This window comes from Scyliorhinus torazame, chromosome 9 (assembly GCF_047496885.1).
Source record: "Scyliorhinus torazame isolate Kashiwa2021f chromosome 9, sScyTor2.1, whole genome shotgun sequence".
NCBI lineage: Eukaryota > Metazoa > Chordata > Chondrichthyes > Carcharhiniformes > Scyliorhinidae > Scyliorhinus > Scyliorhinus torazame.
The window spans coordinates 200,756,127-200,828,215 of NC_092715.1; the positions used below are offsets into that span (position 1 = coordinate 200,756,127).

At 47.8% G+C, this 72,089-nt stretch overlaps 1 protein-coding gene across 2 annotated transcripts; it reads left to right on the forward strand.

The window, feature by feature from the left end:
* Positions 1-16,353: 16,353 nt before the first annotated feature.
* Positions 16,354-59,565, forward strand: LOC140430057 (cysteine-rich protein 1). Of its 2 annotated transcripts, XM_072517597.1 has the most exons (4): positions 16,359-16,733; positions 17,708-17,802; positions 41,647-41,701; positions 58,646-59,563. In XM_072517597.1, exons 1-4 carry the CDS (start codon positions 16,691-16,693, stop codon positions 58,723-58,725), a joined length of 273 nt encoding a protein of 90 aa, XP_072373698.1. In that variant the 5' UTR covers positions 16,359-16,690; the 3' UTR covers positions 58,726-59,563. The 2 variants fall into 2 exon arrangements, with proteins under 2 accessions (XP_072373699.1, XP_072373698.1); XM_072517598.1 differs by lacking the exon at positions 41,647-41,701 and having other exon boundaries at positions 16,354-16,733; positions 58,646-59,565.
* Positions 59,566-72,089: the final 12,524 nt, after the last annotated feature.

The window sequence follows — 72,089 nt, forward strand, 5'->3', positions numbered from 1 at the left end:
GTTTTGATTACAGGGACGTCGGAGCAGGAACATTTGGAAAATCTGGAGGCTGTCCTTAGACGCCTTTCGGAGGCTGGAGTCCGTTTACGTTGCACAAAGTGCATATTTCAGGCAAAAGAAGTAGTCTACCTAGGTTATCGGGTGGACCGCGAAGGTTTGCAGAGAAGGTGCGTGCAATTCAACAGGCCCCCGCCCCGACTGACACTTCGCATCTTCGTTCTTTTCTCGGTCTCGTAAACTATTAAGGGAAGTTCCTCCCCAATCTGGCAACTAAGCTGGCCCCTTTGCACCTTCTGCTAAAGAAAACTCACACCTGGGTTTGGGGTCAGCCGCAAGAAACCGCTTTCCGGCGATGAAAGCAACAATTGTCGTCGTCTGGGTTACTAACCCACTTTCTCCTTTAAAAACACTTACCTTCACAGGAGCAGGCCGTTGGATTTCGGCGGGAGCGGTGCGCAAGGCATTTCTGGGAGGTAAGTTTCTCCTTTAAAAACACCTACCTTCACAGGAGCAGGCCGTTGGATTTCGGCGGGAGCGGTGCGCAAGGCATTTCTGGGAGGTAAGTTTCTACTTTAAAAACACTTACATTCACAGGAGCAGGCCGTTGGATTTCGGCGGGAGCGTGCGCAAGGCATTTCTGGGAGGTAAGTTTCTCCGGTGAGCAGGATAAAGAGTCCCGCATTGTATGTTGCCTGCTCGGTGCTAGGGTGCGGGACATCTCTGACCGGCTTGAAAGGATACTGGAGAGGGAGGGGGAGGATCCAGTTGTTGTGGTCCATGTCGGTACCAACAACATAGGCAAGTCTAGGAAAGAGGACCTGTTTAGAGAATATAAAGAGCTAGGATTCAAATTAAAAAGCAGGTCCTCAAGGGTCATAATCTCCGGATTACTGCCCGAGCCACGTGCAAATTGGCATAGGGAGGCAAGAATAAGGGAAGTTAACACGTGGCTGAAAGAGTGGTGTGGGAATGAGGGGTTCCTTTTCATGGGACACGGGGGACCTATACCATTGGGATGGTCTCCACCTGAACCGAGCTGGGACCAGTGTTCTGGCGAAAAGAGTAAATAGGGTGGTCAATAGGACTTTAAACTAAAGACTGGGGGGAAGGGAAAGTCAGGGAACCAAGAGGTGAAGTAATCAGCGGGGAGCGTAGCTGCTTAGGAATACAAAAAAACACAAACAGACAAAACTCAAGAGTGGTTGCGATTGTCCCCATCCCACAAAATATGACACAGTGTATGGAAAGGCTGAGTAAACCAAGGTCCACCACACTAAGAAAACAAAAAGGGACGGTCAATAGAGAATTAAAGGTGCTATATTTAAATGCGCACAGTGTATGGAACAAGGTAGATGAGCTTGTGGCCCAGATTGTGACTGGCAGGTATGATGTGGTAGGCATCACAGAGACATGGTTGCAGGGGGTTCAGGACTGACATTTAAACATCCAGGGATTCACAACCTATCGAAAAGACAGAGAGGTGGGCAGAGGGGGCGAGGTTGCCTTGTTAATTAGGAATGAAATTAAATCAATAGCACTAAACGACATAGGGTCAGATGATGTGGAGTCTGTGTGGGTAGAGTTGAGGAACCACAAAGGCAAAAAAACCATAATGGGAGTTATGTACAGGCCTCCTAACAGTGGTCAGGACCAGGGGCACAAAATGCACCACGAAATAGAAAGTGCATGTCAGAAAGGCAAGGTCACAGTGATCATGGGGGACTTTAATATGCAGGTGGACTGGGTAAATAATACTGCCAGTGGACCCAAGGAAAGGGAATTCATTGAATGTTTACAGGAGGGCTTTTTGGAACAGCTTGTGATGGAGGCAACGAGGGAACAGGCCATTCTGCACTTAGTGTTATGTAATGAGCCAGACTTGATTAAAGATCTTAAAGTAAGGGAGCACTTAGGAGGCAGTGATCATAATATGGTCGAATTCAATCTCCAATTTGAAAGAAAGAAGGTAGAATCAGATGTAAAGGTGTTACAGTTAAATAAAGGTAACTACAGGGGCATGAGGGAGGAACTGATGAAAATCGACTGGGAGCAGAGCCTAGTGGGAAAGACAGTAGAACAGCAATGGCAGGGGTTTCTGGGAGTAATTGAGGACACAGTACAGAGGTTCATCCCAAAGAAAAGAAAGGTTATCAGAGGGGGGATTAGGCAGCCATGGCTGACAAAGGAAGTTAGGGAATGCATCAAAGCAAAAGAGAAAGCCTATAATGTGGCAAAGAGTAGTGGGAAGTCAGAAGATTGGGAAGGCTACAAAAACAAACAGAGAATAACAAAGAGAGAGATAAGGAAAGAGAGGATCAAATTTGAAGGTAGGCTAGCCAGTAATATTAGGAATGATAGTAAAAGTTTCTTTAAATACATTAAAAACAAACGGGAGGCAAAAGTTGACATTGGGCCGCTCCAAAATGACGCTGGTAATTTTGTGATGGGAGACAAGGAAATAGCTGAGGAACTGAATAAGTACTTTGCGTCAGTCTTCACAGTAGAAGACATGAGTAATATCCCAACAATTCCGGAGAGTCAGGGGGCAGAGTTGAATATGGTAGCCATCACAAAGGAGAAAGTGCTAGAGAAACTAAGAGGTCTAAAAATTGATAAATCTCCGGGCCCAGATGGGCTACATCCTAGAGTTCTAAAGGAGATAGCTGAAGAAATAGTGGAGGCATTAGTTATGATCTTTCAAAAGTCACTGGAGTCAGGGAAAGTCCCAGAGGATTGGAAAATCGCTGTTGTAACCCCCCTGTTCAAGAAGGGAACAAGGAAAAAGATGGAAAATTATAGGCCAATGAGCCTAACCTCGGTTGTTGGCAAGATTCTAGAATCCATTGTTAAGGATGAGATTTCTAAATTCTTGGAAGTGCAGGGTCGGATTAGGACAAGTCAGCATGGATTTAGTAAGGGGAGGTCGTGCCTGACAAACCTGTTAGAGTTCTTTGAAGAGATAACAAATAGGTTAGACCAAGGAGAGCCAATGGATGTTATCTATCTTGACTTCCAAAAGGCCTTTGATAAGGTGCCTCACGGGAGACTGCTGAGTAAAATAAGGGCCCATGGTATTCGAGGCAAGGTACTAACATGGATTGACGATTGGCTGTCAGGCAGAAGGCAGAGAGTTGGGATAAAAGGTTCTTTTTCGGAATGGCAACCGGTGACGAGTGATGTCCCGCACGGTTCAGTGTTGGGGCCACAGCTGTTCTCTTTATATATTAACGATCTAGATGACAGGACTGAGGGCATTCTGGCTAAGTTTGCTGATGATACAAAGATAGCTGGAGGGGCAGGTAGTATGGAGGAGGTGGGGAGGCTGCAGAAAGATTTAGACAGTTTAGGAGAGTGGTCTAAGAAATGGCTGATGAAATTCAACATGGGCAAGTGCGAGGTCTTGCACTTTGGAAAAAAGAATAGAGGCGTGGACTATTTTCTAAACGGTGACAAAATTCATAATGCTGAAGTGCAAAGGGACTTGGGAGTCCAAGTCCAGGATTCTCTAAAGGTAAACTTGCAGGTTGAGTCCGTAATTAAGAAAGCAAATGCAATGTTGTCATTCATCTCAAGAGGCTTGGAATATAAAAGCAGGGATGTACTTCTGAAGCTTTATAAAGCATTAGTTCGGCCCCATTTAGAATACTGTGAGCAATGTTGGGCCCCACACCTCAGGAAGGACATACTGGCACTGGAGCGGGTCCAGCGGAGATTCACACGGATGATCCCAGGAATGGTAGGCCTAACATACGATGAACGTCTGAGGATCCTGGGATTATATTCATTGGAGTTTAGGAGATTGAGGGGAGATCTAATAGAAACTTACAAGATAATGAATGGCTTAGATAGGGTGGATGTAGGGAAGTTGTTTCCATTAGCAGGGGAGACTAGGACCCGGGGGCACAGCCTTAGAATAAAAGGGAGTCACTTTAGAACAGAGATGAGGAGAAATTTCCTCAGCCAGAGAGTGGTGGGTCTGTGGAATTCATTGCCACAGAGGGCGGTGGAGGCCGGGACGTTGAGTGTCTTTAAGGCAGAAGTTGATAAATTCTTGATTTCTCAAGGAATTAAGGGCTATGGAGAGAGAGCGGGTAAATGGAGTTGAAATCAGCCATGATTGAATGGTGGAGTGGACTCGATTGGCCGAATGGCCTTACTTCCGCTCCTATGTCTTATGGTCTTATGATCCTGGAAAGCCTTTGCTCGTCACATGTGATGCATCCCCCCCCCGTATGGTATTGGGGCCGTCCTGTCACACAAGATGGAGAACGGGGCCGAGCGACCGATTGCTTTCGCCTCCCGCACATTGACTGCAGCGGAGAAAAAGTACGCGCAGATCGAGAAGGAGGGCCTGGCAGTGTTTTTTGCGGTGAAACGCTTCCACCAGTACGTGTATGTCTGCCATTTCACTATCGTGACTGATCATAAGCCTCTGCTGGGACTTTTCAGAGAGGATAAGCCAATATCGCCCATTGCTTCTGCACGGATCCAGCGCTGGTCTTTGTTGCTTGCTGCATACGAGTATTCTCTGGAGCACAAATCAGGTACGCAGATAGCAAATGCCGACGCACTGAGCCGATTGCCTTTATCGACCGGCCCCATGTCGACCCCCACGACCGGTGAGGTGGTTGCAACCCTAGATTTTATGGACACCTTGCCTGTCACGGCATCACAGATCCGTGAGTGGACCCAGACGGAGCCAGTCCTGTCAAAGGTTCGGCACATAGCCCTGTATGGTGGGCAGCATAGACAGCTCCCAGGCGAGTTGCGGGCATTTTCCTCCAAGCTGTCAGAATTCAGCGTGGAAGACGGCATCCTCTTGTGGGGGACGCGTGTGATTGTCCCAGAGAAAGGCCAGGAGCTGATACTAACAGAGTTGCACAATGGGCATCCAGGTGTGACAAAAATGAAAATGTTGGCCCGGAGTTATGTCTGGTGGCCAGGCCTCGACACCGACATTGAGAAGGTGACCCAAAACTGCTCCATTTGCCAGGAGCATCAGAAGCATCCACCGGCCGCGCCCCTACATCACTGGGAATGGCCAGGGCGGCCTTGGGCACGCTTGCATGCAGATTTCACAGGCTCTTTTCAAGGATCCATGTTCCTTCTATTAATTGACGACCAGTCTAAATTGCTAGAAGTGCATAAGATGCAGGGGACAACGTCCTGCACAACAATTGAAAAGATGCGTTTGTCGTTTAGTACGCATGGCCTCCCCGAGGTGCTGGTCACGGATAACGGCACTCCATTCACGAGTGAGGAGTTTGCGAGGTTCACGAAGATGAACGGCATACGCCATATCCGCACTGCCCCTTACCACCCGGCTTCAAATGGGTTGGCAGAGCACGCAGTGCAGACATTCAAAAGAGGCCTAAAGAAGCAGTCTTCCGTCCGGATGCGGCGATGACCAGCTTAGTCGCACGTTTCGGCACCTCCCGTTGGAACGGACTTTTGGGCTCTTATTAGGAGCCCCAACGGCAATTTTTGACGGCTAAAACCATTGTGCAGTGAAATAGAAGGGAATCCCCCCAGATATATATGGAGAAAGAAGAGAGCAGTGGCTGGATTGCAGAGGATCTTCAGGAGCAGCGGCAAGGAAGGGAAGCACGAAGCAAGATGGCGGCGGAAGGAGGCCGGTCGGTGTGGGGCCCGGAACAGCATGAGTTCCTGCGGCGCTGTGTGGAGGAGCTGAAGAAGGAGGTGTTGGCCCCGATGCTACAGGCGATTGAAGGGCTAAAGGAGGCACAGAAGACCCAGGAGTTGGAGCTTCGTGATGTGAAGGCAAAGGCTGCTGAGAATGAGGATGAAATACAGGGCCTGGTGGTGAAGACAGAGACGCACGAGGCACTGCATAAAAGGTGTGTAGAGAGGCTGGAAGTCCTGGAGAATAACTCAAGGAGGAAGAACTTAAGAGTTTTGGGTCTTCCCGAAGGTGCAGAGGGGGCGGACGTCGGGGCATATGTGAGCACATTGCTTCACTCGTTAATGGGACCGGAGGCCCCGACGGGCCCCTTGGAAGTGGAGGGAGCATATCTTGCGCGAAGACCAAAGGCAGGAGAAATACCTCGAGCCATAGTGGTGAGGTTTCACCACTATAAGGACAGGGAGATGGTCCTGAGATGGGCGAAAAAGACACGGAGCTGCAGGTGGGAGAATGCGGTGATCCGCGTGTACCAGGATTGGAGTGCGGAGTTGGCGAGAAGGAGGGCGAGTTTCAATCGGGCCAAGGCGGTGCTACATAGAAAGAAAGTTAAATTTGGAATGCTGCAGCCAGCGAGACTGTGGGTTACACACCAAGGGAAACATCACTATTTCGAGACGGCAGAAGAGGAGTGGACATTTATTGTAGAGGAGAAGTTGGACTAGACTGGAGAGAGAAAGAGTTTCTGTAATAAAGTAGTGGGGGGATTGTATGGGACGGGGAAGGGGGGGGAAATTTTCTCTATTCCCCTCGTTGGGGGGGGTGTTATGGTGAACTGTGGGCGCCGGTGGAGAAGGAGAGGGGGAAGGAGAGAGGGAGCTGCGCCATTAGGGGCGGGGCCGAGTGGGGAACGCGGGCTTTGTTCCCGCGCTATGGTAATTGCGGCGGGAAAGGGAGCGCAGGAAGCAGGGGGCCTTACACAATGGGGGGCCAAGGATAAACGGGGGGAAGCTGAGGTCAGCCAGAGTTTGCTGACTTCTGGGAGTAACATGGAGGGAGCAATTACGCTAGAAAGGGATCTAGCGGAGGGGGGGGGGTTAACTGGGTTCCTGCTGCTAAGGGAAAGGGGGAGCTGGTATGGGGCGGGGTGGTCGGGACGGGAGGACACCGTCGGGGGGACAAACGGGAGCGTGAGAACCGGGTGAGGAGCTGGTCTAAAAAAGGGGATGGCTAGTCGACATGGGGGGGGGGGTAAAGAGCCCCCGACCCGGTTGATCACGTGGAATGTGAGAGGGCTGAATGGGCCGATTAAGAGGGCAAGGGTACTCGCGCACTTAAATGCGCGTCATGTCATGCTACAGGAGACGCATCTGAAACTGGCGGATCAGGTCAGATTACGTAAAGGATGGGTGGGACAGGTATTTCATTCGGGCTTGGGTGCGAAAAATAGAGGGGTGGCTATATTAGTGGGGAAACGGGTAATGTTTGAGGCGAGAACCATAGTAGCGGACAGTGGGGGTAGATACGTGATGGTGAGTGGCAGATTACAAGGGGAAGCGGTGGTTCTGGTGAACGTATATGCCCCGAACTGGCCGCCTGATCCAGCGCTGCGTGCAAATGGTGTCCGGCCTGCGGCAAAACGAGTCCGACGCCCTCCTTCGCCAGGGTCTTCGGTGGTTTCCTTAGATTTTGGGGGGGGGGAGGGATGTTATAACCTGCCTACTTACCATTGGTTGGGGACTAATGACAATCCCACAATCCTGTGGGAGTATGAGCTTCCCCAATGAGGGGGGGGGGGGGGCGGAGAAATCATTAGTAAACTCCTAGTATAAATAAAGCTGGCAAATTTAGGAATCAGCAGGAAGGAGTGTGCAGCAAGGGAAGTTGCTGCTGCTGTTATATATATATGTTATTGTAAATAAATGTTATTACTTTGTATCCTTAAAACTCGTGCTGGATTCTTCGTGGCCCTCACAAAAGATAGCTTAGGAATAAAACAATTTAAATCAACTGCGTACCATCCAGAATCGCAGGAGCATTAGAAAGGTGGCATCATACATTAAAGACAATGTTGAGGGCTTATTGTCAAGATTATCCAGAGGATTGGGATAAAGGAATTTCATTTGTACTGTTTGCTATTAGGGACGCACCTAATGAGTCAACCAAATTTAGTCCTTTTGAACTAATTTTTGGTCATGAGGAAAGAGGACCATTTAAATTGATTGAGGAAAAATTGGTGGGTGAGAAATCAGAAATTACACTGTTGGATTACGTGTCAAATTTTAGGGAACGATTAAATAAAGTAGGTGAATTGACGAGACAACATTTCAAAGTTGCACAAAATGTGATGAAATGGGTAGCGGACAAGAAATCCAAAGTTTGCAGTTTTGCCTGTGGAGATAAAGTTTTAGTATTGTTACCAGTGGTAGGTGAACCTTTAAAAGCAAGGTTTTGTGGACTTTATCAGATTGAAATGAAATTAAGTGACATAAATTATGTGGTAAAAAACACCAGATAGAAGGAAGACTCACCGAGTGTGTCATGTGAATATGCTTAAAAGGTACTTTGAAAGGAAGGAGAGTAAAAGGAGGAGGTTTTAATGATTCTAACTCAAAGTGACGAACTAAATCAAGATGACTGTGAATTTGACATACCTCAAATTAAATTGGAAGATGTTCTTAAAAATTGGGATAAATTGTTGAGTTACCTTCCAGAGGAAAAACGGACTGACCTGAAAGAGTTATTGATATCACATGGGCAAGTTTGTAGAGATAAATTGGGAAGTACTAAAATGGCTATACATGATGTAGATGTGGGAAATGCTGTTCCAATCAAACAACATCCATATAGACTTATCCCTTTAAAATTGGCACAGGTTAACAAAGAGATTGAGTGTATACGTAAACATGGCATAATTGAAGTGGGTTGCAGCCAATGGAGCTCACCGATAGTGATGGTACCTAAACCAGACGGTACCCAATGGTTGTGTGTGGACTATAGAAAGGTTAATGCAATTACAAGAACGGACTCGTATCCTATCCCACGTTTGGAGGATTGCATTGAGAAAGTGGGACAACCAGCTTTTATTTCCAAACTGGATTTACTTGAAGGTTACTGGCAGGTACCTTTATTCGAAAAGGCGAAGGAGATTGCAGCTTTTGTGACTCCAGATGGTATATACCAATTCAAAGTTATACCATTTGGCATGAAAAATGCCCCAGCCACATTTCAACGGTTAACTAACAAAGTTGTTTCAGGATTACCCAATTGTGTGGTATACATCGATGATCTGGTAATTTTCAGCCAGACATGGAAAGAACGTTTAAAACATTTTTAAAAAATATATATATTTATTAAAGTTTTTTACCAACACAATTTTTTCCCCTTACAAACAATAACCCCCCCCCCCCCCGTAACAGAATACATTTAAAACATTTGATGGAGTTATTCGATAGACTTCAGGAGGCGGGTTTGGTGATAGAACCTAGCCAAAAATGAATTTGGAAAAGCCCAAGTCACTTACCTTGGCCATACAATTGGATGGTCCCACGGGATGTGAAAACAAAAGTTATTGGGGAGTTTCTGATACCCTCAACACGATGGGAAATAATGCGATTTCTTGGTATGAGTGCATTTTACCAGAAATTTGTACTGAATTTCAGCAGTGTGGTCGCTCCACTGACGGACTTGCTCAAGAAGCATAACAAATTCCAGTGGGCAGCTGAGTGTCAACAGGCATTTGATGGCCTGAAGGCTGTGTTAACTCTGCTCCTGTATTTGCCATCCCAAATTGTATTAAACCATTCGAAGTGGCAGTTGATGCTAGTGATGTGGGTGTAGGTGCGGTGCTTCTACAAGACGACGACGAAGGACTAGAGCGGCCGATTGGTTATTTTTCAAACAAATTGAATTCTCACCAGAAAAGGTATTCAACGATTGAGAAGGAGACGTTGAGTTTGGTGCTGGCTTTGCAACATTTTCACATTTATGTGACCATCAATTCGTCTGACACCATTATATATACTGATTATAATCCGTTGACGTTTTTGGAGCGATTCCGGAATAACAATGCAAGGCTGTTTCGCTGGAGTTTATTGTTACAGCCATTTCATGTAAAAATAGTACATATGGCAGGACGAGAAAACGTGATAGCCAATGCTTTGTCACGAATGTGATGAACGGAAGCGGTTTCAGTTGGAGGCAGAAAGAAAAATGGACTATATTATTATACCTGTTTGCGTGTGTTGTTTTTTGAAACGATAAATTATACTTACTGTGTGCATTTCATAAAGGATGGTGAAAAGGTGAAAAATGAAACCATCTTGAAGTTGATGGTTTATTTTTTTTCTTGGGGAGAGGTGTCATGTGAGAGTACCTTTAAGAAATGGGTGTTTATAAATGGGTGTGTATATAAATATCTGTAGTGAGAATACCTTTAAGAAATGGGTGTTTATTACTGCAGTGATGTCAGAGAGGGGGTGGAGCTGGGCTGTCTGTCAGCTTTTTACTTTCGTTTTAGGCTGTTTGCTGCAGGGTGTGTTTTAGCTTCGTTTTCAGAGCTGGATAGCTGCAGTCACAGCCAGAAGGTATATTAGAGTCTCTCTCTGTGATCTAAAGAATATAAATCGATCCTTTGGTGATTTACTGCTCGCAGTAGTGACTTTACCCTGACGTGCTTCTGCTGAAAGGTTTATTTTTAAGTCTTCCGGATGTTAAAAGGACAGCTTAAGAATTACTTAGTGTTGTATTCTTTGGGGGTTGTGTTTGAATTAATGGTTGCTGAGATGGTTTGTTTTAAAAAGGTTAACTTGAATTCATAGAATAAACATTGTTTTGCTTAAAAAAATACTTTTCCATTTCTGCTGTATCACACCTGTAGAGTGGGTCGTGTGCTCCCCATGCCACAATCTATTAAAAGTTGTGGGTCAGGTGAACTCCCTGATACACTTTGGGGTTCTCTAAACCCTGGCCCATAACACCATTAATACCCATAGAGGCCTCTATGAATATGCAAGATTGCCATGTGCACTGTCGTTGGCTTGGTCATGGAGAACATCCTCCAAGGACTACCGCGAGTGGCGGTCTACTTGGATGACGTCTTGGTTACCAGAGCGACCGAAAATGATCTCCTGAACAACCTGGAGGAAGTCCTCTGCCGGTTTTCCGAAACAGGCATCGGCCTCAAGCGAGAAAAATGCGTTTTCTACACCATAGAGGTCATGTACTTAGGGTATCGTTTCGATTGAGATGGCCTGCACCCAGTAGAGGAGAAGGTGTGAGCAATCAAACAAACCCCCACACCCGAGAACGCGACTGAGCTGCGGTCATTCTTAGGCCTCGTGAATTACTGCGGAAGGTTTATCCCTAACCATGTGACTGTCATCGCACCACAGCATGCGCTACTGAAGAAGCATCAAGAGTGGGCGTGAAGAGCGCCGCAAGAAGTCTTCGCCAGGGTAAAGTGGCGGCTGTAGTCGTCAGGGTTGTTGACCCATTACGGCCCCTCAAAGCCCCTTTTTGTCACTTGCAAAACCTCACCATACGGAACCGGGCAGTATTATTCCACCGCATGGATGACGGGCAGAAAAGACCGATCGCCTGTGCTTCACGGACTTTGGCCACTGCGAGCACAACAATGCCCACCTTGAGAAAGAAAGGCTGGCATCGTCTTTCACGGTGAAGAAATTACACCATCATGTATCTGGGCATCGACTCACCATTTTGACGGACCACAAGTCTGGCTGAGTGAGCAATGCCGACTTTCAAGAAGGGTATGAGGAAACAAGCCACAGGATCTGCGGAAGGGAGGCTGGCGCGCGTTTTATTCAGCTACCAGACCACACCACACGTCAAGGCCGGAGTGGCACCAGCTGAACTGTTGGTGGGCCAGAGGCTCCGAACCTGCCTTAGCCTAACGTTCCTCAATATTAGCGAGAAAGTTGATGCACTATCAATTACGACGAGACGAGAGTAGAGAGTAATCGAGGCTTCATTAAGCAGAGATGTGTTGCCTCCTGCAGCTGCTACCAGAAATGGTAGCAGCTCGGTGAACACACACATTTATACTCCGCTTACTGGGCGGAACCAGTAGGCTGGGGATCTACTCCCGTACCTGTAGTACAGGAGCCTTACCGTATTACTTCTAATACAAGTATTATGCACAGTAAGAAGTCTTACAACACCAGGTTAAAGTCCAACAGGTTTGTTTCAAACACTAGCTTTCGGAGCACTGCTCCTTCCTCAGGTGAAAGTATTATGCAAACCGTGGTGACTACCACATTCACCCCCTGTTAAAAAAAGAGTCCAACGGGTGGGGTAGAAAACTATTCACAGGTATGAGAGCATTTAAAGTTTACAGTCTGGTGAAAATTTACAAATTTAGACGGTCGGGTACTTTGATCCTCCGCTGTGAGCACCTCGGTCCCGGTGGTGATGCAGGCGCCGGCCGGCTTGGTCGCCTGTGACTCCGGGAGCGTGTTGTCCTCAACTTCATCCCCAGGTGGAACCAGTGGGAGGACGAATCGTCCTGGGGCGGGGGCTGTCGTGAGGTGCGCTGGGGGGAGGGTGGGTGGCGCCGGGGCATTCGGAGGGGGGGGTGTCGGGTGGTGTGGGGCAGTGGGTGGGGATCCAGCTGGTGCCAGGTCCCTGAGGGAGACTGTGTCTTGGCGGACGTTGGGGTACGCCACGTAGGCATACTGTGGGTTTGCATGCAGCAGCTGTCCGCCTTGTGGAGCCACACGTGTTTGCGGAGGAGGACAGGTCCTGGAGCTGCCAGCCACATTGGGAGCGAAACCCTGGAGGTGGACTTCCTGGGGAAGGCAAGAAGACGTTCATGCGGGGTTTCGTTAGTTGCAGTGCAGAGTAATGATCGAATGGAGTGGAGCGTGCGGGGAGGACCTCCTGCCAGCGAGAGGCCGGGAGACTTTTAGCCCGCAGGGCCACCAGGTCGGCCTTGCAGACCGTCCCATTCTCCCTCTCCACCTGCCCGTTTCCCCGGGGGTTGTAGCTGGTCATCCTGCTCAAGGCAATGCCCTTGCTGAGCAGGAACTGACGCAGCTCATCACTCATAAAGGAGGATCGCCGGTCGCTGTGGATGTAAGCGGGAAACCGAACAGGGCGAAGATGCTGTTGAGTGCTTTAATGACCATGGCAGACTTCATATCGGGGCATGGGACGGCAAAGGGGAATCTGGAGTATTCATCGACCACGTTCAGGAAGTACATTTTTCGGTTGGTGGAGGGGAGGGGCCCTTTGAAGTCCATGCTGAGGCGTTCAAAGGGGCGGGAGGCCTTCACCTCCGCAATGGAGTAGGGCAGGTTGCGGGCCTTTATGAAGTGAAAGAGCCAGGTCACCCCTGGGTGACAGAGACCATCGTGTAGGGCCCAGAGTCGGTCCACTTGTGTGCTGGCACATGCACCTCGGGATAGGGCATCGGGGGGCTCGTTGAGCTTCCTGGGGCGATACAAAATCTCGTAATTGTAGGTAGAGAGCTTGCTCCTCCACCTTAAGATTTTATCATTTTTGATCTTGCCCCGCTGTGTATTATTAAACATGAAGGCAACCGACCGTTGGTCAGTGAGGAGAGTGAATCTCCTGCCGGTCAGGTAATACCTCCAATGCCGCACAGCTTCTACGATGGCTTGGGCCTCATTTTCGACAGAGGTGTGCTGAATTTCGGGGGCATGGAGGGTGCAGGAAAAGAATGCCACGGATCTGCCTGCCTGGTTGAGGGTGGAGGCCAGAGCGACGTCCAATGCATCGCTCCCCACCTGAAAGGGGAAGGTCTCGTCGACCGCGTGCACCGCGGCCTTGGCGATGTCAGCCTTGATACGGTTGAAGGCCTGGCGGGCCTCAGCCGCAGGGGGAAAACTGTGGAGTGGATGAGTGGGCGGGACTTGTCCGCATAGTTAGGGACCCACTGGGCATAATAGGAGAAAAACCCCAGGCATCATTTGAGGGCCTTGGGGTAGTAGGGGAGGGGGAGTTTCAGGGGGAGGCGCATGCGGTCGGGGTCGGGATGGCGAAGCGATTGGTGCTGAACATGCACTTCTCCTTATTATACGTGAGGTTCAGGAGTTTGGCGGTGTGGGGAAATTTGAAAAGGTTAACGTCGTGGTCCTGCTGGTCATGGCCGCAGATGGTGACGTTATCTAGGTACGGGAAGGTGGCCCGCAGTCCGTACCGGTCAACCATTCGGTCTATCTCACGTTGGAAGACCGAGACCTTGTTAGTGACGCCGAAGGGAACCCTGAGTAAGTGGTCAAGGCGGCTGTCTGCTTCAAACGCAGTGTATTGGCAGTCCGTCTTGCGGATGGGGAGTGGTGGTAGCAGATTTCAGGTCCACTGTAGAAAAGACCCGGTACTGTGCAATCTGATTGACCATATCAGATATGCGTGGGAGGGGGTACGCGTCGAGCTGTGTGCACCGATTGATGGTCTGACTGTAGTCAATGACCATCCTGTGTTTCTCCCCAGTCTTTACTACTACCACTTGGGCTATCCAGGGGCTGTTGCTGGCCTCAATGATACCTTCCCGCAGCAGCCGCTGGACCTCCTACCTGATGAAGGTCCTGTCCTGGGCACCGTACCGTCAGCTCCTGGTGGCGACGGGTTTGCAATCCGGGATGAGGTTTGCAAACAGGGAAGGTGGGTCGACCTTAAGGGTCATGAGGCCGCAGACAGTAAGGGGTGGTAGGGGCCCGCCACATTTTAGAGTTAGGCTTTGGGATGAGTGGCCAGATGAGGTGCCCGACGAGCCAGGGTCCTGAGGCGCCGTCCAAAATAACGCCAAAGATGGCGGCGCCCACGGGGCGCATGTGGCGGGCGGCGTTAAAGATGGCGCCGCCCACGGGCCGCAGGTGGTCTGATGGGAGGAAGATGGCGGTGCCCACGGGCCGCACGTGTTCTGCTGGGAGGAAGATGGCAGCACCCACGGGTCGCACGTGGGGGTTGCAGGAACAATGGGCATGGATGCAGTGGCGATCGACCAGGCCTGGCACATCGCAGCGAAATGTCCCTTCTTCCCGCAAGCCTTGCAGATTGCACTCTGCGCCGGGCAGCGCTGCCCGGGGTGCTTTGTCTGCTCGCAGAAATAGCATTTGGGCCCCCCGGGGTTGGCTGGCTGCCGCGCGGTGCAGGCTTGGGGTAAGCTGGGGGCGGCCGCTGGTGGGGCCCATGATGTCCACGAGGGCGCCGTGCGGTCGGGGCGTACGACTGTACGTTACGGGAAGCAACTGTCAGTGAGTTTGCGAGCTGCCTGGTTGCCGTAAGGTCGGGGGTACCTCCTTCTATTAGGCGCTGGCGGATGTACGCTCACCCCATGCCAGTAACAAACGCGTCCCTGATTAAAAGTTCAGTATGTTCGACTGCCGAAACTGCCTGGCAATCACAGTTCCTCGCCAGGATGAGCAGGGCACGCCAGAAATTGTCTATAGACTCATCAGGGAGTTGCTGTCTCGTGGACAGGAGGTCCCTAGCGTAGAGTTTGTTGATTGGGCGAACATAATGTCCCTTCAGGAGCTCCATTGCTTTCGTGTAAATAGGCGCATCCCAGATAAGGGGAATAATATCGGAGTAAAGGACCTGGAGTTTCTGTTCTTCCGGGGGTTGGTCCGTCGCGAATCAGAGGTATCTCTCGAAACAAGCAAGCCAGTGGTCGAAGGCCGACGTAGCGTTGGCTGCTTGCGGGTGCAGCTGTAAACGATCAGGCTTTATGCGTAGTTTCATCGCTGTAATATCTCTGCTTAATAAATTGATGCACTATCAATTACGACGAGACGAGAGTAGAGAGTAATCGAGGCTTTATTAAGCAGAGATGTGTTGCATCCTGCAGCTGCTACCAGAAATGGTAGCAGCTCGGTGTGCACACACATTTATACTCCGCCTACTGGACGGAACCAGCAGGCAGGGATCTACCCCCATACCGTATACAGGAGCCTTACCGTATTACCTCTAATACAAGTATTATACCAACAGTAGTGACTACCACAAAAGTAGAATGCAGTCAAGGCCTTCAGAGGCAGTACCAAGGCAGACGGACATAGATCAGAAGTTTCCGATCAGGTGACACAGTAAATGTCTGTAACTTCACTGACGGTGCCCATTGGATTCCAGGGAGCGTGGTGAAAAAGACTGGACTGGAATCTTAACAATAAAAACTCGAGAGCGGATGGTGCAGAAGCACCTAGGTCAAATCCGGAGCAGGGAGCCAGAGCTAGGACAAACCCCACCGGAGGGACCATCTTCCAGCCAAGCCAGCCCGACACAACGGGGCCTGGGGACATTGCCCTCTGGGGGCCTCGACACTGAGATGCTTGATGTGGAGGATTCGGAATCTGACATGGAGACTCAGAAATCCGAGTTTTCAGACAACGGCCTTGCCAGGGGACGGTCGCCAATGGTGTCCCCAGACACTTGATGGGGAAACAACGTTTCCCAACACACTACACGTCCCCCCGACACAGCCCCACAACAGCCCAAGATGCAACCATGGGCAAAGCGAAGATAACCTCCTCCACTCTTACGGACTTTGGGGGTGGGGAGGGAAGGATGTTATAACCCCCACAAGATCCACAGGGACAACCCGACTTATCTCCCTGTGGGGTTCTTGAATTATGAGCTCCCCCGCTGAGTGGCGGAGGCCCAACAGTGGGCGTGTTAATTCCCCGAGATAAAAGCTGGCCCAGGAAGGAGCCGGCATCTCAGGATTGGCCCGGCTGGGACTTGGACTGTTACTTTGTTATTGTATTTCCTCGTGTGAGTAGGAAATAAACTATTTTTGACTCTCCTTTTCAGGTCTCCTCATTGACTCCAATAACGGCAACGGTTGAGATCAAAGTAAATGTTTTGCAGATATCCTTGGTTGTGAAACTTCAGCTTTTGGCTGACATATATTAATGTTTTAGTTAAACTTCTCTAACGGGCGCCCTTGAAGAAAACCACATCCTGGCGTTAAAGTTAAACACGTCACACTTGCTGCTTTTCCTGTCGGTTTTGGACATTTTTAAAAACTGCATCTGCTATAGGCTCGAATTGACAGAATTTCAGAAGATGATTTCATATTGTCCAATCTGTGGGAAACCTGTCTATTTTGGTAAGTGCGAGTGAGTCCCTTTGGAAATTTGCAGCCGAACTGAAGGAAGTGTTCAGTCTGTAATCGAGTTGGTGTAGCTTTGTTCCTGCTCACTGTCGATACGGTTTTGTGCAACACACCAAAATTATTATTTACAAAGTGGACAGTAATAATTAATATGCAATCAAATGTGTTTTCCTAACAGTTTTGGGGATATGTCCTTTCTGTGACTGGTTCAGCCAGGCTTTTTGAATTAAGACAACAAATTGCAGAAATACTTGTGACCGTATTTTGGCCCAGTAACTATGGCTGTCGAGATGACAAGTGCTTGGCTTGTGGGGGGTGGCTTCAATACCTTATTGTTAAACTTTTCAAGTTAATCAGCACAAAGCAAAGTTGGATGCGAGTAAAATATAACCAAAATAATAATAATTTCCCTCCATATACAGTAACTTCATTTGAAGCCTACTTGTGACAATAAGCGATTTTCATACAGCGAGTGCCTTGCACCATATGGTGAGAAAGAGGAAATGGGCCCGATGGGCTTTGAGCTCCTCATCTTACACCTGTTGCTAGAGGAAGGAACTGGTCTTTATATCGAACACGTACTGATTACATTGCCACTGCACAATTAGCAAATATTAAGTAGCATAAAAGTCACAGTATCGTTCCGCAAGGAAAATCTCATTGTAGTGGCACCCAGTCTTACAAAGTCAGCCATCAGACACCATTTTAAAAGTTGCAGATTGGAAAGTATCTTCAGAATAACATTGCTAAAACAAACTGAAGGATAAATCGGTTACACAGTGTAGCGTGTGTAGATACCAGATCAAAGATGTCTGAAGAAGCGGGAGAATCTCTCTCGTCTGCAACGTAGTCGACATAAATCAAATAGATTTGGGCATTTTAAACATATTACTATAAATTACTTCAGCTGCGAGTGGTGACTTTCCTTTTGAAAGAGACCCCCTCATTACCCTTGTTTCTTTTTGCAGCGGAGAGAAAGCGATCTTTAGGCAAAGACTATCACCCCCTTTGTCTAAAATGCTATCGGTGCAAGCGCCAGTTAAGTCCGGGACAACATGCAGAGGTACGTAATGCCTTGAGCCTCCATCTGTTTGTCCAGTATTTTACTGTCTAGCTGTATTGTTCCTATAATCTGTCTCTTCAAGCTTGTTCTGTAGCTGTTGTCTCCTTGAGGGAATTGTAAGCAATCAGAACATCTGAGGCTTTCTTTTTAATCATGAGCATCAATATCTTTTCCCCCATCTACATATGGAGATGAAACTAATTATGTATCATCTTGATCTGAGTTAGAATTCCACTACTGGGATTCTCCCTCATTTACATGGCTGGGCTTCTGGGAGAATATGATTCTCATCAAGGTTGCATGCTTAAACAGTGGGCATGTTATTATTGCTGCTTTGTGTGTTCGATTGAATGTGTGTTGTGTGCTGGAGTCTGTGCTTACACATCAGTGTAAATGGGCTGCTGTAACAGCAACAGCCACTAAGGTTGTTGGGACAAATAAAGGTACAAATTCAAAATCGCACTGGCTGATGTCAGCTGCTCTCCAGGGTGAAAGCGCGGATTGCAAATGAGGGCATTTTAAAATGAAGGTTTCACACAAGGTGCAGGCTGAATGGTAATTCGAACCAGATAGATCGCTCAATCATTCGAAAATGAAATGCTTTATGCAAATCGAACTTTGGATATCAAAATGACTATTGTAGACATGCATTTCAAAAAGAATAAAAGATTCAGACTTTCAGAGATTTCAAAGTACAAATGACAAAGACTGCAGTTTTGTGCACACGTCTTTTTATAAAGAACCGTAAAGTGCCTCAGAATCTAATTATTCCGAATTACAGTAAAAATGCATTCAAACAAAGCAAATGCAGCATAGAAATTAATGCTTTAAACTTATTTCATGTGTATTTCTTTGTTATGGATATGTCGAAGCATCAATCACAAACAGTTAAAAGTAAATACAATACGCAGGAGTGCTGTAGCTACTGTAAAGCAGGGCATTATGCTTCAGTAATACCTTCTCCCTGGGTTGGCTGGCAGAGGGAACATTCAAAATGAATTCCGGTCTCCACACAGGGGACTGTTTAAATGGATGTAGCTAAAAGAGCAGGAGAACTCTCCTGGTGTGCTAGCCAACATGTATCTTTCAATGAACCTAATTGAAACAGATTCATTGGTCATTGTTAATAACTGCTATTTGTGGGATCTTGCTGTGCACAAAATGGTATTGCTGAATTTCCCTGCAACAGTGACTACAGGCTGGATTCTCCGCCTCGCGACGCTGGAAATGCGAATCGCGATCAAGTGGAGAATCGGACGCCGGCAGAAAATGAGTTTTGTGCCCTGCGCTGATTCAGGAGTCCCTCCCCGGCGGCGAGAAAGAGGTTTGCGCCCTGCGTCTGCAGGGCATGCAGAACCGGCATTTGTATGCATTCAAATGTGATTAGCAGTTTAGACACTTCATGCTCTGCCCTTCCGCGATGCTCCTCGCCTCTCAGATAGAGGTCTCGCAGGTGCAATTTACTACAAGTATTTACAAATGGGCACTGGGCACCATGGCTGCAGAGGGGCTGCAGAGAGGAGGCTAAAGAAACATCGAAAAACAGTTGAAAACTGAAGGGCTTGCTCAGGCTGGGGTAGTAGCTCGGACCGGCTTTGGGCCGAGTCCATGGACATGGGGTGTCCTCCTCAGTATCGGGGTGGCCTGGCTCGGACCGTGATTGCTTTTAAATGCAACTCTTTGGTGCAACTTACAGGCTCCATGCTGTTCACACTGCTGAGTGCTGCGTGTATCTTTTGCATGATCAGAAGACCTCTGGTCACCTGAGGAGCCCACCCCTCTAAACACCTCACTGGCATGGAACTGTGGGTCCAAACTGAACTCCAGACCTCGGGGACCTGCAAGCCATCAAAGGGAGAGTTAGTCCTCATCACACTAACATGGTCGTAGAGGGTCTCTTCTTCACGTCGACCAGATTTTACTGAGTAGGACAGCCAAAGTGGGTATCCTGCTAAATTGGCGATTAACGTGCTATTGAGGTTCTAATGAAATTATAGATCTGTGGTGAATGTATTTGCCATAACGCATGACACTGTAACCATTGTATCCACCTAATGTAACCTTTGACCTGGAAGTGATGATACGATCTGCTTCCAGGTACTGTACTGTAAACCCAGTGTGTTCCGCCTCTGGCTCCGCCGTCACCGGGGCCATATATAACCTGGCCACCTGCGGGTGGCACTCATCTGCACAACCGACTCTGGCTAGGCAAGATCACAACTAATAAAGCCTTATGTTCACTCGCTCTCTCGGCCTCTTGGTGAATTGAAGGTATATCAAGATCCCAAATGTTTTAGGTTTAAATTAGGTTATCAGGTGAGCAAAGAATCATAGAATCCCTACACTGCAGAAGTATAGGCCCATCGAGTCTGCACCGACCTCTGAAAGAGCACTCCACCCAGGCCCACTCCCCCACATCTTTGGGCACTAAGGGGCAATTTATCATGGCCAATCCCCCTAAGCTGCACATCTTTGGACTGTGGGAGGAAACCAGAGCACCCGGAGGAAAGCCACGCAGACACGGGGAGAACGTGCAAACTCCACAGAGACAGTCACCCAAGGTCAGAATTGAACCTGGGTCCCTGGCACTGTGGGGCAGCAGTGCTAACCACTGTGCCACCGTGCCACTGGGTACCTCAACTGCCTAATGAAGAACACAGTTAAAGTGGTGGTGGATTGGAGTTGAGTTTGAATGTGGAAGTAGGTTTTCAGTGGTGACTTTGACTGTGCAGTTAAACCATTCCAGATGGGCAGGGTGGGTTAAAATCACCCCCCTGTCAATGTTCAAGATTAGATTGGACTGAAGGATGAAATTTAAGGGATGTGGGAAAAGAGTGGATAAATGTAATTTAGATTACTTGTTGACGGTCGATATGGATAAGTTACACTGAATGGCTTATTCTGTCATTAACTTGTGTGTATTTTATAATTTCTAAATCATTCTAAGATCCTGCGTGCACTTATGGGTGAGCTTCTCCGTTTCAGAGACTAAGTACTGACGCCGGGACTGAATTATGGGTGTTCTACCGTCCCCATGGTGGCACCAGTCCTGGGGCCAGTCCGGACATTCTAATGGACCAGCACCGGCGACACATGGAACTAGTGAGATCCCAAAGCTCACCGACATGTGATTGGCCGGCGTCAAGAGCCTGACAAGCTGCAGCCGGATATAAACACTCCACTCCCCACACGCTCTCATTCCAGCCACGAAGATCCACCAATAGCAACTGGGGCTGGCCGCAGGTGGCAGAGGATGTGGTTTAGCACACTGGGCTAAATTGCTGGCTTTTAAAGCAGACCAAGTCAGGCCAGCAGCACGGTTCAATTCTCATACCAGCCTCCCCGAACAGACGCTGGAATGTGGCGACTAGGGGCTTTTCACAGTAACTTCATTTGAAGCCTACTTGTGACAATAAGCAATTTCCATGTGTGTGCCGTGGCCCCACTTCCAGGACTGGGCAGCAGTGCAGGAAAATGCTGCATGAACTCCTCAGGGTGAGTCGCCAGTGCCGTGCCTCTGGCACCACCCCTGTCCCACAGACTGCATACACAGGCCACTGGCTGCAGACCCCTTACGCTGCACGCATCCGGGTGTCTCATACTGTGCATTATCTGTCCCCCAAGAGAAGGCGGCCCAGAACTGCAGGGAGCGGGAGAAGACTGGAGGGGGCCCGCTGGACTTGCGGCCCCTCACTGTCACAGAGCAGAGGATGATGGACCAGGTTGGTGGGATTGGAGAGTGGGCAGTCGCTGAGGCGGAGGTCAGTATTAGCCTTCCAAGTGAACCCCTAATGAATTGCCATGTCGCTATGGCATGTGAGTCTCCTCTTCCCCCAAAACACGTTTACCCATGATCTAACCATGCGTCCTGTCTTTTCCCTTGCAGGGTACATCCGGGATCCCCCACCCCAACCACAGTTCAATGGCTCACCTGCAGACGAGGCGGAACATGCTGGTGATCCGCACCCCCAGCCGCAACCCCACGACACCGCAGAGCACATGTCCGGGGATGACACCGATTTCTCGTCACTGCTAAGGTCGACATCCTCCACCATCCCAGAGACAGTCACCGCGGTTGAGCACTATAGTGAAGAGACTCCTGGGGCACTATCTGGTGCACACCAAACACATGGAGCGGTATATCAGGTGGAGGTACAAATCCCCAAGAGGGCAGATGGTTGGCGGGTGGCCCGACATCAGGGACTAGCTGCCGTCCAGACAGGTCTTGCGCTTCTGAAAAGGGTGGTCCCATCAATGTTGGAAATGCAGAGCTGGGGCTTACAGGAGGGGTTGTCAGTAACCATCCAGTACCTGAAGGTGCAGTTGGAGGAGTCTAACCGGCAGCAGGAGTAGGAGGTGGTGTTGACCACGTGTGCCACCCAGGCCAAAATTGCATGGGTGGTATCTATGGTGGAGGCCTTAGGTGCAAAGGTATCGACCATGGATCAAGATATCCAAGGCATGGGGCACTCTATCTGGGTGTTGGCTGAGGCACAGGACAGGGTTGCCATGTCACAGGCAGTCATGTACCAGAGCAATATGGACATTGCAGCGACGCACTAGAGCTTGGCCCAGTCACAACGGGTCACAGCTGCGAGCGTCGAGGGCATTGGCCTGGCACTGATTGGCCTAAGCCAATCCATGAGTGTCGTGGCACAATCCTAGAAGGATGTGGCCCAGTCCCAGAGGGATGTGGCCCAGTCCCTGTGCTCCATGGATGAGAGCATTGAGACCCTGGTTGAGACGAGAATGGGCCTCCAGGACTGGCAGCGCCAGGTGGTGGGGAAGTCCCTGGGGCTTGCTTTGGCCATCCCCCCATCCCAAGGAGTAGTCCGGGGGCCATCAGGCACCCGGAGGGAGGAGGTGATTGGGCCCGTGTCGGTGACTCCTGCATGGGAGGTGCTAGAATACCACATTGCTTCTGAATACCTCCCCCCGGTTGGCCGGGAATGGGGGTGGGGGTTGCTTATGTAGGGGTGGGACAGATGTTCAAGCTGCTGGTGGCCAGGTTGCCTAGTCGGTGAACCTAGAGGTGATTAGATTGTCCCATGCACGGCAGCCTTGGCGCTCACATTGTGTGGGATCCTGTGGTTAGTCGGGCCCCAAGTCCTGCCCATCTTGGCCCTCCTCCGCTTCCTCCTCATCAGATGAGGCCTGGAGTTCGTCATCCTCCTCCAGCCTGTCGCCCCTCTGCTGTGCGATGTTGTGGAGGACACAGCAGGCCATCATGATGTGGGAGACTCTCCTAGCGCTATACTGGAGGGTCCCTACAGGGCTGTCCAAGATCCTGAACCGTATCTTCAGGACACCAATGCACCGCTCGATTATGCTTCTGGTCGCTACATGGGTGTTGTTAGAGCAGTTCGCCACATTGATTTGTGGCCTCCGGATAGGCATCATCACCCACAACCTCAGCGGATAAACCCTGTTGCCCAGCTCCAAGCCCCCACCTGGAGAAGCGCTTCGAAAGTGTTGGGAACTAACCAGTGTGCCAGGATGAAGGCATTGTGCACACTGTCTGGGTATCGGGTGCAGATGTACATAATGTGCAGCTGATGGTCACACACCAGCTGCACATTGAGGAAGTGGAATCCCATCCTCTTTGTGAAGGGCACCCCCTCATGCGGCAGTGTTCATGGGGGACATGCGTCTCGTCAATCATGCCCTGAAGCTGTGGCATCCCAGTGCTAGCGGTGAATCCCACGGCCCGGGCAACCTGGTGGGCTCAGTCCATATTCAGGTGGATATATTGTGCCGCCCGGGCATACAGGGCTTCCGTGACAGCGCGGATGCACATGTGCATGGCGGTCTGGGAGATCCCTGACAAGTCCTCACTCGGTGCCTGGAAGGACCCCGTGGCAAAAACTTTCAGGGCAACCGTCACTTTGATGGCCAGCGGGAGCAGGTGTCCTCCCCCATACCCCAGCAGTCCAGATGCGCCATAATCCAGAAGGTATGCCATACAGTCTCCCTGGTCAGCCGGAGTCTTCGGCGACACCTGCGATCCGGCAGGTCCTCTGACCACTGGCGCTGCGGGTATATGCGAGCACCTTCTTCCCACCTCCTCGGCCTGTGGGGCAGCCAGCTCTCCATTGTTATTGGCTGGCCCCTGCTCCTATTGGGTAGGCTTCGGTTCTTCTGAGCCCTTCCCGAACAACTGCTGCTCGTCCATCCTCAAGGTCTGCGGTGGCTAGGCAGATGCCAACCACTCCTGGTGCGATACCAAAATCAATCATCTGCTGGGGGTGGAGGGCAGACATGTTAGCATGCTGAGTACTCCCATGCCCAACCAAGTCCAACAGACTGCACAATGGCGCTGTCTTGCACAGTAACCCCTGCCCCCACATCCCCCCATGTTCCCTTTTCCACCCCACCCATTCCCCCTGACACTTTGCCCTCTACACAGCTACCCTGGCCCTGTCATGCCTGACACTGGGAGCTTCTAACGCCACCTTCCATCCCTGCTGGCAGGGGTAGTAGTGCCTGGCATTATCCATGCCAGGAAAAAGCTCTGTGGCCCCTATCATGCGCTCTCCTATGGAGTCTACTGTGGAGTTACTCCTTGGGTGTGATACCCCGCCAACAGGATGCCATCGGGGAGGAGCCAGTCAGCCACCGGACGGCGCCATGCTTGGTGGCATGTGCTGGGGCAGGAGCCATTGGTGGGGCTTAGCCAGGTGGCTGGGCACGTGACGGGACCATAGCTGCAGCGTGCTGTGGGTCCTATGTGCATTAATCGCCCATTAATGATATGCTAACAGCCGCTACTGTACATTTTGCATGATAATGCTGGCGCGCGGCGTGAATCGCATTCACGCTGCAATCTTGGATCTGGAGCATGATGTTCCATTGGGCGTCCAGCGTTGACCTCGATTTTCAGCTGATGCCCGATTCTCCGCCCAATCGCAATTTTTGATTCTGGCGTCGCTGGACGGAGAATCCCGCCCATGATATTTTTAAAACTTTATGTTCAAAAACGATGTAACCACCTTTTACTTACAAATTAGGTGACTGATATGTTTTTTTGTCCTCGATTTCAGATGGGATATGGTATCTTCTGGAATGCCAGGCAAAGTGTAGTCTCAAGGGCAGCATGGTAGCACAAGTGGATAGCACTGTGGCTTCACAGCACCAGGGTCCCAGGTTCGATTCCCCGCTGGGTCACTTTCTGTGTGGAGTCTGCACATTCTCCCCATGTCAACGCGGGTATCCTCTGGGTGCTCCGGTTTCCTCCCACAGTCCAAAGGCATGCAGGTTAGGTGGATTGGCCATGATAAATTGCCCTTAGTGACCAAAAAAGTTAGGAGGGGTTATTGGGTTATGGGGATAGGGTGGAAGTGAGGGCTTAAGTGGGTCGGTGCAGACTCGATGGGCCGAATGGCCTCCTTCTGCACTGCATGTTCTATGTTCTATGTTCAAGAGGGGACAGATAATTGAAATGCAGGGCATAGATTTGTAGAGGGAATGTCATGGACAGCAGCAAAATCAAAATCATTTTTGTACGAATAGGACGTGTGGAGTACAGTACATTTCTCATCCAGTCATATATTATTCCCACTCACAAGACCATAAGATGTAGGAGCAGACGTAGCCCATTGGGTCTGCTCCGCCATTCAATGAGATCATGACTGTTCTGATGTGATAATCCTCAATTCCACTTTCCCACCTTATCTCCATGACCCTCAATTCCTTTATTGATGAAAAATCTGTCTATCTCAGCCTTGAATATACTTAACGACTCAGCCTCTACAGCTCTCTGCGGTAAATAATTCCACAGATACACTAGCCTCTGAGAGAAGAAATTCCTCTTCATCTCTGTATTAACTGGGCGATCCCTTACTCTAAGATTACGCCTTCTGGTCCCAGACTCTCCCACATGGCTCAGGTAATAATCCATAGATTATAACCTCAGAGGTTCTATAGTTTAATTTGGTGCCTACCTCTTCAAACTCTCTATGCAGAACCTCATCACTCGTTCTACCTACATGGAGCACGACAATGGAATCCTCCCCCTCCTACTGCAAGTTCCTCTCCAACCTGGAGCAGATGTCCCCAACCTTGGCATCAGGCAGGCAACACAGCCGTTGAGACTCTTGATCCTGGTTACAGAGAACAGTGTCTATTCCCCTAACTGTACTATCCCCGACTATGACATTTCTCTTTCTCCCCCCTTGAATGGCTCCCTTACCATGGTGCTAAGGTCACTTTATTCATTCTCTCTACAGTCCCCATTCCCGTTCACACAGGGAGCAAGAATCTCAAACCTGTTGGACAAGGACAGGGACCGACCTTCTGGAGTGCTCCCTTTTGGATCCTTCTACCTGCCTCACTTGTAGTCACACCCTCCTGTCCCTGACCACTGGACGAATTCAAGATAGTTAATTAAGGTTTTTCAAAATTTGAGTCGTGACCCACGGGCGAGTGTCAGAAGGGTCGCGGAGCAATGGTTTACACATGTAACACATGTGGGGCCCTTTTTAAATGTAAACAAATTTTAAAAGGCAATGGTAGTTATCCAATTAGTGTCATTATGGGAGAAAATAGTAATTCTTAGTGTGTAGCAATATCAGAACATCGATAAAAATAACTGGTCGGTAAGCGAGCAAATAGAAAAGGCTACCAGGTAAATATGACCACCAGGTCGCCTGATAACTTCTTGCAGCTCATATGACACACTGGTTGCATGCAGTGTCTTTGGCAGCAGCCGGCCTGAGTTGAGCTTGCGCTGTGGGGGGAGGGGGTTAGGAAAGGACCAAAAGCAGGGCCTTGGCACTTGTTTGATCCCTGGTTGCCACAGAACGTGATATGATGATGACAGAAACTTCACACGAGAGATTTGACGAGAATTGTGTTTCTAAAACAATATGAACAATGTTAATGTAATGTGAACGAATTAATCGATCTGCCGGTCAATAAGACACAGGCTGTTTCATGAATTGGGTGGTATGCCACGGGGAAAGAAGTGGGCAATTCAGAAACCCTCCAGGCAGAATGTACAGTAAGTATATTCGACAATACAAAATAGTAAGATTTTGAGGAAATAATTAATATCTGAGAAAATTTTGTTCAATGTCCATTGTGTCTGATTAATTTTTGTCAGTTGTCTGTGGGGCTGTTTTAGTGTTTCAGCATTCATCAATATTGAACTTGTTTCCATGAGTGTAGTTTGAAGTTGAATAAACATGCAACAAGTAATTGAATTGCATTTAAGTCAATTATAAATCAAGATTTTAATATCATTGTCTGCAGATTTATGGCTGTTTTATTTACAAGAATTACTTATGACTAACTCCCAAAGATATTTGTTCTTTGTTCTCTCCTCAGTCTTCTTTCGCTTTTTTCCCCCCTTGAAGCAATGTCCAATGATGAATATAGGTTCACAATGATTGACGGCCCTCCAGTATCTCTCATGAGTAACTATTCTTCACGTGTGACCCCGGACGGTGAACGTTTATAAGACCATAAGACATAGGAGCGGAAGTAAGGCCATTCGGCCCATCGAGTCCACTCCACCATTCAATCATGGCTGATTTCAACTCCATTTACCCGCTCTCTCTCCATAGCCCTTAATTCCTTGAGAAATCAAGAATTTATCAACTTCTGTCTTAAAGACACTCAACGTCCCGGCCTCCACCGCCCTCTGTGGCAATGAATTCCACAGACCCACCACTCTCTGGCTGAAGAAATTTCTCCTCATCTCTGTTCTAAAGTGACTCCCTTTTATTCTAAGGCTGTGCCCCCCAGGTCCTAGTCTCCCCTGCTAATGGAAACAACTTCCCTACATCCACCCTATCTAAGCCATTCATTATCTTGTAAGTTTCTATTAGATCTCCCCTCAACCTCCTAAACTCCAATGAATATAATCCCAGGATCCTCAGACGTTCATCGTATGTTAGGCCTACCATTCCTGGGATCATCCGTGTGAATCTCCGCTGGACCCGCTCCAGTGCCAGTATGTCCTTCCTGAGGTGTGGGGCCCAACATTGCTCACAGTATTCTAAATGGGGCCTAACTAATGCTTTATAAAGCTTCAGAAGTACATCCCTGCTTTTATATTCCAAGCCTCTTGAGATGAATGACAACATTGCATTTGCTTTCTTAATTACGGACTCAACCTGCAAGTTTACCTTTAGAGAATCCTAGACTAGGACTCCCAAGCCCTTTTGCACTTCAGCATTATGAATTTTGTCACCGTTTAGAAAATAGTCCATTCCTCTCTTCTTTTTTCCAAAGTGCAAGACCTCGCACTTGCCCACGTTGAATTTCATATAGACAGGGGGGACATTCCAGGCATGTCTGATCAATGCTGACATAAATAGCAGCAGAGGTCATTGGATAGTGATTAAGAACAAAAAAATTGGATGATTTTTTTCCCCTCCATTACCTGCTCTTACATGGTCCATCACAGGAAGCGCAAAGCATTGTGTTGCAAATTGCCCAATGGAACATGCTTTGCCAAAGGCTGGACATTGCCATGGGGCATGTCGAGTGCCACACTTCTGGCACAAGATGGCGACGGCAGCTCCTGTCGCCCGCTTAAAATGGCCACCCGCACTGAGACCACGTTTCTTCATGACGTGCGTCACAGCACTAGTGGCGCTGGCTTTTTCTTTGGAGTTGGCGCCAAAATGCCTCGGGCTGAGCGCACTGTTTTGCTGTGCAGCCACTGCATTCGCAAAACACAGGTTAATATGGCTGTTTGATTGAAGACCTTCTCTCTGGGTACGCGTATGGAACATATAGCGCTCAAACGTTTCTTTCTTCTTGGGGGAACAATGCTGATTGAAGTGCTTTATCACTTCATCAAAATTCTTCTGACCCCCCCTCATGTTTAAAGACAAATGGGTTACATAGTTCGAGCGCTTGTGAACCTGCCAATGTTAGCAGCAACGCAATTCAACTTTCATCAGGCTGGGCCTGCAGACCAATGGCCGAAACATAAAGTTCGAACTGCTGTTTGAACAGCCACCAGTTCTCACCTACATTACCGGATATCTGAAGCTGGTGGCTGGCCCTTAGACCATCTATCTCGAGCTTCAGCATTTTTATGCGTTGGGTCACCTCAGATTGCAGTTCACCAGACCGGTCTTCAAACCGAATGCCTAAGGTTGTCACTGCCGTTACCAACCTCAAATGTTCAGCACACCTGGTACCATGTTGTGTTTGGTCCCTTGTACTATTATGAAGAACTCACCAAACACTTTGATCTGGCCAAACCAAAATCCTTTTATTTTGTCTCGTGCGGAAGGATGGCAATCTGTTACCGAGCACGTTATCATGGAGTCTTGCTACTCCTCTGGAACTTACACCTTGTGCTGACCAATTACATGTATGTGTTATTACCCTAGATATCTTGTTCTGAAGATGGCCGGATGTGCCTCCACTTATATTCGAGTGCATGGTCTGTAGACCACCTGGTGTGCCTGGTGTGTCAGTATCGCCACCTGCTGGTTGGAGGTCGCATCACCAGTTACTTGTGATATTACATACAGGCATATCACTACAATAGTAAGGGAAATAAAACACAGCGATACCTCCCTCCCCACTTCCCTGGACTCCCTCACTTACCTCAGTTCCAAAGTCTCATACACTGCAGTTAGCACTCTGCGCAGACTGCATTTTTGAGGCCTGTCTTTATTCTTTCAGCCTCTCCTGATTCAGGAACCAGTCTTAGCCAGTTACTTACTGCCTTAACTAACTCCCCAGGCTTTCTCCACAAGGAGACCTTGTGCTGGATTCTCTGCCCCCCGACCCCGAAATTGCGTTCGGCGATGGGGCGGAGAATCCGTTTTGACGCTGAAATCGGGAGCGACGCTGGTTTTCGAATTCTCCACCCCCTGAAAAGTGGTGTACCCTAGGAGTACGCTGCGCCACTTATCCATGGCCTCCGGCCACTGTCTGAGGCCCGCCCCTCGATGCTCCGTCCCTGACCTGCTGAGGTCCTGACGGCGTTGGTTACATAGGCTCACACCATTCGGGAACCTCGCGTGGTGGCTGTGGACTCAGTGCGACACCGCCACAGTCGGGGTAGGGCCAATCTGCGGGCAGGGGGGGCTTCATTTGGGGCTGGAGGCACTGTGGGCAGGTGGTCCGGGGCGCGCGAGCAGCCGAAGGGGGTCACGACTTTTGCGGTCCAGGTCCGCGGGTCCGCCCTGGAGCACGGCGTGGCCGCTGCAGGCCAGCGCCATGCACATGTGCGGCCACGGAACCGGAAATGCTCAGGCCACATCGGCAGCTAGACCTGCGAGCTCTATGCTGCCTCCCTGCTAGCCCCCAGCAAAACGGGGAATCGGTGGCCGTTTTGCAGCAGTTTTCCTGGCGTAAAAGACCTTGGGCAGGATTCTCTGCCAGCGGGATTTTCCGTTTTGCCGACGGCCAAGGGTTTCCCGACGGCGTGGAGCTGCCCCACAATGGAAACCCCATTGACCAGCCAGCATAACGGAGAATCCCGCCGGCGGGTCGAGGCTGAAAAGTGGCGTGGCAGGGCGAAGAATCCAGCCCCGCCATTTTCACGCCGGCATGGGGGCTTAGTCTCCCAAATGGAGAATCCAGCCCCTTGTTTTTACTTCCCTTAGGCCCCAAAAAATATTTAAACGTGTACCCTTAAATTACCAGAAATTTTGTTAGATTTTAAGAAGGTAAAAGATTCAGATTTTTTTCTCTTAAACTCCCATACTATATTTAACTCCAAAGTCTTACACTACAGCTAGCACTTGATGTTTGCATCAATGAAAATTTATTTTTGGATCTATTATGTTCAAGAAAATAGCATAAAAGTTCTAATTGTGGTTAGTATAACTTTTATTACTAAAGATTGTTTTCCGATGTGAACAGATATAAATATTGGCTCATTTGTCTGTGGGCAAAAGGTTGAAGTCCATTTGCAGGGGCTAAGCCCATAAATCAGTTGACAGTGTAGGATTGAGTGCTACTTTCAAAGGTGTTGATGGGATATAAACAAGGCCCCATTTGGCTGTTGATATTGATGTAAAATATCGCACTGAACTTTTGGAGAAAATAGTAGGAGTTGTCCTGACTGGCATCCCCTTCTCAACTAAAAATATACCAATGGCAACTGTGTTTGTTTTGTTTCGAAAGTGCTTTTGAAATAATTAATTGTTTGCAAAACAATTTGGGGCATTCTGAGGATATTGTAAGGGTCCTTCCTGTTGACTCCCTTATTTCCCCTTTCTTTATTTTTGCTGTTATTATTTTTGATTGATAGAATCATAGAATCATTGAATTTACAGTGCAGAAGGAGGCTATTCGGCCCATCGAGTCTGCACCGGCTCTTGGAAAGAGCACCCTACCCAAGCCCACACCTCCACCCTATCCCCATTGTTATGGGCCAGGGTTTACAGAACCCCAAAGTGTATCATGGAGTTCACCTGACCCACAACTTTTAATAGATTGTGGTATGGGAAGCACACGGCCCACTCTACAGGTGTGGTACAGCAGAAATTAAAAGGTATTTTTTAAAGCAAAACAATGTTTATTCTATGAACTCAAGTTAACCTTTTTAAAACATATTGATCATTTTAGCAACCCTTAATTCAAATACAACCCCCAAAAACTACAACACTAAGTAAACCTTTAAGCTTTCCTTTTAACATCCATAAGACTTGAAACACCTTTTAACAGAAGCACATTAGGTTTACATTCACTACTGAGAACATTTATAATTCTGAATTCACCAAATGATCAAGAGAGAGTCTTTTGGTGGCAGAGAGAACAACAGTACACCTGCTTGGTCTGGCTTCAGCTCCAACACTGAAAATGAAACTAAAACACACCCTGTAGCCTGCTCAAAAATGAAAGTAAAAAGCTGACAGACAGCCCAGCTCCACCCACTTTCTGACATCACTGCAGTAGTAAACAACCATTTCTTAAAGGTTCTCTCACTACAGATATTTAGATACAAACCCATTTATAAACACCCATTTCTTAAAGGTACTCTCACATGACACCTCCCCCCAAGAAAAAAAAAACCATCACCGTCAAGATGGTTTCATTCTTCACCTTTTCACTATCCTTTAAGAAATGCACACAGTAAATATTCTTTTTCGTTTCAAAAAACAACACAAGCAAACAGGTATAATAATATAGTCAATTTCTTCCCCTTTTTCTTCCTCCAACTGAAATCCTTCTCGATTGATAGTCTCTTTGAACAAGAACGTCTCTGCACGATCCATCCATGTCTCTACACCTCGGCATTTCTGTTTAAAGTCAGATACTTCAGTTCAATCTGATCACAGAGTCCCTTGTAACTCTCCAACACAGGAGCATTGGTTATCACAGCTTTCAGGCAGTCAAATGCCTGTTGAAAGTCCGCTGTCCATTGAAATTTTTGACGTTTCTTCAGCAAGTCCATCAGTGGAGCAATCATGGTACAAAACCTTTGCACAAATGTTCGATCAAATCCACTCATGCCAAGAAATTGCATTATTTCCTTTTGTCTTGAGGACATTGAAAACTCCTCAATAACTGTTGGTTTCACATCCCGTGTGACCATTCGACCCTGTCCGATTGTATGGCCAAGGAAAGTGACTTGGGCTTTTCCAAATTCACTTTTGGCTTGGTTTATCACCAAACCCGCCTCCTGAAGTCGATCCAATAACTCCATCAGATGTTTTAAATGTCCTTTAACATAGAATTTACAGTGCAGAAGGAGGCCATTCGGCCCATCGAGTCTGCACCAGCTCTTGGAAAGAGCACCCTACCCAAGGTCAACACCTCCACCCTATCCCCACAACCCAACCCAACACTAAGGGCACTTTTGGACACTAAGGGCAATTTATCACGGCCGATCCACCTAACCTGCACATCTTTGGACTGTGGGAGGAAATCGGAGCACCCGGAGGAAACCCACGCACACACGGGGAGGACGTGCAGACTCTGCACAGACAGTGACCCAAGCCGGAATCAAACCTGGGGCCCTGGAGCTGTGAAGCAATTGTGCTATCCACAATGCTACCGTGCTGCCCTTTCCATGTCTGGCTGACAATTACCAGATCGTCGATGTATACCGTACAATTGCGTAATCCAGAAACAACTTTGTTAGTTAACCGTTGAAATGTGGCTGGGGCGTTTTTCATGCCAAATGGCATAACTTTGAATTGGTATCTACCATCTGGAGTCACAAAAGCTGAAATCTCCTTCGCCCTTTTGGATAAAGGTACCTGCCAGTAACCTTTAAGTAAATCCAGTTTGGAAATAAAAGCTGATTGTCCCACTTTCTCAATGCAATCCTCCAAACGTAGGATAGGATAAGAGTCCGTTCTTGTAACTGCAATAACCTTTCTATGGTCCACACAGGACCATTGGGTACCGTCTGGTTTTGGTACCATCACTATGGGTGAGCTCCATTGGCTGCAACCCACTTCAATTTGCCATTTCTAAGCATACTCTCAAGCTCTTTGTTAACCTGTGCCAATTTTAAAGGGTTAAGTCTGTATGGATGTTGTTTGATTGGAACAGCATTTCCCACATCTACATCATGTATAGCCATTTTAGTACTTCCCAATTTATCTCCACAAATATGCCCATGTGATATCAATAACTCTTTCAGGTCAGTCTGTTTTTCCTATGGAAGGTAACTCAACAATTTATCCCAATTTTTAAGAACATCCTCGTTTTCGAATTTAATTTGAGGTATGTCAAATTGACAGTCATCTGGATTTGGTTCATCACTTTGAGTTAGAATCATTGAAACCTCCTTTTTCTCTCCTTCCCGTTCAATGTACCTTTTAAGCATATTCGCATGACACATTCGGTGAGTCTTCCTTCTATCTGGTGTTTTTACCACATAATTCACCTCACTTAATTTCCTTTCAATCTGATAAGGCCACAAAACCTTGCTTTTAAAGGTTCACCTACCACTGGTAACAATACTAAAACTTTATCTCCACTGGCAAAACTACGAACTTTGGATTTCTTGTCCGCGACCCGCTTCATCACATTTTGTGCAACTTTCAAATGTTGTCTCATAAGAACATAAGAACTAGGAACAGGAGTAGGCCACCTGGCCCCTCGAGCCTGCTCCGCCATTTAATGAGATCATGGCTGATCTTTGTGGACTCAGCTCCACTCTCCGGCCCGTACACCATATCCCCGAATCCCTTTATTCTTTATAAGAATTCACCCGCTCTATTTAATCATTCCCTAAAATTTGACACATAATCCAATAATGTAATTTCCGATTTCTCACTCACCAATTTTTCCTTAATCAATTTAAGTGGTCCTCTTACCTCATGACCAAAATTTAGTTCAAAAGGACTGAATTTGGTTGACTCATTAGGTGCATCCCTAATTACAAACAGTACGAATGGAATTCCTTCATCCCAATCCTCTGGATAATCATGGCAATAAGCCCTCAACATTGTCTTTAATGTCTGATGCCACCTTTCTAACGCTCCCTGCGATTCTGGATGGTACGCAGTTGATTTAAATTGTTTTATTCCTAAGCTATCCATAACTTCTTTGAATGACCTTGAGGTAAAATTTGATCCTTGATCCGATTGTATTTCTGTGGGTAGTCCATATCTAGTAAAGAATTTAAGTAACTCCTCCACAATCTTTTGAGCTGTAATATTACGTACTGGAATGGCCTCTGGAACCCTAGTAGACACATATATTATCGTCAAAAGATATTGATTCCCACTTTTTGTTTTAGGAAGCGGTCCTACGCAATCAACTAGGACCCTTGTAAAAGGTTCCTCAAATGCTGGAATGGGTATTAAGGGTGCTGGTTGTATCAGTGCTTAAGGTTTCCCTATCACTTGACTTGTGTGACATGATTGACAAAATATAACTGCATCTTTCTGCAGTCCAGGCCAATAAAAATGTTTTTGTATTTTAGCTTCAGTTTTCCTTATTCCCAAATGACCTCCCACTGGTACCTCATGTGCAACTCGCAACACCTCCTTTCTATACCTTACCGTCAATACTACTTGATGACCTTCTGCCCACTTTTCATCCGCCTGCATATGTACAGGTCTCCATTTTCTTATCAAGACATCACTTTTACGGTAATAACATTCTGGTATATACTCAGATTCCGCTTCCGTGTATGCTTTCTGATACATCCGTTTTATTTCTATATCTTTTTGTTGTAACTCCACCAATTTTCCTGAACTAAAAATATTCGCCTCATCCTCCACCTGTTCTTGTTCTTTTTCAACCATCTGATCAAAAATCGTTTCTGATAATTGCACTTCAACTTCATCTTCACTCTTTGATATATCCTCTTGTCATAACCAGTGACTTTGCGACCTTTTTACTGCACAATCCGGAAAAATCCCAGGATATTCGTCCTTCAACACTTCAGTTGTCTGATTTTCTACTGGCTTATCAACCACAGTAGGCATCACTCCCACCTGCGATTCAGTTATATCATTACCCAAGATAAACTGTTTCCTGGACAAGATAGTTTGTCTATTACTCCTACTACCACTTCACCACTCTTCACTGGACTTTCCAACCTTACCTTATATAATGGAACACTCCTCCTCTCACCCTGAATTCCACATATTACCACCTTTTCTGGCAACATTTTTCCCAAACTACATAACTCCTCATCTCTTACCATTAAAGATTGACTAGCTCCCGTATCTCTTAAAATTGTGACTTCTTTACCTGCTCCTCCTGATACACATGAGTAAATTGTACCCACACAAGTAAATTCTTTAAAGAGATCTGGCACCTTCTTATCAATCACCTCTTGATCAGGCTGTACAATCTTTTGCCCCTCCTTCACTTCACTTGGGCTTTCCTTTATGACTTTAACAAACCCCACTGTCTTATCCTGTTTTACCACATCAGCCTTCCCAGTGCTTTTCTTCAACCACCAACACAGTGACTTTACATGGCCTAGTTTATTACAGTGAAAACATTTGAAACTTTTCATTTCTTTTCCACCCTCCTGGATTTCTTTTTTAATCTGAGGTACACTCGCCTTATTATATCCCATCAGATCACCTTTACCTTTACCACTTGAGTATTTCTCATGTCCCCAGTTTCTAACCCTCACCGGCTGAAACTGATGCCAGAAACCAAGCTTTGATTTATGAAGTAATTCATAATCATCTGCCATTTCTGCTGCTAACCTCGCAGTTTTAACCCTCTGCTCTTCCACGTGAGTTCTCACTACATCAGGAATTGAATTTTTAAACTCCTCCAAAAGTATAATTTCTCTGAGAGCTTCATACGTTTGGTCTATTTTTAAAGCCCTTATCCACCTATCAAAATTACTCTGTTTGATCCTTTCAAACTCCATGTATGTTTGGCCAAATTCTTTCCTGAAATTTCTAAACCTTTGTTTGTAGGCTTCAGGCACTAGTTCATATGCATCTAAGATGGATTTTTTCACCTCCTCATATGTCCCAGATACCTCCTCCGGTAGTGATGCAAACACTTCACTGGCTCTACCTACCAGCTTTGTTTGAATCAGTAATACCCACATGTCCTGTGGCCATTTCATTTGTTTAGCCACCTTCTCAAATGAAATGAAAAAGGCTTCTCCCTCCTTCTCATCAAACCTTGGCAATGCTTGGACATATTTAAATAGATCCACACCAAGCCTTCGACTATGACGCTCTTTCTCACTATCCTCATCACTATCAAGGGGCAGCACGATAGCCTTGTGGATAGCACAATTGCTTCACAGCTCCAGGGTCCCAGGTTCGATTCTGGCTTGGGTCACTGTCTGTGCGGAGTCTGCACATCCTCCCCGTGTGTGCGTGGGTTTCCTCCGGGTGCTCCAGTTTCCTCCCACAGTCCAAAGATGTGCGGGTTAGGTGGATTGGTCATGATAAATTGCCCTTAGTGTCCAAAATTGCCCTTAGTGTTGGGTGGGGTTACTGGGTTATGGGGATAGGGTGGCGGTGTTGACCTTGGGTAGGGTGCTCTTTCCAAGAGCCGGTGCAGACTCGATGGGCTGAATGGCCTCCTTCTGCACTGTAAATTCTATGATAACCAACCGTACGTTTCCCTTTACGTCTGCCCATTTTAACTGACTCTGTCATGTTTTATGGCCATTTTCTGAAGTTCAAACTCTCTCTCTTTATCTTTTTCCCTGATCTGTATCTCCCTTTCTCTTTCCTTTTGTTCTGCTAGGGCTATTCTTTCTGTTTTCCTTTCTTCTCCCTCTTTTTCCTCTCGCTCCCTTTCTCTTTCTTTTTCCTCTCTCTCTCTCTTTTATGTTCAAGCTGCTTTAATTCTTTCTCATGTTCTATTTGTTTAATTTGCAACTGAATTTTTGCTATTTCCAATGAGTCAAACTGTATCTCAGGCAACTTTAAATGCTTAGCCACCGCCATAATGACCTCAACTTTTCACATTTTGTCAGGTAATGTTAACTGCAATGTTTTTGCCATATCTAACAGTCTGCTTTTAGTCTCTGTCCGTAAGGTACTGCGTGTGAGCGTCTCCATCCCCAAAAACCTCTGAGCCTCTGAAAGTGCCATTGTCCACAACACACTCCCTACTTAAACTAGAATACCACACCTGAAAAGCAAGCACAATATGCTCACCCCTCACTGTTTTTAAGTTCACTAAGCCAATCCAATAGATAGACTTTTATCCCCCTCGAGCCCCCAATTTGTAATGGCCAGGGTTTAGAGAGCCCCAAAGTGTATAATGGAGTTCACCTGACCCACAACTTTTACTAGATTGTGGTATGGGAAGCACACGGCCCACTCTACAGCTGTGGTACAGCAGAAATGGAAAAGTATTTTTTAAAGCAAAACAATGTTTATTCTATGAACTCAAGTTAACCTTTTTAAAACATACAGTGAACATCTTAGCAACCCTTAATTCAAATACAACCCCCAAAGTCGACAACACTAAGTAAACCTTTAAGCTTTCCTTTTAACATCCATAAGACTTAAAACACTTTCAACAGAAGCACATTAGGTTTACATTCACTACTGAGAATATTTATAATTCTGAATTCACCAAATGATCAAGAGATAGTCTTTTGATGGCAGAGAGAACTAGAGTACACCTGTTTGGTCTGGCTTCAGCTCCAAAACTGAAAAAGAAACTAAAACATACCCTGCAGCCTGCTCAAAAACGAAAGTAAAAAGCTGACAGACAGCCCAGCTCCACCCACTCTCTGACATCACTGCAGTAGTAAACACCCATTTCTTAAAGGTACTCTCACTACAGATATTTATATACACACCCATTTATAAACACCCATTTCTTAAAGGTACTCTCACATGACACCATAACCCAGTAACCCCACCCAACACTAAGGGCAATTTTGGACACTAAGGACAATTTATCATGGCCAATCCACCTAACCTGCACGTATGTGGACAGTGGGAGGAAACCGGAGCAACCGGAGGAAACCCACACACACACAGGGAGAATGTGCAGACTTCACACAGGCAGTGACAACAGCCGGGAATCAAACCTGGGTCCCTGGAGTTGTGAAGCAATTGTGCTAACCACACTAATTGTGCTAATTGTGCTATTCATAGATGCTTAATGGACTGTATCTTTAAGTCAAGCAGCAGAGAGACTGAGCAATTCAAAAAGTTATGAAATAGTACTTTCAGCTAGACTTTGTGGCACCCAAGAGATGAGGTGGGATTCGGTTTGATTGGTTGGCTTGTGGCCAATGAATTGGCCAAAACGCTGTATTCTGTCTGGCAACAGGTGGTGGTTGGATTCTGCCTGAATGGGATGATTTCAAGAGACCTAAGGAAAGTAGAGTTTGAACACTGGACACTCAGGGGAAAGGACCTGCTCTCTCTCGTGTTTTCTTCAGAAAAGCTGCTGAATGTCTGAAACTGCAGAGACCTGAATGAAATATATATTGAAAGCCATTACCGACTGGAAATCAGAAATCATGGCCTGAAAGCCAGGTTTGAAGGAAGGTGTATTAGAAACAACCATCTGAAGCAAAGACTCTTATCTTTTACTTTTACTTATTATTTTCACCCGTCTTCCTCTTTGTATTTGTTTTGTCTTATGTGTGTAAGTGTATAGAGGGTGGGGGCAAGTTAAAGTGGGGGATTAGGAATTATATAATAGTTAACCAATTGTATTTTCTGCATATTTCATTATAGTCCTTGTTATAAATAAAAAGTAATTGTGTTTAAATTTATATATCTGGTGACTGTAATTATTGGGCAGCCGAGGACCAAAGACTTTGGGTGTTTTTCAAAGAATTATTGGTTAGTTCAATTGTGTTTTGACTCCGGATCAAGGGGAGCTGGAATTGATCGTGCCCTAGCAAAAGAAAAAGGATGCATACGTGAGGTCGAGACAACTAAAAACAGATGAAGCACTTGAAGAATACAAAGAAAGTAGAAAAGAGCTCAAGCAGGGAGTTAGGAGGGCAAAAAGGGTCACGAAATGTCCTTGGCAGACAGGATTAAGGAGAATCCCAAGGCATTTTATACGTATATTTGGAACAAGAGAGTAGCTAGAGAAAGAGTTGGTCCACTCAAGGACGAAGGAGGGAAATTATGTATAGAACCAGAGGAAGTAGGTGTGGTCCTTAATGAGTATTTTGTATCGGTATTCACAAAGGGGAGGGACATGTTGATTGGTGGTGTCTCAGACGGATGTGTAAACACTTTAGAACAGGTTGTTATTATGAGGGAGGAAGTGTTAGGTGTGTTAAAAAGCATTAAGGTAGACAAACCCTCAGGGCCAGGTGGCATCTATCCCAGATTACTGAGGGAGACAGGAGATGAAATCACTGGGCCTCTGACAGAAATCTTTGTGTCTTTGTTGGCCACAGGTGAGATCCCAAAGTATTGGAAGATAGCCAATGTTGTACCGTTATTTAAGAAGGGTTGCAAGGATAACCCGGTAGATATAGGCCAGTGAGCTTGACGTCAGTGATAGTGGAATTGTTGGAAAAGGTTCTCAGAGATGGGATCTATACACATTTGGAAGTGAATTGTCTGATTAGCGACAGACAGCATGGTTTTGTACGAGGGAGGTCATGTCTCACTAATTTAATTGTGTTTTTTGAGGTGTCAAAAATGATTGACGAGGAAGGGGCTGTAGACATTGTCTACATGGACTTTAGTAAAGAATTTGATGAGGTCCCTCGTGGCAGGCTGGTGCAAAAGATTAGATCACATGGGGTCAGGGGTGAACTAGCTGGATGGATTCAGAATTGGCTTGGCCATAGAAGACAGAAGGTAGCAATGGAAGGGTGTTTTTCCGAATGGAGGTCTGTAACTATTGGTGTTCCGAAGGGATCAGTACTGAGACCTCTGCTGTTTGTAACATATATAAATGACTTGGAAGAAAACATAGCGGGTCTGATTAGCCAGTTTGCGGATGTTACTAAGATTGCAGGAGTTGCAGAATGTGATGAAGATTGTTAGAGAATACAACAGGATATAGATAGGCTGCAAAATTGGGCGGAGAAATGGCAGTTGGAATTTAACCCGGACAAATGTGAGGTGGTGCATTTTGGCAGATCCAACTCAGGTGGGAGCTATAAAATAAATGGCAGAACCATCAGGAGCATAGAGACACAGAGAGATCTGGGCATGTAGGTCCACAGATCCTTAAATGTGGCAGCACAGGTGGAAATGGTGGTAAAGAAAGCATATGGTATGTTTGCCTTCATAGGATAGGGTATAGAGTATAAAAGCTTGAAAATTATGTTACAATTATATAGAATGTTGGTTAGGCCACATTTGGAATACTGGGCTGGATTCTCTGCACCCCGACGACGAAATTGCGGTCGACGCGGGGGCAGAGAATCTATTTTCCCGCAAGAAATCAGGACAGGTGCCGGTCCACTGATTCTGCGGGCCCCGAAAAGCGGCGTACTCGGGCTCTGCCATTGCCCGCCCCCAACCGTCCGAAGTCCCAACGGCGTGGAACTAATGTGCTCCAGCGGGTCGGGATACTTATATGGCCACTGCGGACTCGCCCTGGTGGGGGGGGCAAGCCGATCGAAGGGCGTGGCGGGGGGCCTTAGGGTTTCTTTTTTGGGTCCTGCTCCGCGGTCCGAGTCCGCCATGGAGCACGGTGCGGCTGCTGGAGGCCGCCGCCGTGCGCATGCACGGCCTCCGACCCGGAAGTGCGGGGGCCCATATCTGCAGCAAAAGCTGCATGATCTACTCCGGGTCCCTGCTAGCCCCCTGCAGGGCTAGGAATTTGTGTCCCTTTGATGCCAGTTTCTCTGGCGTGAAACTCTACCGGCGTGGGGGCATAGTCCCAGTAATGGAGAATCCAGCCCACTGTGTCCAATTCTAGTCACCACACTACTAGAAGGACGTGGAAGCTTTGGAGAGAGTACAGAAAAGTGTTACCAGGATATTGCCTGGCAGGGAGGGTATTAGCTATGAAGAGACATTGAATAAACTGGGATTGTTCTCCCTAGAGAGACGAAGGCTGAGGGGTGACCTGATAGAAGTTTATAAAATTATTAGGGGTATAGATAGGGTGAACAGTTGGAGGCTTTTTCCCAGGCGGAAATGACAATTACAAGGGGGCACAAGTTCAAGGTGAGGGGGGATAGGTTCAGTGGAGATGTGCGGGGGAAGTTTTTTACACAGAGGGTGGTGGTGGCCTGGAGTGCACTGCCAAGTGAGGTGGTTGAGGCAGATACATTAGCAACCTTTAAGACTTATCTGGATAGGCATATGAACAGACGGGGTATAGAAGGATACAGGCGGTTGGTCTAGGTAGGACACATGATCGGCACAGGCTTGGAGGGCCGAAGGGCCTGTTCCTGTGTTGTAATGTTCTTTGCTCTTGCCCAGGATGCTGTAACAATGTGACACAGCGCTTTTGAAATTATTTCTTGGAAATTAACTTTATTATTTTAAATTTAAATAAATTCAATTTCTTTCTTTTGCTTAGTACGATGAGAAACCATACTGCAATAACTGCTACTTACAGTACTTCGGGCCAAGAGGTAAGACATTTAACTAATACACAGAGACTTACAAATATAGGCATATACCTGCGCAGAGACCAGAGACATATAGATGCAGAAACGCACATGCTGATGTGCACATACACACATGGTAAAGCCTATATTTATTGCCCATCCATAATTGCCCCTGAGAAGGTGGTGGCGAGCCATTACTGCAGCTGTGGCCATTATGATCGACAGTTCATTTTCTTTTGTCATGTTCCTGTTATAACATGTTAAACAAAGTGAGTTTTGTTTTACTCTATAACTCGGTGTGGACTCCTTACGTTACCCCTTACAAAAGTTGGTTTTCTACAATTGGCTTTAACAAGTGCAACATTGCAGGAGGACTGCACGGGCAGAGTCTTTCAAATGAGATAGTAAACCAAGGCCCCACCTGAATGCTCAGTGTGGTAGTATGCATTAGGGGTCATGTGGGACTGTGAAGCCGTGATGCCATTGGCTGACAGATCCCGGGTCCTGGTTGGGTGTTGATCTCTAGCTCCGCCCTGAAGGCGGAGTATAAGAACCAGGAGTTCTCCCCGCAGCTCCAGTCTGTTGCTGAACTGCGGGGAACAAGTCACGCTTAATAAAGCCTCATCGACTTCATCTCTATTCGTCTCTCGTAAGTCATTGTGCGCTACAATTTATTAAGCGTGCTTAAAGGACTATGGAGCTCAGGATCGCCCGGAAATGCCTGCGGATCAGCCCCCACGCAGTGAACTCAGCAGCAGTTTTTAAACACTGGCAGACTTGTTTCGAAGGCTACCTCCGAACGGCCCCCGGCCGGATCACAGAAGACCAGAAACTGCAGGTCCTGCATTCAAGGGTAAGCCCGGAAATTTACCTTCTCATAGAAGACGCAGAGGATTTCCAGACGGCGTTCGCAGCACTAAAGAGCGTCTACGTTCGCCCAGTGAACCAGGTCTACGCACGCTACCAACTCGCAACGAGACGGCAAAGTCCCGGAGAATCGCTAGACGAATTCTACGCCGCGCTGTTAATTTTGGGACGGGCCTGCAGCTGCCCGCCGTTAAACACGGCTGAACACACGGACATGTTAATTCGCGATGCGTTTGTGGCATGTATGAACTCTCCCCAAATCCGCCAAAGACTGTTAGAAAAAGAGTCGCTAGGACTCTCAGAGGCACGGGCCCTTGCAGCTTCCCTAGATGTGGCCGCGCAAAACGCCCGCGCGTACGGCCCCGACCGCGCGGCAGCCCCTTGGGCTCCGTGAACCCCTGTCGCGACAAACCACCCCCCCTCACAGGCTTGCGCGGTTCAGACGCCAGGTCATCCCGGGGGAGCCCGCTGCTATTTCTGCGGGCAGGCGAAACACCCCCGGCAGCGCTGCCCGGCCCGCGCAGCGATTTGCAAGAGCTGCGGCAAAAAGGGCCATTTCGCGGCTGTGTGCCGGTCCCGGGGGGTCGCCGCTGTCCCCGGAGAAGAAAGAGTCCAGCGCATCCCAAACGCTTCCCAACCCCCCCAGCGCCCCATGTGCGACCCGCAGGCGCTGCCATTTTGGGTCCCGGCCACAACGAGGGGAGGATGGGCGCCGCCATCTTGTGACCCCCCAGCCATGTGCGATGCATGGGGGCGGCCATTTTGTTCACCCCCGCCGCCATCTTGGGACCCCCAGCCATGTGCGATGCATGGGTGCGGCCATTTGGTCCACCCCCGCCGCCATCTTGGACGGACCCCAGCATCGACGGCTCCACGGGGTTCGAAGAAGACGCTGAGACACTGCGACCACATCTGGCCTCGGTGACGCTGGACCAAGCACGGCCCCGGACGCTCCAGACGACGACAACAACGGTGCTGATCAACGGACACGAGACACCATGCCTGATCGACTCCGGGAGCACCGAAAGTTTCATCCACCCCGACACAGTTAGACGCTGTTTCTTGACCACCCGCCCAAGTATGCAAAAGATTTCCCTAGCTGCAGGATCCCACTCCGTACAGATCAAAGGGTTCTGCATAGTGACCCTAACGGTGCAAGGGAGGGAGTTTAAAAACTACAGGCTCTACGTCCTTCCCCAACTCTGCGCGCCCACATTACTGGGATTAGACTTCCAGTGCAACCTGCAGAGCCTAACATTCCAATTCGGCGGCCCAATATCCCCACTCACTATCTGCGGCCTCGCAACCCTCAAAGTTGAACCCCCATCCTTGTTTGCAAACCTCACCCCGGATTGCAAATCCGTCGCCACTAGGAGCAGACGGTACATCGCCCAGGACCGGACATTTATTCGGTCCGAAGTCCAGCGGTTGCTGAAGGAAGGCATAATCCAGGCCAGCAATAGTCCCTGGAGAGCACAGGTGGTAGTAGTAAAGACAGGGGAGAAGCAAAGGATGGTCATAGACTATAGCCAGACCATCAACAGGTACACACAGCTAGATGCGTACCCTCTCCCCCGCATATCCGACATGGTCAATCGGATTGCCCAATATAAGGTCTTCTCCACCGTGGACCTCAAGTCCGCCTACCACCAGCTCCCCATCCGCCCAAGTGACCGCAAGTACACAGCCTTCGAGGCAGACGGGCGACTATACCACTTCCTAAGGGTCCCATTTGGCGTCACAAACGGGGTCTCGGTCTTCCAACGGGAGATGGACCGAATGGTTGATCAACATGAGTTGCAGGCCACGTTCCCGTATCTCGACAACGTAACCATCTGCGGCCACGATCAGCAGGACCACGACGCCAACCTCCAAAAATTCCTCCAGACCGCTAAAGCCTTGAACCTCACATACAACGAGGACAAGTGCGTGTTTAGCACAAACCGGCTAGCCATCTTGGGATATGTAGTGCGCAATGGGATAATAGGCCCCGACCCCGAACGCATGCGCCCCCTCATGGAATTTCCCCTCCCCCACTGCTTCAAAGCCCTGAAACGCTGCCTGGGGTTCTTTTCATATTACGCCCAGTGGGTCCCCCAGTACGCAGACAAGGCCCGCCCCCTAATACAGACCACTACCTTCCCTCTGTCGACAGAGGCTCGCCAGGCCTTCAGCCGCATCAAAGCGGATATCGCAAAGGCCACGATGCGTGCCATCGACGAGTCCCTCCCCTTCCAAGTCGAGAGCGACGCCTCCGACGTAGCTCTGGCGGTCACACTTAACCAAGCGGGCAGACCCGTGGCCTTTTTCTCCCGAACCCTCCACGCCTCAGAAATCCGCCACTCCTCAGTGGAAAAGGAAGCCCAAGCCATAGTGGAAGCTGTGCGACATTGGAGGCATTACCTGGCCGGCAGGAGATTCACTCTCCTCACTGACCAACGGTCGGTAGCTTTCATGTTCGATAATGCACAGCGGGGCAAAATTAAAAATGACAAGATCTTAAGGTGGAGGATCGAGCTCTCCACCTTCAACTACGAGATCTTGTACCGTCCCGGAAAGCTGAACGAGCCGTCCGATGCCCTATCCCGCGGCACATGTGCCAACGCACAAATAGACCGTCTCCAAACCCTCCACGAGGACCTCTGCCACCCGGGGGTCACTCGGTTCTACCATTTTATAAAGTCCCGCAACCTCCCCTACTCCGTGGAGGAGGTCCGTACAGTCACCAGGAACTGCCACATCTGCGCAGAGTGCAAACCGCACTTTTTCAGGCCGGATAGAGCGCACCTGATCAAGGCTTCCCGTCCCTTTGAACGCCTCAGTCTGGATTTCAAAGGGCCCCTCCCCTCCACCGACCGCAACACATACTTCCTGAACGTGGTGGACGAGTACTCTCGTTTCCCTTTCGCCATCCCCTGCCCCGACATGACAGCGGCCACAGTTATTAAAGCCCTTAGCACCATATTCACACTGTTCGGTTGCCCCGCGTATATCCATAGCGACAGGGGGTCCTCCTTCATGAGTGACGAGCTGCGCCAGTTCCTGCTCAGCAAGGGTATAGCCTCGAGCAGGACAACCAGCTACAACCCCCGGGGGAACGGGCAAGTGGAGAGGGAGAACGGCACGGTCTGGAAGACCGTCCTACTGGCCCTACGGTCCAGGGATCTCCCAGTTTCACGGTGGCAGGAGGTCCTCCCGGACGCTCTCCACTCCATCCGGTCGCTGCTGTGTACCACCACTAATCAAACGCCTCATGAGCGCCTCCTTGTCTTCCCCAGGAAGTCCTCCTCCGGAACGTCGCTGCCGACCTGGCTGGCGGCCCCAGGACCCAGCTTGCTCCGGAAACATGTGCGGGCGCACAAGTCGGACCCGTTGGTCGAGAGGGTTCACCTCCTCCACGCGAACCCGCAGTACGCCTACGTGGCGTACCCCGACGGCCGACAGGACACGGTCTCCCTGTGAGACCTGGCGCCTGCCGGCAACACGCACACCCCCCCTGACACCAATCACCCCCTCCCTGCCACCGGCGCACCCCACGACCGCCCCCTTCCCGGGAGGATCGGTCCTCCTCCCATGTCCGACCAGGAGTGAAACAGAAGCAGACACCGTAAAGCTCCCGGAGACGACAACGCTGGAACAAGCACCTGCACCACCACCGGGGCTGAGGCGATCGACAAGGAAGACCAGACCGCCCGCTCGACTCGTGGCATCGGTGTAACACAAGAATGTTGTGGGACTATAACGAGAAGGTTCTGTTCCTCTTACGAATATTGTAAATAGTTCACAAACCCTGTACATAGCCCAGTGTAGGGCAAAGTGTAGGGCACTGTAATGACATGCAAAAAGTTTTTTTCCTCCCAGGACCAGCCTTGTAAACCCCTACCACCATGCGAAGCACCACCCCGCCGGGTTCATTTTTAACAAGGGGTGAATGTGGTAGTATGCATTAGGGGTCATGTGGGACTGTGAAGCCGTGATGCCATTGGCTGACAGATCCCGGGTCCTGGTTGGCTATTGATCTCTAGCTCCGCCCTGAAGGCGGAGTATAAGAACCAGGAGTTCTCCCCGCAGCTCCAGTCTGTTGCTGAACTGCGGGGAATAAGTCACGCTTAATAAAGCCTCATCGACTTCATCTCTATTCGTCTTTCGTAAGTCATTGTGCGCTACACTCAGGAACTCATAAAAGATCTCATGGGATCATTTGAAAAGGAGAGTTCTCCAATTAAGACCTGATTAAAACGTATTCCTCAACTAACACCATGACAACAGATCATTTATCTGTGGCTGTTTGTGGAACTTTTTAACGTACAAATTGGCTGCCACAACTGTGACTACACTTCAAAAGCAATTCATTGGCGGTGAAACAGTTTGGGATGTCCTGAGGATGTGAAAGGTGTTTGAGGAATGTTAGTTTGTTCTTTCTTTGTCTAAATTAATTATTAACCTATTCCTGCATTAACCAATGACCCACTTCTGTTTATGCACTTCTGCTTTTTGAAACAAAATGAGCAAGAAGGAAATATTAGCCTTGCTTCTCTGCAAGGTGTTGGGTAAGCTAATTATTTCATTGTCCAAATGTAGAAATTACTGCAAGATCACCATTTATTGGCCATTCATAATTGCCCTGAGATTGTGCGATAGACTTTCTTCTTGCTTCACAGCAATTGTTTTAATTTGCTAGGCCACTTCAGAAAGCATCAAGAGTCAGCCATGTTGTGTGGAGTAAAGCCACATTCCCTTCTTCTAAACAGCTGGTGAATACAAGAATTCAGTAGCTAGGTATTTTTTTTTACCTGCCAAATCACAAATTGCCAGATTTATCAAGTACAACTTGATACACCTTGTTGTGGTGAAATTAGAAATCAACCTTTGGGTTAGTACATCCATTATTCTGATGACAACATATGTATCCATCTCTGGCGGCAATTGCCTGGCATCATTTTCTTTTTTTTAAATAAATTTAGAGTAACCAATTCTTTGTTTTTCCAATTAAGGGGCAATTTAGAGTTGGCCAATCCACCTAGCCTGCACATCTTTGGGTTGTGGGAGTGAGACCCACACAGACACAGGGAAAATGTACAAACTCCACACAGACAGCGACCCAAGGCCAGGATCGAACCCGAATCTTCAGCGCCATGAGGCAGCAGCATTGCGCCACCGTGCTGCTCTTTTCTGGCATCATTTTCAATAGCGTCGTACTATTATGAAGAGCATGTCCATAACGGGATGGCACAGGACTAGCAACCAAAAAGCTGTTGAAATAAATTCTTCCATTCAAGGACTTTGTGGGCTAGCAGTGATTAAAGCACCACTGATTCACTAAATTACTTCAGAAGATCACATTACCCCTACTCCAATTGGCCAAAATATGTCTCTAGTCTCACTCTCTATGGTTGACTCTTAAAGCCTTCTAAAGTGTGGAGGGCTGATACAAACAGAATACTGAGAGAAATATCAACCAGCGTCAAATCAGGATAAGACGTAGGCAATCCCAGCCCAATCTTTTTCACAGTAAAGGCGGGTCAAAGTTGGAAGCCATGCGGAAATTCAGTTTCACCTTCTCCTCTTCACAGTGTAGCCAGCCTCCATTGTGTACCATGGCACTATCAATGCTAAGTGGGACAGACTAAAGACAAATCTAGCACCTGAAAACTGACACTGGAGGGACCAACCACAACAAAATTGTATATTGGCACAATGTGTAAACTACCCCTTACTCTTCCATCCCAATCAAATCAGCAAGCCAACCTTGTTTCAATCCTGAGAGTAGAACTATGTACCGGGAGCCGCATCAGGCAAACCTTTGAATGAGGGATGAAGTTGATAAAGCTGCTATGCAGGGTTAGCTGCATCCAGAGTGTGGTAGTATCAGGAATTGCAGTACCCGAGAGGCTGTAGACCATTGGGTAAGCCTAGCAGTTTACCATTGGCTGTTTGGTATGTGGCTCCGCCCTGACAGGCGGGGTATAAGAACAAGTACCGTCCCAGCAGCCCTCATTCTGTACCGAAGCTGCTGGGGAACAAATCTAGTCTATTAAAGCCTTCAGTTGTGATACAACCTCATCTCTGAGTATAATTGATCGTGCATCAATTTAATAGACTACTCTTAAGCTGAAAGAATGGATCTCCGAATCAAGCCGGAGTGCCTACAACTCAGCCTCCACGCGGAAAACTCGGCTGCGATATTTAAGCACTGGCTGGTGTGTTTTAAAGGCTACCTCGAGACGGCCGGAGGCACCCCCTCAGGAGAACAGAAACTGCATCTCCTGCACTCGAGAGTAAGCCCTGGAATATTCTCCCTCATCGAGGAGGCAGAGGACTATGATGATGCGATTGAACTGTTAAAGGGACATTATATACGCCCTGTAAACCAGGTCTTCGCACGTCACCTGCTTGCAACTAGACGGCAAAGCCCCGGGGAATCGCTGGAGGACTTCTACCATTCGCTACTGGTGCTGGGCAGAAACTGTGGCTGCCCGCAAGTTTCGGGCAGCGAGCACACGGAACGTCTAATCCGGGATGCCTTCGTAGCAGGTATGAGCTCTTCAGAGATCCGCCAAAGACTTTTAGAAAAGGACACCCTGGGACTGAGAGGAGCACGGACCCTGGCAGGGTCCATGGATGTTGCCTCCCGAAACGCGCAGTCCTATGCGCCCGACCGCCCAGCGGCCCCCTGGGCTGCGTGGCTTCCCGCAGCGGCAGCCCCACTGACCTTCCCCGTGTCCCCGCAGGCCTGCGCTGTAAGACCGCCCGCTAACTCCGTTGGGTCCCGTTGTTTCTTCTGCGGGCAGGCAAAGCACCCCCGCCAGCGCTGCCCAGCCCGCACCTCCACCTGAAAAGGGTGCGGCAAGAAGGGCCATTTTGTGGGGGTCTGCCAAGCATGAGCCGTGGTCACGGTCTCCAACGACTCCGGACCGGCGCGGCAACTTTCCCTTCGGGCCCCAGACGGCCAGCACTCACTGCCACCCCCCTATCCTAGGGCCACGCCTGACACACGGCCGTGACCATCTTGCCCCTCGGACGCCACGCTGGACGGATGGGCGCCGCCATTTTGTCCATCCCCGCCGCCATTTTGTTCATCTCCGACCACCATGTGCGATCCATGGGAGACGCCATCTTGGATGGGGCCCCAGGCCCCCAGCACAGCTGACTACATGCTGCCTGATCACAACCCACAACTGCTCCATCTGGCCTCGGTGACGCTGGACCAAACTCGACCTCGGACACTCGCAACAGCAACGACAAATATCTTCATCAACGGCCACGAGACATCTTGCCTGATCGACTCTGGGAGCACGGAGAGCTTTATACACCCCGACACGGTAAGACGCTGTTCACTTGTTACCCACCCCGTAAACCAAAGAATCTCCCTGGCCTCCGGGCCACACTCAGTGGAGATAAAGGGGTTCTGCCTAGCGAACCTCACAGTCCAAGGCAGGAAATTCAACAATTTCCGCCTTTATGTCCTGCCGCACCTCTGCGTGGCTACACTCCTGGGATTGGACTTCCAATGTAACTTGCAAAGCCTCACCTTTAAATCCGGCGGCCCTACAGCCCCCCTTACTGTCTGCGGCCTCGCGACCCTTATGGTCGACCCACCTTCCCTGTTTGCGAACCTCACCCCGGATTGCAAACCCGTCGCCACCAGGAGCAGATGGTACAGTGCCCAGGACCGGACCTTCATCAGGTCAGAGGTCCAAAGGCTACTGAGGGAAGGGATCATTGAAGCTAGCAACAGTCCCTGGAGAGCTCAAGTAGTGGTGGTAAAGACCGTGGAGAAACATAGGATGGTCATTGACTACAGTCAGATCATCAACAGGTTTACGCAGCTGGATGTGTACCCTCTCCCCCGCATATCCGACCTGGTGAACAGGATCGCGCAATACAAGGTCTTCTCCACGGTGGATCTCAAGTCCGCCTACCATCAGCTACCCCTCCGCACTAGTGACCGCAAGTACACTGCCTTCGAAGCAGATGGGCGGCTCTACCAATTTTTAAGGGTTCCCTTTGGTGTCACTAATGGGGCCTCGGTCTTCCAACGCGAGATGGACCGAATGGTTGACCGGTACGGCTTACGCGCAACGTTTCCGTATCTTGATAACGTCACCATCTGCGGCCATGACCAGCAGGACCACGACACCAACCTCCGAAAATTTCTCCAGACCGCGAAAATCCTTAACTTAATGTACAATAAGGATAAATGCGTCTTTAGCACCGACCGCCTAGCCATTCCCCGCAACGTAGTGCGAAATGGAGTTATAGGCCCCGACCCTGAATGCATGCGCCACCTTATGGAGTTCCCCCTCCCTCACTGCCCCAAGGCCCTGAAGCGCTGCCTCGGGTTTTTCAGTTATTACGCACAGTGGGTCCCCAACTACGCAGACAAAGCTCAACCCCTAATCCAGTCCACATCCTTCCCCCTGTCGACAGAGGCCCGCCAGGCCTTCTGCCGCATCAAAGCAGACATTGCAAAGGCCACGATGCACGCCATCGACGAGTCACTCCCCTTCCAGGTCGAGAGCAATGCGTCCGACGTAGCTCTGGCCGCCACCCTCAACCAAGCAGGCAGACACGTGGTCTTCTTCTCCCGTACCCTCCATGTTTCCGAAATTCGCCATTCCTCGGTCGAAAAAGAGGCACAAGCCATAGTAGAAGCTGTGCGACACTGGAGGCATTACCTGGCCGGCAGGAGATTCACTCTCCTCACTGACCAAAGGTCGGTGGCGTTCATGTTCGATAATGCAAAGCGGGGCAAGATAAAGAACAAGATCTTGCGGTGGAGGATAGAACTCCCCACCTACAACTACGAGATCTTGTACCGTCCTGGGAAGCTAAAGGAGCCTTCCGATGCCTTGTCCCGCGGCACATGTGCCAACGCACAAGTGGACCGCCTCCGAGCCCTCCACGAGGACCTCTGCCACCCGGGGGTCACCCGCTTCTTCCACTTCATTAAGGCCTGCAACCTGCCCTACTCCATCGAGGAGGTCAGGACAGCCACCAGGGACTGCCAAATCTGCGCGGAGTGCAAACCGCACTTCTACCGGCCAGATAAAGGCTTCCCGTCCCTTTGAGCGCCTCAGCATGGACTTCAAAGGCCCCCTCCCCTCCACCAACCGCAAGACGTATTTCCTGAACGTGATTGACGAGTACTCCCGGTTCCCGTTCGCCATCCCCTGCCCCGACATGACCACAACCACTGTCATCAAGGCCCTCCAGGGTATCTTTACACTGTTCGGGTTCCCCGTGTACATACACAGTGATAGTGGGTCCTCCTTTATGAGCGACGAACTGCGTCAATTCCTGCTCAGCAAGGGCATCGCCTCAAGCAGGACGACCAGTTACATTCCCCGGGGCAACGGGCAGGTAGAGAGGGAGACTGGAACGGTCTGGAAGATTCCTGCGGTCCAGGAATCTCCCAGTCTCCTGCTGGCAGGAAGAACTCCCGGAGGCCCTCCACGCCATTCGGTCGCTGCTCTGTACAACTACCAATCAGACATCTCATGAACGTCTCCTTGTCTTCCCCAGGAAGTCCTCCTCCGGGACCTCGCTCCCAACCTGGCTAGCGACATCCGGACCCATCCTGCTTCGGAAGCACGTGCGGGCGCACAAGTCAGACCCATTGGTCGAGAGGGTCCATCTGCTGCACGCTAACCCCCAGTATGCCTACGTGGCGTTCCCTGATGGCCGGCAAGATACAGTCTCCCTCCGGGACCTGGCGCCCGCCGGAACCTCACGTGCACCGGAACCATTACCCCCACCCCCTCACCCCCCACAGCACCTCACTGGGGGGTCGGTCCTCCCGCCGCTCCTACCTAGGCCAGCACATCCACCGACGCCCCCTACAGGCGGCCCCTCTCGTGTCAACCGTTTGCCCCACTAGCGCCACCTAGGGGTGACGAAGCTGCCATGGACGACGAAGCCATGCTCCCGGAGTTGCAGGTGCCCAGACCCCCACCAGAACCACCACAGAGGCTCAGACGATTCAGGAGGACGACCAGGCCACCCGACCAACTGATTGCTACACTGTAACTGGAGCTGTAAATGAACACTGACTGTATATATCTTCCACACTTGTAAATACTCATGGTACCTCCATATCTGATCATACCATGTTCAATGCAATTGTAACCACTGGCCACCACCCCCGCCAGACTCTTTTTTAACAGGGGGTGAATGTGGTAGTATCAGGTATTGCAGTACCCGAGAGGCTGTAGACCATTGGGTATGCCTAGCAGCTTACCATTGGCTGTTTGGTATGTGGCTCCGCCCTGACAGGCGGTGTAGAAGGAACTTTAGTTGTCGGATTAGTTGCCTTAATACCCTGTACTCCCTCTTACCTGGCTGCTTGACTATATTTCATGGCAATAGGCATTTGGCAAAGCATTATGGATATATTAGCTTTATTTCAGTCAAGAAGTTCTGCATGTAATAGGCAGAAGGTCAGACTATGTAAACAAGTGCACAGCTGCACATTTTGCTGAGAGTAGACGATTATTATTGTCCTTAGGCTGGGAATTCAAGGCCTGTTGTTTAACTCTGCTCGCTTGTCTGTGTCTGGGCTTACCAAAGGAATGCCTCATTTTTCCATAATATTGCTTATTAAACCATATAAAGTACTGCTATACTCTTGTAAGGTGGGGACAATTAGAAGGACGGTGGTGACTCTAACTCCCTCCACGAACTTCGTGTTATAATAAAAGACCTTTGCGAAACCTCGAAGTGTTGGCTAGTTTTTTGCACAACAGGCGGGGTATAAGAACAAGTGCCGTCCCAGCAGCCCTCATTCTGTACCGAAGCTGCTGGGGAACAGATCTAGTCTATTAAAGCCTTCATTTATGATACAACCTCGTCTTTGAGTATAATTGGTCATGCATCACAGAGTACCAAGCTATAGACAGGACGAGCAGTTTGAGAACCAAAGGATCAGAAAATAGGTACTGTTCCTCAACACAATTGGTTGAGAATAGCTGGACAGCAAGGAAACTAATAGGAGGAGGTATAGACAAAGAATTTATAGTGCAGATGGAGGTCATTCGGTCCAAAGAGTCTGCACCGACCCTTGGAAAGAGCACCCCAAATCTCCACCCTATCCTTGTAACCTAGTTACCCCACCTAACCTTTTTGGACACTAAGGGCAATTTAGCGTGGCTAATTCACCTAACCTGTACATCTTTGGATCGTGGGAGGAAATTGGTGCACCCGGAGAACACCCACGCAAACATAGGGAGAACGTGCAGACTCCGCACAAACAGTGACCCAAGCCGGGAATCGAACCTGGGATCCTGAAGCTGTGAAGCAACTGTGCTAACCACTGTACTACCGTGCTGCTCTCTTCTGTATACAAGTGTCTTCAGCCAAAAGTAGGAGATGATCCTATACTGAGAATAAATTTTAAAAAGAGCTAGTTGTTAGATAACTGAAAAAGGAAACATGGAATGATATTGGGCACAGATATTTGAAATACACACAGATTGAGAGACCTAGTTGCCAAATGGCTTTTGCTGGTGTTATGTGCACAGTGTGAAGTAATTTTACTGAGTCACACTGGACTGGCGGCCTTGTCCGCTGGGTATGTGCATCGGGGCTGTGATCCATGGCTGTAATAATCAAATTGTGAGCCATGCGAAGCATGATCAAGTAGACAACCCAAAGGGGCACACGGTGGCGCAATGGTTAGCACTGCTGCCTCACGGTGCTGAAGTCCCAGGTTCGATCCCAGTCCTGGGTCACTGGCCATGTGGAGTTTGCACATTCTCCCCATGTCTGCGTGGGTTTCCCCCCCACAACCCAAAAGATGTGCAGGGTGGATGGATTGGCCACGCTAAATTGCCCCTTAATTGGAAAAATGATTGGGTACTCTAAATTATTTTTTTTAAGTATACAACCCAAAAGCCTGAAGTGCCTTATTTTGCTTTATTCAGCCAAATGGTTGTTCTGTGTGTCCATCTGAGGAGGGTACATGATTGAATCTTACATTTGGTTGCACAGTTATGTTTGGTGCAATTGAGTATCTGCTGTGTCACAACGACCTCCAGTTAACACCCATGGGAAAAGTAAACCACTGGGGTTAAGGCAATGGTGGAGTGACTGGGGATGCGTGACAGTCAGACTCAAGAACTATATTAGCATTTAAAATATAAATTCCAATACTTTAGCCTGACTTTTTTGATTCTTTAATGCTGATTTTGTAGCTCATAGCGTTAAACATGCTGCCGGCAATGGCCCCGATTGTTGTGTGGGAATGTGATCCTGGATGTTGTGAGATTGCGGCCAGTGGTGCCCTCCACAGCTGACTTTTTTTTCTTTTTTGAAATAAATTTAGAGTATGCAATTCTTTTTTTCCAATTAAGGGGCAATTTAGTGTGACCAATCCACCTACCCTGCACATCTTTGGGTTGTGGGGGTGAGACCCACGCAGAGAATGTGCAAACTCCACACGGACAGTGGGTCGGGGCCAAGATTGAACCCGGGTCCTCAGCGTCGTAGGCAGCAGTGCTAACCACTGCGCCACCATGCTGCCCCCTCCACAGCTGACTTGGCCAGAGTATTGGCGGGAGGGTGGGTACTTAATTTGTTTTGTGTGGGGAGGTGCCCACGGCACCGACCATCTGCTGGAAACCCGAGCGGATGCAAACTCATGTCAGATGAGGGCTCAGTATATCCGGATTTCAGGCTGCAGCTGGAGTTATGGAAGTCCGAGCAGTTCCAGGCACCTTTACTGAAAGATGTTGGTGTTCATTTTTAGAACAGAAAAGCTCAGTTGCCAACCAAAAGGGTTAAATAAAAACAAAGATCTTTGACTGCAATTTTAATTCTAAATAAAAAATTATTGAGACGACAATATTAGGACCCGCTGCATATAACTTTGAGTGGAATTAAATTATTACACTGTTTTTGCATTTAGAAAGAGAGAAAATATATCCAAATAATGTTTGATGTCACTGTACACATTTATCATACATTGTGTGTAGAATACATTAAGTCAGGACTATTGATTAAAGCTGTGCATTGTTGGGGGGGGGGGAGGGGCGGGGGGGTTGAACACATTTGGCATGAGTCATTAAAAAAAATTAATTTACAGGATGTTAAGCCAGCATTTATTGCCCATCCCTAGTTGCCCTTCAGAAGGTGGTGGTGCCAGGCATGGTATTCCACTCACTGTCATGAGTGACAATGGTCCCTGCTTCCACAGCCAAGAGTGGTCCAATTTCACCAAGTCGTACCAATTCAACCACATTACCTCAAGCCCATACTACCCGCAGTCCAACGGGAAGGTTGAGAAAGGGGTCCATATAGTGAAGCAACTGCTCTGCGGACTCTGCTTCTGACTTCAACCTTGCGCTGTTGGCATACAGGGCAACCCCTCTGTCCACCGGTATGACTCCGGCTCAACTCCTCATGAATAGGGACCTGCGGAAGACTGTTCCAGCCATACACCTATCAGACCTGGATCACCTCCCAGTGCTGCAAAAGGTGCAGCAACTCAGGAACCGGCAAAAGCTGACGTACGGTGCTCATGCTACCGATTTGCCTGGGTTATCTCCGGAAGATGCTGTTCGGATCAAGCCATCTGATGGAGGCTGTTCAGCTCCAGCTGTTGTTGTTCGACATGCTTCTCCCAGATCATTTGTAGTTCCTATGGCTGATGGCTCCATTGTCAGGCGCAACAGAAGGGCACTGCGCAAAGTTGCCTGCCCACCACCAGATCCTACTTTTCCATATGTTGTCGTGCCTCCTCCGGACACCTCGCACCACGAGGCCACCAATCTGGCAGCAATCCCGCCTGTCAAGGTGCCGTCATCCCCACCTCCACCTCTCAGGCGGTCGACAAGGATCAGACGCAAGCCCCAAAGATTGGGCTTATAGTTATTTATCTTGTAAATGTTGTTATGTATCTGCACGCTAGACACCTCTTATGTATGTATTCATCCACTCGTCATTTAATGTAAATAGTTCTACATGTAAATACAGTTGCATATGCTCCAAGCAACCAACATTTCTTTTTTAAAAGGGGGAGATGTCATGATATGCACTCATGCACAAAATAAGATACAGACAGGCAGTGACAGAATCAACACACAGGACAGAACACAACCAATCACCAGGCAGAACACTAGAAGGTGGTCTCCCACTATAAAACACACAAGGCATCAACACTCTGCCTCTTTCCACTGGTGACAACTGTAGTGACAGTCAGGGTGTATATATCAGTTAGCACCTTCTACACATGGCTCAGAGCTAGTCTGGCCTAGTTAGTTATAGTAAGCACGCTTAGATTAGTAGAGTGTCAAACCCACAGTGAACTGTGTGCACTGCTTAACAAGTTCAATAAAGCGTATTGAACTACATCAAAGTTTGGAGTCTACTTTCAAGAACAACTGCATCCAGTTGCAGTCCGTGTTACCCCAGGGTGAATAACACGACAGGTTAGGGAGGTACTGCCTAAGAAATCTTGTCGAGTTCTTGCAATGCATCTTGTAGATGGTACACACGGCTGCCACTTTTCATCGGTGGTGGAGGATTTGAATTTTTGTGGAAGGGGAGGTAATCAAGCGGGTTGCTTTGTCCTGGATGGTGTCGAGCTTCTTGAGAGTTGTTGGAGCTGAACTCTTCCAGGCAAGTGGAGAGTATTCCATTACACTCCTGACTTGTGCCTTGTAGATGGTGGACAGGCTTGGGGAGGGAGGGGGGGTCAGGAGGTGATTTACTTGCTGCAGGATTCCGAGCCTTTGGCCTGCTCTGGTAACCACAGTATTTAAAAAAAATTGTTTTTAGTGTATCCAATTCATTTTTTCCATTTAAGGGGCAATTTAGCATGGCCAATCCACCTACCCCGCACGTCTTTTAGGTTATGGGGGCGAAACCCAACCAAATACGGGGAGAAAGTGCAAACTCCACACGGACAGTGACCCAGAGCCGGGATCAAACCTGGGACCTCGGCGGCGTGAGGCAGCAATGCTAACCACTGCGCCACCGTGCTGCCCACCACAGTATTAATATGGTTAGTCCAGTTCAGTTTCTGATCAATGGTAACCCTCAGGATGTTGATTGTGGGGGATTGTGATAGTAATGCTATTGAATGTCAAGGGGTGGTAGTTAGATCCTCTCTTGCCGGAGATGGTCATTGCCTGGCAGTTGTCGCGAATGTAACTTGCCACTTGTCAGCCCAAGCCTGGATATTGTCCATTGTGTCTCTTAGTACTTACACTGGCTCTCTTTCAGCCTCACATTTTCCTCCAGTCAGTGATGTTGGTGCTGACCACAGATATCTCCATAATGGTACGGACATGTCAACTGGCGACAATCTTTTCCACTTGGAAGTTCAAAATAAATTTCAGTGATTAGTTTTACCATAGAATTTACTGCAAAGAAATTGGCTATTGCAACCAACAGGTCTTATGCTCCACACACACCTCGAGCTCCCACTCTACATCATCTGGCCTTATCAGAATAGCCTTCGCATCTCACTGTGCCATTTTCGATGTCAGACATCATCCCACCTGTTATCATGACAAAAAAAACGAAAGACACTTACCGCAATTCTGATTAGAAGATCAGAAGCTGCAGCCCAGCTGAAAACTAGCAATCTACGACTGATAACCTTGGTCAGGGGCCCCACTGAACACTACATCCAGATACACATCATCACTCAGTGCAGACTTCACTGGGCAACACAAAGCACGTGTGGAACACCATTTCCTAAACAGACCTTCCAAAAGCAATGGGAGGAACAGTTCTTGGAACCGAAAAATGGAAAAAGAACTCAATTGGGAAAACAGCTGGCTTCCTAAAGAAATTTCCAGGTGTTAAATGTGAAGCAAGTGAGATGTGAAACTTCCCCGATGAGGCCGTTTATCTGTGGTTTCGGTGGCAGGTGTATGGCGGTGAGAGATTATTTAACTATAAAACTGTCGGAAATCTATTCACCAAAGTCATGTTCAAACGCTTAACAGCCAAGCATTAAATTCCTCAGTATACTATCTTTACACGGACTGTAACCTTTTCAAATAGACAGAACCGATTTAAGAAGTGTACTTTGGTTGAGGATTCCTTTAATTTTCATTTCTCATTCTCCTGATTGTTATTTCTGATTCACTCCAGGAGCAAGACGACCAACATCTCGATCCACTCTTGGGGCAGCTGGATCCAATGTTCCAGTTGAGAAACCCAGCAGCCCTTAGAGCCACCCGGCCTGAGGAAGATTTGCCACTTCTAAAATGTTGAAAGAAATCAGAACAGCTAAAGTAAAAGGGAAGAATTTGTGAAGAAATTGCATGAGCTTTAGAAAATAATTAGCTGTTATGTGCCATTACTGTGTACATGAAGATACACACACAAATCATTTGTTCTCAGACCATCTTACGGTTATGTCGTTTTGCATGTGATGCCAATCTGGTAGCTTCAGAATGTGATGCTAATTCTGCGATCCTGCCTGTACTCTGTCTTCTGCCACCTGCTTGTTATTCCAGCCAGTTTTCAAAGGGCAATATCAATATTTGCAGTTCTTCAGTGAGATAACTCTTTCCACCCACCATATTGACCCAGTTGATAGGAGATCAGCTGCTGCAAAAATGACACAGCCGGCCCATATCTGCAGGCCTGTTTATGTCCCACATCCCCATCAAAGAATAAAATATAATATTTCCTCTGAGTCCAGTGACCAAAACAAACACCTATACTTGCAGCTGCACATTAATAATATTTGCAATAAAATATTGTTTTACCTGTAAGAGTTTTATATCTTTCTATAATAAAAAATATATTTGTACATGTTTCCGACCTCCACCCCTTGACTTCCTGTTGTCACATTTCTGTCGTTTTTTTTAAAGTCAATTTTCCTCACTTTAAATTCCATTTATTTTAGAAAACCCTGATGTAAACTGACTTCTTACTCTGTTTCTGCATTCTGGACACTGGTTTCTCACAATCCTCTTAGAATGCTTGCTGATAAAGAAATTACTTTTTCCCAAGTAACTGAACTTCTTCATCTCTGATGGTTTCACCAACAAAACAATTAAAATATATATATTCCATAGTAAAATTATTAAATGTGTACATTGAATTGTCTCTTCTATATTTTAATGGAGGCACTTAAAGCCCCCTGCCTCTGCTAAAAGCCTAACAATTTGACAGTGTGAGCTGAATTTTGATTGTGCACCTGGGGCAGGATTCTCCGTCGGCTGATGCCAGAATCGGCAAACGCGATTGGGCGGAGAATCGTGGTGGGTGCCAGATTCACGGCAAATTGCAATACTCTGCTGCCTCAAAATCAGCGTGAATGCGGTCCAGAACGCACGTACAGTAAACACCCATGGCATATCATTAGCGGGCCTGACCCTGGTATTATCCGGGATGTCCGTGATTCTCTGCCTCCACTGGGGCAAATTCCTGACAGCTTGTGGTGTACCGAGCCGGTGAGAACGGCAGAGGTGCCGTTAACAGCGCTTCTAAACTAGTGCCCCTACATGATGCCGCCTCTACCCGCTCCCATACCGACCCCTCCCCCACTACCCACTTCCTGATCATGGCTATATTTGCCGCCCAGTAATAATTCCTAAATTTCGGCAGCGCCAACACCCCCCCTCCCCCCCCAACCCCTCGGCTCCACTACAGCAGCACTTTCCTTACTCGTGAGATTTTACCGCCCACACAAACCCAGAGATCACCGCATTAACCCGCTTAAAAAAGGCCTTTGGTATAAAAATAGGGAGACACCGGAAAACAAACAAAAATCCTCAGGAGAACCGTCATCTTTATGGTCTGTACCCTCCCCGCCAGTGACAACGGCAGCATTGCCCACCTCCGAAAGTCCTTCATTTGCTCAACTAACCAGGCCAAATTTAATTGATGTAGCTGCTCACATCCCCGTGCCACCTGAATTCCCAAGTATCGAAAACTCCCTCCCACCACCTTTTGTGGCCTCCTCTCCTGCCCCCTCGCCTGGATCACAAAAACCTCATATTCCCATATTCAATTTATACCTCGAGAACTGGCCAAATTCCCCTAAGATCCGCATAATCTCCCCCATCCCCCCTAACGGGTCAGAAATATACAGGAGTAGGTCGTCCGCATAAAACGAGACCCTATGCTCCACCCGCCCTGAACTAGCCCCTTCCAGTCCTTTGACGCTCTCAGCGCAATCGCCAATGGCTCAATAGCCAAGGCAAACAACAGTGGCGAAAATGGACACCCCTGCCTAGTCCCCCGGCTCAGTCTAAAATACTCCGAGCTCACCCGGTTCGTCCGCACACTCGCCACCGGCACCTCATACAGCAACCGGACCCAGTCTACAAAACCCTGCCCAAACCCAAACCACCCCAGGACCTCCCACAAACACTTCCACTCCACCTGCTCGAAGGCCTTCTCTGCGTCCATAGCGACCACCACCTCCACCTCCCTCCCCTCGGAGGGCATCATGATGACATTCAAGAGCTTTCTAACGTTGGCCGTTAACTGCCTCCCTTTGACAAATCCCGTCTGGTCCTCCCCTATCACCCCCGGAACACAATCCTCTATTCTCGAGGCCAAAATCTTGGCCAACAATTTGGCGTCAACATTCAGTAGGGAGATTGGTCTGTATGACCTGCATTGTTCTGGGTCCTTCTCCTGCTTCAGGATCAATGAGATCGAAGCCTGTGACATTGTTGGGTGAAGAACATCCCGCTCCCTTGCCTCATTAAATGCCCTCACCAGCAGCGGGCCCAGCACCCCAGAAAATGTCTTATAAAATTCCACCGGGTATTCATCCGGTCCCGGGCCTTGCCCGACTGCATGGCCTCCAATCCCTCTACTCCTTCCACAATCCTGATGAGGGCTCCCAGCCCCTCCACCAACCCTTCATCCACCTTTGGAAACTCCAAACCCTCCAAGAATTGTTTCATCCCCTCCCCCCCAACTGGGGGTTCTGACTCACACAGCTGACTATAAAACTCCTTGAACACCCCATTCACCCCCACTGGGTTTAAAATCATGTTCCCCCCTCTATCCTTTGCTCTTCCTATCTCCCTGGCCGCCTCCCTTTTCCTGAGCTGGTGTGCTAGCATCCTACTGGCCTTCTCCCCATACTCATATACCTCCCCTCTCACCTTCCTCAACTGCCCCATCGCCTTCCCTGTGGATATCAGACCAAACCCCATCTGAAGCTTCTGCTGCTCCTTCAACAACCCCGCCACCGGGACTTCCGAGTACCTTGTATCCACTTGGAGGATCTCCCTAATCAGCCTATCCATCTCTGCCCGCTCCACCTTCTCCCTATGAGCCCGTACTGAAATCAGCTTCCCCCGAACTACTGCCTTCAGTGCCTCCCATAATGTTGCTGCTGAAACCTCCCCTGTGTCATTTATCTCCATATAATTCTGGATGGCCTCCTTCACCCACCCGCTCACCTCCTCATCTGCTTACAGTCCAACATACAATCTCCATTGCGGGCACTGACACCCCTACTTGCTCACCCGTAAATCCACCCAGTGTGGGGCATGGTCCGACACAACAATCGGCGAATACTCGGCATCCACCACGCCCGCCAGCACAGCCCTGTTCAACTCAAAAAAATCGATCCGGGAGTACACTTTGTGTACATGGGAGAAAAAAGAAAACTCCTTCGCTCTTGGTCGTCCGAACTTCCACGGATCTACCCCCTCCCCCGCCCCCCCATCTGTTCCATAAACCCATTTAGCTCCTTCGCCACGGCTGACACCCGCACTGTACTCGAACTCGACCGATCCAACCTCGGATCTAAAACTGTATTAAATGATCAGCCTATGTGAGTCCAGGTCCGGAATCTTCCCCAACATCCGCCGCATAAACTCCGCGTTGCCCTAGTTTGGTGCATAGATATTCACGAACATCGCCGGCATCCCCTCCAGTTTCCCACTCACCATAACATACCTAACCCCAAAGTCCGCCACTATGCTCCCTACCTCAAAAGACACCCGCTTATTGATCAAAATCGCTACCCCCCTTGTTTTAGAGTCTAGCCCCGAATGGAATACCTGCCCAACCCACCCCTTCCTTAGCCTAGTCTGATCCACTATCCTCAGGTGTGTCTCCTGTAGCATTGCCACGTCCACCTTCAAACTCTTCAAATGCGCGAACACGCGAGCCCTCTTGACCAGCCCATTCAACCCTCTCACGTTCCATGTGATCAGCTTGGTCTGGGGGCATCTTCCCCTCCCCCCCTCCCCTGCTGATCAACCATTACCCTTCTTAGGCCAGCCTCCAGCCAGCGTCCCGAGACTCCTCAGGCCCGCCCTCGGGTGCCCACCGTCATCGACCCCCAATTTGTCTCCAAGCGCCAGTCCCTCCCCTGTCAGCAGATTAACACACCCTCCCTCCCCCCCATAACAAAATAACAAACCCAACCCCCCATAACAAACTGATCACCTGCTTGCCCCCCACTGCGCTTCCGTGAGCTAGCCCGCCAAACTAGCTTGGTAGCCCCTGTCCATGGCGCCAAGCATCCTACCCCCACTGATCTCCCTCCTTCTGCTCGAACACACAGATGCAAAACATCACAATCCCCTACAAACACAAAGAAGAAAATTCCACCCACCATCCGCCTTAAGAACAAAGTTAACCCGCAAACAAAAAGGATCAACGGCCCCAAACTTAGTGCAAAACCATACATACAAAACCCAATGAGAAAATAAATTTAGCAGCATATCACGAACACTACTCGCCCCCAAGTTCAATGTCCTCCATCACCTGCCAGTCCCCTGTCCTTAACAAAGTTCATCGCCTCATCTGGTAATCCAACATAAAGTTCCTGGCCCTCATAAGTGACCCACAGACCCACTGGGGACAGCATGCCGAACTTCACCCCCTTCTTAAAGAGGGACGATTTCACCTTGTTGAAACTCGCCCTTCTTTTGGCCAGTTCGCACCCAAGTCCTGGGACATGCGCAGCTCATGCCTTCCCATATGCAGCTCCTCATCTGTCTGGCCCACCTCAAGATCTGTTCCTTGTCCATGAACCGGTGTTTTTGTACCACCATCGCCCTCGGCGGCTCATTCCTCAGCGGCTTCTTCTACAGCGCTCTGTGCACCCTGTCCACCTCCAAGGGTCAAGCAAATGCACCTTCCCCCAGCAGCTTCTTGAACATACACGCCACATGTGTCCCTGCGTCCGATACCTCGTTGCTCTCCGGAAGGCCAACAATCCTCAGGTTCTGCCTGCACTATCTGTTCTCGAAATCCTCCACATTCTCTTGTAGGAGCTTCTGGTGGTCCCCATCTCCACCGCCATTGTGGCTAGCTGATCATCGTGCCCAGCAACTGCCTCTTCCACCTTCTGGATCGCCTGACCCTGGGCTTCCAATCTCTGCTCCACACGATCGAACCCCGTCTTAATCGGATGCAGGTATTCCTTTCTTTGCTGAGCAAAGTTCTCCTGGAGAAAGATCACCAGCTGCTCCATTGACCATTGGGCTGGCAGTTTCGGTCCCCGAGCCTCCGTCATATTCTCCTGTGCTGCAGACTCCACTCCAGTCTTCGACCAACAATCTCTCCTTTTCAGACCACTTCTGGTTCACGAATCCATACACTGGTGGGGAATCCTTCTCCTCAACCTCATCAGTCTCCTGTTTTGTCGGTCAAATCCACCGTAAATCAGGGAAAAAGGTCCCAAAGGTTCACCACGAGCGGGAGCTACCACTCCATGGCCGCCACCGGAGGTCTGAGTGGAGAGAGTTAATGTGCATGTCAATAAATCAGTATTTGTGCATCCTACCCTTCGTTCCATTTGTGTTCACTCTATGCGGATTCTGCACTTCCAAACCTGTGAATTCTACCACCTGGAAGGATAAGGACAGCAGAATCATGGGAACAGCATCATTTGCAAGTTCCCTTCCCAGCCACACACAATCCTGACTTGAAACTGTATCACTGTTCCTTCACTGTCGCTGGGTCAAAGTCCTGGACTACCTATCCGAACAACACTGTGGATGCATGTACACCATATGGGCAGCAGCGGTTCAAGAAGGCCATTACCACAGCTCATTAGAGTTGGGCAACAAATGCAGGCCTAATCAGTGATGTTCATACTCCATAATAAAAGAAAAATCATTGCAAAATAGATTTTACCCCATGTTATGGGCCAGGGTTTAGAGAACCCCAAAGTGTATCATGGAGTTCACCTGACTCACAACTTTTAATAGATTATGGTATGGGGAGCACACGGCCCACTCTACAGGTGTGGTACAGCAGAAATGGAAAAGTATTTTTTAAAGCAAAAGAATGTTTATTCTATGAACTCAAGTTAACCTTTTTAAAAAAGACAGTGAACATCTTAGCAACCATTAATTCAAATACAACCCCCAAAGACTACAGCACTAAGTAATCCTTTAAGCTTTCCTTTTAACATCCATAAGACTTAAAAACAAAACCTTTAACAGAAGCACATCAGGTTAAAGTCACTTAGTGAGCAGTTATTAGTTTTAAATCACCAAAGGTTCGATTTATAGTTTTTAGATTACAGAGAGACTAATACCCCTTGTGGCTGTGACTGCAGCTATCCAGCTCTGAAAACAAAACTAAAACACACCCTGCAGCAAACAGCCTTAAAAGAAAGTAAAAAGTTGACAGACAGCCCAGCTCCACAGACTCTGACATCACTGCAGTAATAAACACCCGTCTCTTAAAGATACTCTCACGACAGATATTTATATACACACCTATTTATAAACACCCATTTCTTAAAGGTACTCACACATGACACTTTGCCCAAGAAGAAAAAAAAAACCATCAACTTCAAGATGGTTTCATTTTTCACCTTTTTACTATCCTTTAAGAAATGCACACAGTAAATATACTTTTTCGTTTAAAAAAAAACAACACACGCAAACAGGTACAACAATAGAGTCCATCTTTTGTTTTTCCTCCGACTGGAATCCTTATCGATTGACAGTCTCTTTGAACAAGAAGGTCTATGCACGATCCATCCATTTCTCTTTAAAGTCAGATACTTTAGTTCAATCTGATCACAGAGTCCCATGTAATTCTCCAACACAGGAGCATTGGTTATCACAGCTTTCAGGCAGTCAAATGCCTGTTGAAAGTCCGCTGTCTACTGAATTTTTTGACGTTTCGTCAGCAAGTCTATCAGTGGAGCAATCACGCTACAAACCCTTTGCACGAATGTTCAATCAAATCCACTCATGCCAAGAAATTTCATTATTTCCCTTTGTCTCGGGGACATTGAAAACTTCCTCAATAATTGTTGGTTTCACATCCCGTGTGACCATTCAACCCTGTCCGATTGTATGGCCAAGGAAAGTGACTTGGGCTTTTCCAAATTCACTTTTGACTAGGTTTATCACCAAACCCGATTCCTGAAGTTGATTGAATAACTCCATCAGATGTTTTAAAGGTTCTTTCCATGTCTGGCTGAAAATTACCAGATCGTCGATGTATACCACACAATTGGGTAATCCTGAAACAACTTTGTTAGTTAACCACTGAAATGTGGCTGGGGAATTTTTCATACCAAATGGCACAACTTTGAATTGGTATATACCATCTGGATTCACAAAAGCTGAAATCTCCTTCGCCCTTTCGGATAATGGTACCTGCCAGTAACCTTTAAGTAAATCCAGTTTGGAAATAAAATCTGATTGCCCCACTTTCTCAATGCAATCCTCTAAATGTGGGATAGGATAAGAGTCCTCTCTTGTAACTGCATAACCTTTCTATAGTCCACACACAACCGTTGGGTACCATCTGCTTTAGGTACCATCACGATGGGTGAGCTCCATTGGCTGCAACCCACTTCAATTATGCCATTTTTAAGCATACTCTCAATCTCTTTGTTAACCTGTGCCAATTTTAAACGGTTAAGTCTGTATGGATGTTGTTTGATTGGAACAGCATTTCCCACATCTACATCATGAATAGCCATTGTGGTACTTCCCAATTTATCTCCACAAACTTGCCCATGTGATATCAATAACTCTTTCAAGTCAGTTCGTTTTTCCTCTGGAAGGTAACTCAACAATTTATTCCAATTTTTAAGAACATCCTCGTTTTCCAATTTAATTTGAGGTATGTCAAATTCACAGTCATCTGGATTTGGTTCGTCACTTTGAGTTAGAATCATTAAAGCCTCCTCCTTTTTCTCTCCTTGCCTTTCAAAGTACCTTTCAAGCATATTCACATGACACACTCGGTGAGTCTTACTTCTATCTTGTGTTTTTACCACGTAATTCACCTACTTAATTTCCTCTCAACCTGATAAAGTCCACAAAACCTTGCTTTTAAAGGTTCACCTACAACTGGTAACAACACTAAAACTTTATCTCCACTGGCAAAACTACGAACTTTGGATATCTTGTCCACTACCCGTTTCATCACATTTTGTGCAACTTTCAAATGTTGTCTAGCCAATTCACCTGCTCTATTTAATCGTTCCCTAAAATTTGACACGGAATCCAATAATGTAATTTCCGATTTCTCACTCACCAATTTTTCCTTAATCAATTTAAGTGGTCCTCTTACCTCATGACCAAACATTACTTCAAAAGGACTGAATTTGGTTGACTCATTAGGTGCATCCCTAATTGCAAACAGTACGAATGGAATTCCATTATCCCAATCCTCTAGATAATCTTGACAATAATCCCTCAACATTGTCTTTAATGTATGATGCCACCTTTCTAATGCTCCCTGCGATTCTGGATGGTACGCAGTTGATTTAAATTGTTTTATTCCTAAGCTATCCATAACTTCTTTGAATAACCTTGAGGTAAAATTTGATCCTTGATCCGATTGAATTTCTGTGGGTAGTCCATATCTAGTAAAGAATTTAAGTAACTCCTCCACATTATTTTTAGCTGTAATATTACGTACTGTAATGGCCTCTGTGTGACATGATTGACAAAATATAACTACATCTTTATGTAGTCCAGGCCAATAAAAATGTTTTTGTATTTTAGCTTGAGTTTTCCTTATTCCCAAATGACCTCCCATTGATACCTCATGTGCAACTCGCAACACCTCTTTTCTATACCCTACCGGCAATACTACTTGATGAACTTCTGCCCACTTCTCATCCGCCTGCATTTGTAAAGGTCTCCATTTTCTCATAAAGACATCACTTTACGGTAGTAACACTCTGGGATACACTCAGATTCTTCTTCCTTGTATGTTTTCTGATACATCTGTTTTATTTCTACACCTTTCTGTTGTAACTCCGCCAATTTTCCTGAACTAAAAATATCCACCTCATCCTCCACCTGTTCTTGTTCTTTTTCAACCATCTGATCAAAAATCGTTTCTGATAATTGCACTTCAACTTCATCTTCTTACCTGTGACTTTGCAACCTTGTGACTACACAATCCGGAAAAATCCTTGGATATTTGTCCTTCAACACTTCAGTTGTCTGATTTCCCACTGGCTATTCAACCACAGTAGGAATCACTCCCACCTGCGATTCAGTTATATCATTACCCAAGATAAACTGTTTCCTGGACAAGATAGTTTGTCTATTACTCCTACTGCCACTTCACCACTCTTCACTGGACTTTCCAACCTTACCTTATATAATGGAACACTCCTCCTCTCACCCTGTATTCCACATATTACCACCTTTTCTGGCAACATTCTTCCCAAACTACATAACTCCTCATCTCTTACCATTAAAGATTGACTCGCTCCCGTATCTCTTAAAATTGTGACTTCTTTACCTGCTCCTCCTGATACACATGAGTAAATTGTACCCACACAAGTAAATTATTTAAAGAGATCTGGCACCTTCTTATCAATCACCTCTTGATCAGGCTGTACAATCTTTTGCACCTCCTTCGCTTCACTTGGGCTTTCCTTTACCACTTTAACAAACCCCACTGTCTTATCCTGTTTTACCACATCAGCCTTCCCAGTGCTTTTCTTCAACCACCAACACTGTGACTTTGCATGGCCTAGTTTATTACAGTGAAAACATTTGAAACTTTTCATGCCTCTGCCACCTTCCTGGATTTCTTTTTTAGTCTGAGGTACACTCTCCTTATTATCTCCCATCAGATCACCTTTCCCTTTATCACTTGAGTATTTCTCATGTCCCCAGTTTCTATCCCTCACAGGCTGAAACTGATGTCGGAAACCAAACTTTGATTTATGAACTAATTCGTAATCCTCTACCATTACTGCTGCTAATCTCACAGTTTTAACCCTCTGCTCTTCCACATGAGTTCTCACTACATCAGGAACTGAATTTTTAAACTCCTCCAAAAGTATAATTTCTCTGAGAGCTTCATACGTTTGGTCTATTTTCAAAGCCCTTATCCACCTATCAAAATTACTCTGTTTGGTCCTTTCAAACTCCATGTATGCTTGACCAAATTCTTTCCTTAAATTTCTAAACCTTTGTCTGTAGGCTTCAGGCACTAGTTCATAGCACCTAAGATGGACCGGTAGTGATGCAAACACTTCACTAGCCCTACCTATCAGCTTTGTTTGAGTCAGTAATACCCACATGTCCTGTGGCCAATTGATTTGTTTAGCTACCTTCTCAAATGAAATGAAAAAGGGTTCTACCTCCTCCTCATCAAACCTTGGCAATGCTTGGACATATTTAAATAGATTCCCACCAAACCTTCGACTTTGACGCTCTTTCTCACTTTCCTCATCACTAACCACCAACTGTACGTTTCCCTTTACTTCTGCCAATTTTAACTGACTGTCATGTTTCATGGCCATTTTCTGAAGTTCAAACTCTCTTTATCTTTTTCCCTGATCTGTATCTCCCTTTCTCTTTCTTTTTGTTCTGCTAGGGCTATTCTTTCTGTTTTCCTTTCTTCTCTCTCTTTTACCTCTCTCTCTCTTTCTCTTTCTTTTTCCTCTCTCTCTTTTTCATATTCAAGCTGCTTTAATTCTTTCTCATGTTCCATTTGTATAATTTGTAACTGAATGTTTGCCATTTCCAATGAGTCAAACTGTATCTCAGGCAACTTTAAATGCTTAGCCACCGCCATAATTACCTCATCTTTTCGCATTTTGTCAGGTAATGTTAACCGCAATGTTTTTGCCAAATCTAACAGTCTGCATTTAGTCTCTGTCCGTAAGGTACTGCATGTGACCGTCTCCACCCCCAAAAACTTCAGAGCCTCAGAAAGAGCCATTGTCCACAACACATTCCCTACTTAAACTGAAACACCACACCTGAAAAGCAACCACAATATGCTCACCCCTCACTGTCTTTAAGTTCATTAAGCCAATCGAAGAGATAGACGTTTATCCCCATCGAGCCCCAAGTTTGTAATGGGCCAGGGTTTAGAGAACCCAAAAGTGTATCATGGAGTTCACCTGACCCACAACTTTTAATAGATTGTGGTATGGGGAGCACACAGTCCACTCTCCAGGTGTGGAACAGCAGAAATGGAAAAGTATTTTTTTTAAAGCAAAACAATGTTTATTCTATGAACTCAAGTTAGCCTTTTTAAAACATACAGTGAACATCTTAGCAACCATTAATTCAAATACAACCCCCAAAGACTACAACACTAAGTAATCATTTAAGCTTTCCTTTTAACATCCATAAGACTTAAAAACAAAACCTTGAACAGAAGTACATCGGGTTAAAGTCACTACTGAGAGCAGTTATTGGTTTTAAATCAGCATAGGATTGGATTATAGTTTTTTAGATTACAGAGAGAGAGACTAATACCCCTTCTGGCTGTGATTGCAGCTACCCAGCTCTGAAAAGGACACTAAAACACACCCTGCAGCAAACATCCTAAAACAAAAGTAAATAGCTGACAGCCTGCCCAGCTCCACCTACTCTCTGACATCACTGCAGTAATAAACACCCATTTCTTAAAGGTACTCTCACTACAGATATTTATATACAGACCCATTTATAAACACCCATTTCTTAAAGGTACTCTCACATGACACCCCAGCAACAAATCTTGGGGATTATTTTGGTAAAATAATGAAAACAGTGGTAAAGAGGTGCTTTCTTAACAAAACATATCTGGTTAATGTCTGGATTTGGCCCATAACCTTAGGACTTAATTGCAGATTGCCATGAAGTGTGCCTGGGGTACTGAAAAAACCACCTCCAGGTCTAGGCTCCATGCATGCACCTCCACTGAAGGTCAAGGTGTTCTGGCTGACAATGAAACTGAAGGACAATAGCAGAATGGCTCAGGAACTGAAGGTGAGGGCTCAATGCTTCACAGAGGCAGCACTGGAGTCCTGGTGGAAGAGATACAATTGAGGAGGGATGCTTTATACACAGCAGGATTAACAATAAAATACTACTAGTCTAGTTAAGATTTCATCTCACAAACACATTTCTCAACAATTATACCAGCATTACAAACACATCACAATGCATCCATAATCTTAAATATCATAGAAGCACCAGAGTTGACAAGGACGAAGGGTAAGTACCAGGATATATAGTTTAAGATACTGGGCGGGATTCGCCGTTGGCCGACGCTGAAAATGAGGTGTACAATCGGGCGGAGAATAGCTCCCAACACAGAAATCGCAGCAGGTCGGTGATTGACGCCGAATCGCAATGCTCCGCCTCCTCGAAAAAGGCATCATTCCGACTTATGCCGCGCGTAGTTGCAACCGCGTTCGCATCTCATTAGCGTGCCCACCCACGGTGCTCTGCCTCCGATGGGCCGAGTTCCCGATGGCGCGGTCCACATGTGCTCTCAACAAAAGTGAATCTGGCGTGGTGGCTGCGGAGAGAGGGGGTGTACGGACAATGTCCAGCACCACTATACTTCGCTGACATTCATGCTGCTGGCCAGGGGGCTTCTGCCAGGACTGGGGGGAGTAGTGGCTGTGGGGCCGGGGTGGATGGGGATGAGGTCCAGCACAACCGGCGCCATCTTTTCGGCCACGATTGGTGTGTGTGTGGGGGGGTGTATAGTCTACTCGTGGCTGCAGCTTGTCAGCCCTGCACACGTCCGTCACAGACCCGCCGATTCTCACACCATTTTTTGTGTGTTCTGCTGGTGTTCCACGCGGCGCCGGTGCTAGCCCCTCACTGGTAGTGGAATGGGAGTGGAATGGCGGCGATTTTTTTGATGTGGAACTCCATGAATTCTCCATTGGCGTCAGCACCAAGATGCAGGAACGGGGAATCCAGCACAAAATGTCTTCATATTTATTAATATTCATATTTATTATATAAATAGCTTACGATTTGTATGTGTTGTGGTTATTGTGTTTTCATTGTTTTTGGTCTTATTAGAGAATGATTATGGGTAACTTGGTAGTGGTGATCTTTTTCATTGCAATCTTCATGAGGAAGGATTTGAAACAACTGAGTGCAGAGAAGTCCCCCACAGATCCTAAAGGCGCCCAATTCTAAATCTACAAAAGATTTTCCTACTTTGTTCTGTGGAACCCACTTCACTGAGCGGCCAACATAACTCCCCAAGAAAACAGCATAATCCACACTTTTCAGGCATTTATTCTATTTCTCCACATCTTTCACAAATGGGATCAGGAGATTTATTGGAAATTCAGGAACCATTGTGGCTCAGTGGAGAATGCAGCAAGTCTCACAGTGCTTTGTAGCGTTGCTTTAAT

Excerpts from the sequence above, each read along its gene's own strand:
- LOC140430057 (XM_072517597.1), top strand. The coding sequence starts at position 16,691 with ATGATTTCATATTGTCCAATCTGTGGGAAACCTGTCTATTTTG. Across the intron at positions 16,734-17,707 it reads TGGGAAACCTGTCTATTTTG|CGGAGAGAAAGCGATCTTTA; the intron begins GTAAGTGCGAGT and ends TTCTTTTTGCAG. Across the intron at positions 41,702-58,645 it reads ACAGTACTTCGGGCCAAGAG|GAGCAAGACGACCAACATCT; the intron begins GTAAGACATTTA and ends GATTCACTCCAG.